Source organism: Myotis lucifugus, unplaced genomic scaffold (genome assembly GCF_000147115.1).
Source record: "Myotis lucifugus unplaced genomic scaffold, Myoluc2.0 scaffold_1366, whole genome shotgun sequence".
NCBI classification, from domain to species: Eukaryota; Metazoa; Chordata; class Mammalia; order Chiroptera; family Vespertilionidae; genus Myotis; species Myotis lucifugus.
Genome location: NW_005872414.1, coordinates 1 through 63498, shown reverse-complemented (window position 1 = coordinate 63498; position 63498 = coordinate 1). Strand labels below are relative to the sequence as shown.

At 50.9% G+C, this 63498-nt stretch overlaps 1 protein-coding gene across 1 annotated transcript; it reads right to left on the bottom strand.

Moving 5' to 3' along the window:
* Positions 1 to 10372: 10372 nt before the first annotated feature.
* LOC102429485 (protein Daple-like) lies at positions 10373 to 53650 on the bottom strand (the record flags this gene model as incomplete). Its single annotated transcript, XM_023748409.1, has 19 exons — positions 53567 to 53650; positions 52409 to 52549; positions 51856 to 51974; positions 51068 to 51149; positions 50606 to 50755; positions 46362 to 46469; positions 45422 to 45559; positions 44752 to 44878; positions 42318 to 42472; positions 37568 to 37705; positions 35842 to 36027; positions 35566 to 35790; positions 34835 to 35079; positions 31802 to 31945; positions 28636 to 29410; positions 26540 to 26685; positions 23838 to 23927; positions 21902 to 22140; positions 10373 to 10561 (listed from the first exon to the last, which is right to left on the bottom strand). Coding segments are annotated over exons 1-19 (3481 nt in total), but the record flags the coding sequence as incomplete, so codon positions are not given.
* Positions 53651 to 63498: the final 9848 nt, after the last annotated feature.

The window sequence follows — 63498 nt, the reverse complement described above, 5'->3', positions numbered from 1 at the left end:
ACTGGCCTAAGTCTTGTATTGCTTGTTGTAAAACACTCATTACTCACTGAGTGGCAGCGGGGCAGCTCTAGTGTCAGGTAAATGTCTGCTGTCCCCCGCTTTTCTCACTGCTGCTGCTTCTTCCAGGGCCACTGCAGACAGCTTGGGCATTCAACCCTCCCCCCCCCCTTTCTTTCACCTGGCTCTCCGGGGCTGAGTCTGCCTAGCAACCAGTTCTAAATCACCATGGCAGCTGTGGACTTCAGTTCCATTTCTCCTCCGCTTAGCTCCTGGGAGTTTAGTTTTTTTAATTTTTTTTAAAAATGTATTAGAATTCTTTATTCTTAGAAGCCTCAATCCTTTAATAATTACCAAAAGTGAACGGTTAGCATTTTTAGATTAATATTTATGAATTTCAAGTATATTGTATTGGTCTAATTTAGTACTGGAAGGGTTAAAAAGAATAAACCGGGGCAGAGAAAGATTAATTGTGCTTGCAGAAAACTTGCGACCTTGAATCTAGTGAAGTTCTGATAAGACACCTGGTAGGCTACGGAACAGACCCCTACGCCAGCAGAGCGGTCTACAGCCAGTAAAAATCAACAAAAATCTATCTCTCCCTGCTTCGTAACTAACTGCCGACACCCCCCTGTTCCCCAGCCCAGGGCCCATTGCTTGTCTCCCTTTCCTATTGTGAGTCAGAGGAAGATAATTCCTACAGAGGTGAGAAATAGAAACAGTGGGAGTTTTGGAGATAACCACAGACTACCACTGTAGTAGTCCTCCCTCCTGGAGGCTGGGGTCCGACCTGTGGAGAAAAATGACTGTTAGTTGGCCTGGAAAAATAGCGGATGAGGATAAGGGTGTGTAGGGAGATTTCTTGCAAACGGAAAGCCTGGAGGGCCTCCTGAAAGAAAAGATCTTTAATACAGTTACAGATGCTGTCAGAATCAGGATGAGGGAGGAAGGGAAAGACCATGTTATGTCCTCTATGAGGATCCTAAAAAATAACTGAAACAGCAAGTCAAACAAAACACACAACCACGAAGACTACAGACCACACAAGACACACAACCAGGACGGGAACCATAGACAGTTAATAATAACCTCAGCCTTAGTTCTGCCTCAGGTGGCTCACGTTGGACTATGATGTCACAGGCAGGGACAGGGCCCATAAATCTCTCCGCCTTGCAGAGCTGTAAGCCCTGCCCCTGGAAGTCTCTGTCCACCAAAAGAGGTAAGAAAAGCCATAAATAATAAGTACTTTGATTTTTGAAATTTCCTACTTTGTTGCAAATAGTTAACTTGAAAAGACTTCTCTCTTGCTTTTCTTACAAGCAATCTCAGAACCAAACAATCTTGGAACTAGCTGGCCTTTGTTTTAGCCTTTAAATCTACCCCAGAACTTCAAAATTTCAATTTAACCAGAAAATTCACAACTCAGGGAAGAGAAACCGATAGACAGAAATTTTTATTAGCTAAGTGGACTGATTCCCTCTGTGATAGAGAGCAAATGTCTCTGAGAAAAATAACTCAGCAGTGCTGCTTAAGACTTTTGTGGATTATCACAGGTTCAGCCTTTAATAAATCAAACGTTTAGCCAGGCGAATCAATAGAAATGCAGAATAAACCAAAGTACCTTTTGCTTTTACACAGGCTCTCACACTTATATTTATACACCAGACAATCTGAGTTTTTAACTTCTACCAGATATTTACTCAGAGTTTAAACAGTCCACCTGATTCCTGATTAATTGCCTAAGGAAGCTGTATGGCTTCTGAGGAGATGATCAAGCTCCCCCTTCCACTCACTTGGAGTGGGCCTGACTGATAGGGGCCCCTACCTTACTGATTCTGTCGACAGGTCCAGAGGTATCTGTCCACTAACTCCAGATGCTGGCCGGGTTCTGGGCTGAGGTCCGGGAGTGCCGAGAGTCCCCCGGTTTAATTCTGCTAAGATCAGCAGTGCATGCACCTCCTGGAGGCCTGTCTGGTGCCCACGGGCTCCAATCCTGGTCCAATCACAGAGGCCTAAAGGCCAAGCATGGGTTGGTTTTCTTGGTCAGGGAACCCATGGTACAAAAGACCATATAAGAACCAAGCAACGCTTAGAGAGATGGAGTTACATTTATTATTATGCGCGGGCCCATAATCTAGAGACATTTTTCTCTGGGTCCGTGTGTAATAATAAATGTAACTCCATCTCTCCAAGTGTTGCTTGGTTCTTCTCCGGTCTTCTGTAACACAGGCACCTCCTAGGTGGAGGCCACCAGGAGGAGAGGAGAGGGAAGGAGGGCATGTGGAAGGTGAGTCAGGGTTCAGACCCAGGCCACCAGACTGTGGCAGGCAGTGTCAGTCTATGGGATGGCCCAGCAGCCCAGGAGACGCCTCCACCTGCCAACTCCCTGGCCCATGAAGACATCTGGATGCTCAACTTGCCAGAGACACAGCCTGCTGTTTCACATGCCAGTCAGGAGTCATATATCCTGGGAGTTTGACCAGGAAGACCTGTGGTCACTAATACAACAGGCACCCTGCTTCCCATGTGCCAGGCACCATCCTAGAAACTGCAGGTGCAATTGCAAAAGAACAAAACAAAAACAACCCCCCACTCATTCAATTCTCAAAGCAATCTTGCAAGGTTGTATTCAAACAACCTTCAACAGGTAAGGCAAGTGAGGCCACAGTCCAGCAGGTCCCACATCTAGAGAGTGGCAGGTGGGGGTTGAACCCACAGCTGCCCGGCTCTGCAGCCGTCTTTCACATCACCCAGCCCCTCTCTGCACAGTTCTACATCTTTGATACCCATCTTCGTGAGTGCACCCTCCCTGGCCACCCAGAGGGCCCCTCTGTGACACCCTCTCCCAGCAACAACACACAGGGAGTGGAGGCATGGGCATGGTTGTGAATCCCACTTCTTCAGGCCTGCTTGGGGGTGTCAGGTTAGTGGGGTGAGCACGCTGGGAAGAGGGAGGGAGGTGGCTCTCAGGAGGGAGCCTCAGCATCCACAACCAGCTCCTACAGCGAGGCTGCTTTGGTCTCACTTAGGCTGAAACGGACCAGATGTCCTCTGGGCACTTGGTGGTGATGCAGATTCTCAGGGAGCCCCACCCCAGAGCCCCTCAGCCAGAAACCCAGGGTCCATCCTATGTCTAAGCAGCCCTGGTGAGCGTGAGAGAGGCCACAGTCTGAGAAGCATGCATCAGACCATGAACCTGAGGGCAGGACTTTGGTTTCTCTTCAGCCCCCAGCGCACAGTGCTCTGTAGACAGAAACAGAAATGATGGGAGGCAGAGACCATGTACATACTGCCTTCAGGACCACCCACCTGACTAGGCACCTAGCGAATATGTGAGAAAACTTGCTGATGAACTGGTTTACTTTGTTGTTGTTTTTTTTTGGGGGGAGGGGGCGAGCAGGCATCATGCGTGCTGCCTAACACAGAGGACACACTCAATACATATCTACTGAACAAATAGTCTGTATTCTGTGTCACCAGGCTCTACTAATGCAGGCCAGAGAATTCGCTATGTGGCCAGAGAAAGTTCCACTGTGTATGCTTAAGGGGAAGGAGACAATTACTAAGTCCTCCAAGGGTCTCAACTGTCAGGCGGTGACTTCAGCTGGTGCACGGAGGAAACAGATCAGTAACAGGTGCAGGTGCAGCTTCAGGAAAGCTACACGGAGACACGAGGGTTTCCTAATGCCGCTGAAGTCCAGCAGTCAGAGCTGCAGAGCAGCGCTCAGCAAACTGGTGCTGCAGGCCGACTCCAGCTCGCCACCCTTCTTTTGTTTTTGTTAATCCTGACCCAAGGATATTTTTTCATTGATTTTTATAGGAAGTGGAAGGGGTTAAGGCAAGGCATAGAGAGAGAAACATCAGTGTGAGAGAGACACAATGACTGGTTGCCTCCTGCACATGCCCTGACCAAGACTGGTGGATCGAGCTTGCAACTGAGGCACATGCCCTTGACTGGAATCGAACTTGCGACCCTACAGTCCATGGGCTGATGCTCTAACCACTGATCCAAACCGGCTAGGACTTGCCACTCATTTTTTTATGGCCTGTGAGCTAAGCAGTCTTTACATTTTTTAATGATTAAAACAAAATATTTTTAAAGAACAGACTTTTGTGAAAACTCTATAGAATTCAAAGGACAATGTCCACAAGTAAAATGTCATTGGAGCACAGCCCTGCCCGTTTATTGACAGATGGCCTAGGACCGCCTCCTGCCCAGTGGCTGCGTAGAGTAACTGCACAGAGACTGCATGGCTCAGGCCCTCCATGTTGGCCTTTCTGCCCGCTCCCTGCACAGATGGAGAGAACAGCCTCCCAGGTCTGGGCGGGCTGCCAGCAGTGTCACTTTCTGGCTAGTGGTTATGTCCCCCATCCAAGCCAGCTCTGCAGCCAGGTGGTGCCAGCCCCACCCCATCCCTCTCTGTGACTTTGCTGTTCAGGTCTCCCCTCTGGTCCAGGTCCATCTGAGGGGAGAGAGGAAAGAGCGCTCCCGGGCCTCACACAGCGTAGGGGGAGCCTGGTCAAGCTCCTCCAGGAACTCCTCCAGGGTGACCATCCTCTGCTCTGGGGACCCAGGACTGCCCCCAGGCCTGGGGCTGGGCCACACCCCTCTTCTGGATGCTTCCTGGTGGAGAGGCCCATTCTGGGTGGCGGGTACTCCTGGAGGCTGAGGGTAGTGTGTCCTGGGGTGCTGGCATCTCGAGGCGGGGCAGAGTGCTGTGTCCCTGCTGGGCATCAGGTCCTCACTGCTCTTGGGTTTGCGGTGGAGCCGGCCGGGTCGGAGGAACCTGGTGTCAGGGCGAGGGGATACAGAGGGACACACGTCAGCCTCTCACTCTCCCTCACCTGCCTCCAGTGGGCTCTGTGCTGCCTCAGCCTCAGGGAACACAGGGAGCCCTGCTGGGAACCCAGAGCACACTTCTCCCAGGCTGGCACTGGGGATGTCAAGGACATGCTGGGATTCTCTAGAAGTTCACAGTGGGGTTTAAAAACAAAATAACGGGGGAGGAAAGTGCAGAGCTTCGCTAAAGCTGAAATTAGCAACAGCTGTGAGGCACCACGCTCCTTAGCCCAGTGGTTCTCAACCTTCTGGCCCTTTAAATACAGTTCCTCATGTTGTGACCCAACCATAAAATTATTTTCGTTGCTACTTCATAATGTTGCTACTGATATGAATCGTAATGTAAATATCTGATATGCAGGATGGTCTTAGGCGACCCTGTGAAAGGGCCGTTCAACTGCCATAGGGGTTGCAACCCACAGGTTGAGAACTGCTGCCTTAGCCCTTAGGACACTGTAGACCAGTGGTTCTCAACCTTCCTAATGCCGCAACCCTTTAATACAGTTCCTCATGTTGTGGTGACCCCCAACCATAAAATTATTTTCATTGCTTCTTCATAACTGTAATTTTGCTACTGTTATGAATGGTAATGTAAATATCTGATATGCAGGATGTATTTTCATTGTTACAAATTGAACATAATTAAAGCATAGTGATTAATCACAAAAACAATATGTGATTATATATGTGTTATCCCATGGTCTTAGGCGACCCCTGTGAAAGGGTCTTTTGACCCCCTGTAGACAGACCATCTTCTACACCATTAACAAACTTAAACGCTGTCAAGGGATCACACTCACCCGTGTCCTCTGACCACGATGGACCAGAACTCCCGGCCCTGTGCCATGCGGAAGCTGCAGGAACTCAGACTCGTAGGATGGGTGGCTCGACCAGGTGCCCAGAGCCGGTCAGTGAGGAGAAGGGATCTGAACCCAAATCCGTGACAACTCCCAGGCCTCAGCCTGAAACTGCATGATGTGTCCTATGGAGGCAAACCCATCATGCTGCAATGAACTTGCTAATTGTCTTCTTTAAATCACACAAATAACACAAAGACCAGAGCCCAGATCCAAGGGCACTGGAAAGTGCCCAGAAGGAAAGCCGACTTACCCTTCAGGCCCCGAGGTGAGCCGTCACTGGACGCATGCCTATGGCTCTCCAAGCTGCCTGGCCCGGACCCTGAGAGGAAAGGACAACCCTTAACCCAAAGGGCCGATGACCCAGTCTAGCCCAAACTAAGCCCTCCAGTCTGACAATAAGGACATAACAGCGATTCTGCTACAGCTCAGGGGAGCGCCCCCAGGAGCACAGACCTGGATTCTGAGATGCCCCAGGAGGGTCCCGCCTCCCGAGTGCCAGGTCCCGTGCACAGTGGGCATGGGCTGTGCGGATGACAGCCTGTGCTTCTGTGTCTGTGAGGTCCGGGGCTGGGCTCAAACAATTTTGTTAACAAAGGAAATTTCACGCAGAACTCCGGTACAGACCCAACAGGGCGGCTCTGGGAAAGTGAAGCTGTGGAGGGGTGGGGAGCCCACCCTTACTACACATGGAGCTTTCTAGAACACGTGGAAACACCCTGCCTAGGCCAGGACAGGGGCACCTGGTGGGGGCGGGAGCCAGCACAGGGCAGAGTGTGCATGCCACAGGTGGACAATGAAGTCTGTTCCTGCTTCCCCTCGGTGGTCTGAGGGGTCGGGTGCTGGATTCTCAGGAGGAAAGAACGTGCTGGCTTTCCGTGGCTGTTTGCTGTCCTTCAGCTCCTTCTCTTTTTTGTTTCAAATTGACATCTGCCCCAAAGGGAAACGAAACGGACCTCCCCCGTGACAAGTGTGGGGCAGCCGCCCTCCTGGCTGCAGTGTGTCTAGGGCAGCCCTCCCTGCCTCCCTGGGATCAGAGAGGGAGCACCTGCTGCAGGGAGGACGGCCCCACCCGGCCAGGGCAGGGGGTCCCTTCCAGGCCTGCAGACCTCCCCTCCTGGTCCACGCCCCCAGCACACTCAGTCCCAAGGCGCCACGCCAGGTATCATCAGGGCTGGTCCCGCTGCACAGTCACAGCTGGGGACAGGGACTGTGTGCCCGTCGTCCCTGCACACAGCTGCTGTTGAGCTGAACTGCACTGAGAACCGGGGACACACTAGGGACGGCTCTGCTTCCGCCCCCCAAGCAGTCTGCTCTGGACTCACTGGGACACAGGGCACCCAGTTCCCCAGCCCTGGTGCACTACCCAAATATCAGGCATCGGAAAAAGCCTGTTAGCAGCGGGGTTTGGGGGTGAGCCAAGTACTTGGTTCCCATGAAGAGCACAGAAGGAAAACTTGAACAAAAAACCCACCTTCATCTTGGAAAAGGACGTGTCACTGAAAGGCAACTGTGATACAGCTCAGCGGCTCCCAAAGCCTCAGTCCATTCCAGCCCTGCACTGCCCACCCCTTCACTTCTGTCTCTTGATGAGAGAAGCACCAGGAATCAGAACAGTTAGGAAGACATTCCCTTTCCTCAGCAGATTCAGTGTAAATCTGGCCCCTAGGTGACACTTCCAAGAGCAGTGGCCGACTCCTCCTGTCGTGTTACCCTCCACCCAGTGCGAAGAGGGGAGGGCTCCTCGTTGTCACACTGCCCCCCACAGAGCCTGTCTCTGCCCATAAGTTGCAGGAGCCCATGCCAGCACCATAGAGCTTTCTAGGCAATGGGAGGGTGGGAGATAGTGCTCCTCCTGCACTTATTGTTGATACTTCAGAAGCCGAAGGCAATGTAAACGCTCTCAGCTTTTGTTTTAATTAAAAAGTTAGCTTCCTACCCTCCTAGGATTTTGTTCTTGGGAAATTATAAAGACCCAAAGTGACTGTTAATGGTCTAGAACAGCCGTGGGCAAACTACGGCCCGAGGGCCGGATCCGGCCTGGTTGAAATGAATAAAACTAAAAAAAAAAAAAAGACCATACCCTTTTATGTAATGATGTTTACTTTGAATTTATATTATTTCACACAAACACTCCATCCATGCTTTTGTTCCGGCCCTCAGGTCCAGTTTAAGAACCCATTGTGGCCCTCGAGCCAAAAAGTTTGCCCACCTCTGATCTAGAAGGCTAGTCTCATTCACTGATTCCCTTCTGCCTACATGAGAAGGCAAGTGTTTCCACCAATTTCTAAGATGAAATTTACCCCTGGGAGCTGCTCTGGGCAACTCCAATCCAGGTGAGGAAGGTGAGCCTTCCTGCAATCAGGGCTCTCTGCCTGGGCCACTAGGCCTTCCTTCAGGCAAGGGCAGCCAGAGCCTCCAGAATAGCGACTCCCCATCACGGGAGGGGTGCAAGCAGGAGCTGCATGCTTAGGCCCCTCGGGGAGGCAGGGAAGGGGTGTTGAGGAACTGCATGTCCCCATTCCCGCTTCAGCACAACACCTCCACTTTCACCGCCTTTGTGTGTGGGACTTGCACACAGGCCTTAGCTTGAAGGAAAAGCACTGTTGGTGGAAACAGGTCTGAGATCCAGGCTGAAGGGCACCACGCACCGCCCACTCCCCCTGCTGCCTGTGGTTGGAAACTGGAGCTCCAGGGACCGCTTACAGGAGCTGTCATCTGAATTCTAGCCCGCGGAGAACATAAGGCTGGTGAGTCAGCGGACCTGGAACATCCACGGAGATTCTGGGCCTTTTGCCAGACGGCCACCTCTGACTCTGGCCCAGCCCTGAGTCGTGGTCGAGTCCAGCTCCTGGAGGAGGGAGGGTAGGGTGGGCTATGCCCTTGGGGAGTATGTGCCCTGTATGTCCTATCTCTCCCCATTTCTCCTGCTGGGACAGCCTCACACTCGGGACTCTCTCTGACTTAACTTTAAGTCACACTTCTGCCTTTGCAATGACTGGGACTCCAAAGGACAGCAGTGTCCTGGCCTAAGGGCCATGCAGCAAAGGCAGCTGATACTTAGAATCCCGGGAGCCCCTCCCACCTCCAGGGCCAGCTGCACCATAAGCAGGGCCCTGAGAGCAATCCTCTCCCAGGGGCCTGGGGCCTCCAGGGCTTGGAGGAAGCAAAAGGAAAGAACCACCACCTGAGGGAGGAGGTGGGTTCCCTAGAGACTGAGCCTGCACCAGCAGCTCCTCACCAGCAGTGTCAGGAATCCATGGGCCACCAGTCACTGCTCTTCCCTGAGAAGGACTAAGATGCCCTATGCCTCAGGCCTGCCAGCTGCTCTCTGACAGCAGCCCTGGGTCCCCCCAAAATGGACACCAGGGTCTCCATTTTGCAGACAGTTCTAGGTTCCCCTAAGTGTGAGCACTGGGCTGCCAGGAATCGCCGTGGGCAATGCTGGGCGTGCAGTGTGAGGGGCCCTCGGGCAGGTTCCACAGGCATCTGAACAGGCCTGGGCTCTGGCTCAGGGGGGATCCAGGCTGAGGCAGCCCAACGGTTAGCCTGGAGGGCGGGGCCTGGAGCCACACAGGCCGCTGGCAGGCCCAGGGGAGGTGGTGCTCAGGCTCCTGCTGGAGCCCAGGCAGAGCTTCTGCTCTGCAGAGCCTGGGAGACCAGGCTGATTGCTGAGTGCCCACAAGGGACACGGAGCGAGCCCACCCCAGCCGCACAGGGCACAGCGCCCCTGACACCCACCAGTCAGTGGCTGCCATTTCAGTGTCTGGCCAGAGGGACTGCCTCCTGCCCTGTGCTCACTCACCTCACCTCCCAGGGGTCCTTCTGATTTGTAAACCAGAGGCCAGGTCCTGAGGTTGAGCCAGGCAGCCTAGAGGGCAGGGGCCCTGTCTGTCTTTGCTGGGCTTTTCAAACCACAGTTATGCTTGTCATAGCTTCCAGGGTCCAGTGGGAGGTAAGATGATGAAAAATCATAACTGCTTCTTCTCTCGTCAGTTTCTCACACCTCCGGGGCCTTCATTTCCAGCTCTTCTGCTGTCCTCAGATGCTGTCATCTCTAGGTCATAAGCAGAATGTCTTTTTAAGTTTTAAGATGTATTTCTCCCCTCTGTTGCATATTTTATATTTCCCAGTGCTCATCCCCAGATGCTTCTTTTCACAGCATCCTGTTCTGGTTGCACCGTGCAAAGTGGCTTACTTTGCACGAAGGGCTACTGGCATCTGGAGACATCCAACCTGTCAATCCTCCCCGAGTCCCCTTGTTTTTCAGTCTAGGACACCTGCCCTCCTCGCCATGGACCGGCCTCCAGTGCAGGGACCCTGTCAAGTCTCCTCCCTGGAGAAAAAACCTCCAATGTTGCCTGATTTTAACCCAAACTCTGGTTCACCTCCGTTCAGGAGCCGCTTGGTGCCACCAATTCCTGAGCAGTGGTGTGGGTCCCAGGGCTCAGGCCCAGCCGTCCAGATGGCAGAGTTACCCTCCCAAAGTTGCACAGCTGTAGGTGGAGGTGAGCTCTGGACCTGAGTGTGTGGGAAGCCATCCTGTCCCCAGCGTCACCCACCTACTGACCACCTCTCGGTCTGAGAGGCGCCTCCTGCTCCTGTGAGCTGGGTCTTTGGGAAGGACCTCGGGCCGAGATGCTCATCCCTCTTGGTTCTGGAGGGACCCGTGACTCACCGTGGGTGCGGCCTGGGTGCCGGGAGGTGGAGGTGGAGCTGGGAGGAGCTGTAGTGATGGCTGAGGATGAACAGGCCCTGGAGCCCAGCTCTGATGGCCTGGGCTTGGTGGCTGGGTCAGCGGAGGCATCAGTGCAGTCAAGACTGCCTCTGGGTGGGGCCACTCCCTTTGGTATTGGGTCCCCAGGGCTTGGGGCAGAGAAGAACAGTGAGAAATGGGGCTGCAAAATCCCATGCCAAGGTGGGGAGATCACACTGAGGCCTAGAAGCAGAGGCAGCAGGGCAGGGAGCCCAGGGACAAAAGCGGGGCTGTGTGCCTCATGGGCTGTGGTCTAAGTGGGGGCCCTGGTGGCAGCCTGAGCTGGAGGCCCCAGGACGCCGGCCCTGGCTCTAACCATGGCTCACAGTGCGAGCCCCCAGAAGCCAGGAGAAAATAAAGGTAAGCTCAGGAGGCTCAACAAAATGTTGGTAAAGTCCAACATGTTAAGTACTGGCCCCATGCCGTGTCCCTCAGTCCCTGATTCAATAGTAAGAAGACCTGGCCTGTGGCTGCTCAGGACCACTCCCGACCTGTGGGCCAGGCCCTCAAGGTCCAGGATGTGCACCCTGCCAATGGGCTTCCCTTATGATTTGAGAAAGAAGTTCATTGCCACCCTAACAGTCATCTGTTTAAGAAGTCTTCATCTCTCATGGTGACTTTGATTGCAAGAATAATTTTTACCATGTTTTGCAATTTCTGAATTTTCTTCTATGAACATATACCCTTGTCTAAGTTAAATAAAACCCCAATAAAAACAGCAACATTGGGAGGAAAAACACACCTGAAAAACCTTCCACTACCTCCTAGTAGGAAAGGGGATGGGCTCTCCAAATACAAGTGAAAAATGAAAGTGGCTGGAGTTCCTCAGAGCATCAGGACAAGGTTGTTTTGCACAGTGTCCTGCTCCAGGCAGCCTGAGAGCTATGGACCCAAATCCATGCCCACTGTGGGGATTCCAGTCCCTCCACACTCTCCCAGGACATGTCCCCCATGGCCCTCAGCCACCCAGTGTCTGGACTCATGGGGTATTTTTAAGCACCCAAGCCTTGCAATGTGAAATCAAGGGGAAATTTGGATTCTAAAAGATAACCTTGATGAGCAGCAAGATTCAAGTCTGGTGGGACGAATCTGACAGGCGTCCACTGCGTGAGGTCAGTGTGAGCAGCAGCGGGGAGGCAGAGGCGCCAGAGAGCAGCCAAGGCAGAGAGATGGTGTTTCCAACAGCATGCGGGGCAGGCAGGCGGGGGACCAGCATGCGGCAGCCCAGGAATCAGAGCGATGCTTTCGAAGAAGTGAGTGCCACATCAACTGACAGGAGCAGTGAGAGAGTTACCCGTTTACTTTTACGGTGACCTTGTATTTATATGATAGTGGTTTTCCACTCACAATATGGATAACAATCTTTCCTTTTAAATTAAAGTGGAAATGGCAAGTCGATTCAAGGGAAAGTATGTAAGTATCACTCAGGTGAAATAGACTTTGAAAAATCATGGAGATGGTATGAGGATGGCTGAAGACAGAAAACAATGCAGTAGCTAAAGGCCTCTGCGGACCAGCGCTCCCGGCTGACGGTGACAGTGAGCTGATGACCTGTCTGTCCACTGCTGCCCTCACAGCAGCATCCAAGACGTCAGAGGAGCTCAGCACGGTCCTAAAACATCACTCTGGGCTGAACCCTGGCTGGGCAACATCGATCCGATTATTTGAGATGCGGAGTGGAGCAGTCAGTTCTTCAAAAACACAGAACACATCTAAAAGGGACTACTCCGCAAAAGCCTAATTTCTGCGCTCTGACTCAGAAAGTGGAGACAAGGGCAGCAGATTTAAAGTTAGCTGCCCAAAAATGAGTCTTAAAAAATCTCACTTGACAGGGGAAGCACAGTTTCAGAAGCATAGCGACCACTGATGACTTCTGTGTTGCACAGGGGCAAGGTCTACAAGCTTGCAGGTGCCAGAGAGGGGGTGGCACTGGGCCCAGGACTCACTTAGCACAGACACCCTGGCCCAGGGACCTGGATGTGGATGCCCCGAGGCTCCCCTAACACTGCTCTATGCTGGAGTCAGGTCCAGAGGCTGGGACAACTGGTCCCTATGAAGTCAGAATTCAGGTTGGCTGCTTTAAGCTTGGCTTGGAATGTGGGTCAGGAGGAGGGGTCCACTATGGGACATCAGGCCTTTAGCTACTGTTTTTCTCTTTGTTTGTTTGAATTTCAGACATGAAGGCAGGTACATTGTGAAGACACTGATGGATTAGAAATCCCCAGTGTCTGAGAAAGGGAGGGGCTAGTGAGAAGCAGGTTTGATGTCAGAGCAGGTCCAGAACCTCAGGCGTTTATAGAAAGCCAGGCGGGATGATGGAGACTTGGCCTTGTCCTCGCTTCCACTTCTGCAGAAGTGACTCTTTTTGCACCGAGTTGCTAAATTGTGATCCGCAGGATAACCCAAGAGAGGAAGGAAAAACAAAACAAAACAGCAAATAAATGAAATGAATAACAAATGACTGCCTTAGCTAAATGGTCTTGGGAAATCAGAGTCCTGTCCTGCCCAGGAGAGTTGGAAACAATACCCACAGCACAACCAGGATCAGGACTCAGTGAGCCATTATGCTCTGACCCCACTTAATTAATTTAGTGGCGTCCTGTGCCAGGCTTTACTTAGCACGTGAGGAGCATTCTATATTGCTCTAGGAGCCGCTGCCTTAGACTATTTTTCAATGTCAATGTGTTAACTATTAAATAAGAATGTTTACTAGTTTAGGGCCCGGTTTTTCTTACTCCTCCGCCCTAATGACAAGCTCCCTGACAACTTGGCTCACACACAACTAACTCCTGCTCCTGTTCAAACACTTTGGGACACTTCCTGGTATGCTTCTGGCTGCTGCAACGGGACAGTCCACCTAAACTGCTCACTAATAGTCCTTGTGCATCTCCAACAGCCTCTTATGGAAGGATGAGTTTGAAATTCCTCTTTTTCAGACCAAAACACTGTCACCATCAAGAATTATTCCCATTTAGATCCCTACACATCCTCTACTGCAAGCCTACACTTCATGACCTTTAAATTATGGAATCTTATCAGAGCAGACAATTGGCCTAACTTCCTGAACATGTCATGTACATGAGCATAACTGATTTATCTGATTTCTGACTTAGGATTTAAGTGCATAGCAGCACCACTGTTATTTCTCTCTCCACAGCACCACCTGGTGGCCACAGCTCACACCACAGGCGAAGGGACCCACTATCCAGTGGTGGACAAACTGTGGCTTGTGAGCCACATGGGGCTCTTTGAGTGTGGCTCTTCCTAAGCCTTAGGAGTACCCTATCTATATAGTTTAAGTTTAAAATACTTGGCTCTCAAAAGAATTTTCAATCGTTGTACTGTTGAATTTTCAATCGTTGTACTGTTGATATTTGGCTCTGTTGCCAACCACTGCTATGCATGGTCAGCACCTTCAGGGACCAAAGCAGCTTCAACTGCAGGCAGTGCTCACAGTGGTTAAGAGTTCACAGTGGTTAAGAGTTCAGGCTCCGTAATCTGTCAAACTCCACCCCTTATTCTCTGAGCAAGTGCTTAACCTTTTCAAGCCTCACTTTCCCAGCCCTGAAAAGGGGATAGGAATTGTACCTGCTTCACATGGCAGGTGGAACTAAAGGAGAGACGTAAGGTTGAAACTAGCTAAAGGGTGCTGAGCCTAGAAAGAGCCTACATTACATGGATGCCATTACCAATATCTACCACTGACCTGCTCATTCATGGATCCAAACAGTTGTTTATCTTTTTTAAGTTTTAGTGTTTTTAATATATTTTATTGATTTTTTACAGAGAGGAAGGGAGAGGGATAGAGAGTTGGAAACATCGATGAGAGAGAAACATCAATCAGCTGCCTCTTGCACACTCCCTACTGGGGATGTGCCTGCAACCAAGGTACATGCCCTTCACCGGAATCAAACTTGGGACCCTTGAGACCGCAGGCTGATGCTCTATCCACCAAGCCAAACCGGTTAGGGCTATCTTTTTAAAATATAATTTTGTTTTATTGCTTAAAGTATTACAAAGAGTAGTACATTTGTTTCCCTTTTTCCCCATTGACCTTCCCCCAGCCTCCCCTACCCCCCAGTATCTTGAGTCCATTGGTTATGCTTATATGCATGCATACAAGTCCTTCAGTTTATCCCTTACCTCCCCCACCAACCCTCCCCAGCCTTCCCGCTGTAGTTTGACAGTCTGTTCCATGCTGCTCTGCCTCTGTATCTATTTTTGTTCATCAGTTTATACTGTTCTTTATTATCCATAAATGAGTGAGATCATGTGGTACTTTTCTTTCATTGACTGGCTTATTTTACTTAGCATAATGCTCTCTAGTTCCATCCATGCTGTTGCAAATGGTAAGAATTTCTTTTTTACTGCAGTGTAGTATTCCATTGTGTAGATGTACCACAGGTTTCTAATCCATTCATCTGCTGATGGGCATTTAGGCTATTTCTAAATCTTAGCTATGGTAAATTGTGCTGCTATGAACATAGGGGTACATATATCCTTTCTGATTGGTGTTTCTGGTTTCTTGGGATATATTCCTAGAAGTGGGATCACTGGGTCAAATGGGAGTTCTATTTTTAACATGTTGAGGAAACTCCATACTGTTCTCCACATTGGCTGCACCAATCTGCATTCCCACCAACAGTGCACGAGTGTTCCTTTTTCTCCACATCCTCTCCAGCACTTGTCCTTTGTTGATTTGTTTATGATAGCCATTCTGACAGGTATGAGATGGTACCTCATGGTCGTTTCGATTTGCATCTCTCCGATGTTGTGATTTTGAGCACGTTTTCCTATGTCTCTTGTCTTTCTGAATGTCCTCTTTCATAAAGTGTCTATTTAGGTCCCTTGCCCACTTTTTATTGGATTGTATATCTTCCTTTTGTGAAGTTGTATGAGTTCACTGTAGATATTGGAGAGTAAACCTTTATCGGTGATAACATTGGCAAATACGTTCTCCCATGCAGTGGGCTTTCTTGCTGTTCTGTTGATAGTTTCTTTTGCTGTGCAGAAGCTTTTTATTTTGATGTAGTCCCATTTTTTTATTTTCTCTTTAGTTTCCATTGCCCGAGAGCTGTATCAGTACAGATATTGCTACCACAAATGTCTGCTATTTTGCTGCCTATTGCTTCTTCTATGATTTTTATGGTTTCCCATCTTAAATTTAAGTCCTTTATCCATTTTGAGTTTATTTTTGTGTATGGAGTAAGTTGGTGGTCTAGTTTCATTTTTTTTGCAAGTATCTGTCCAGTTTTCCCAACACCATTTATTGAAGAGACTCTCTTCTCTTGTCTCCATAGTATGCTCTTGCCTCCTTTGTCAAATATTAATTGAGCATACTGGCTTGTGTTGATTTCTGGGTTCTCTGTTCTGTTCCACTGGTCTATGTTTGTTCTGATGCCAGTACCAGGCTGTTTTAAGAACAATGGCTTTGTAGTATAGCTTGATATCTGGTATTGTGATCCCTCCTACATTGTTCTTCTTTCTCAATTTTGCTGCAGCTATTCGGGGTCTTTTTTTATTCCAGATGAATTTTTGGAGAGCTTGTTCTAGATCTTTGAAGTATGCCATTGGTATTTTAATGGGGATTGCATTGAATTTATAGATTGCTTTGGGTAGTATGGACATTTTAATGATGTTGATTCTACCAATCCATGAACATGGTATATTCTTCCATTTGTTCATGTCTTCCTCTATCTCTTTTTTCAATGTTGTGTAGTTTTCTGAGTACAGGTCTTTTATGTCCTCAGTTAAGTTTATTCTTATGTATCTTAATGTTTTTGGTGCAATGGTAAATGGGATTGTTGTGGGGTTTTTTTTCGCTTCTCTTTCTGTGAGTTCATTATTAGTGTATAAAAAGGCCATAGATTTCTGAGTGTTACTTTTGTATCCTGCTACTTTGCCAAATTCACTTATTAGGTCCAGTAGTTTTTTAATGGAGTCATTGGGGTTTTTTATGTACAGTAGCATGTCATCTGCTAATAAGGACAGTTTTACTTCTTCTTTTCCAATTCTATGCCTTATATTTCCTCTTCTTGTCTGATCACTATGGCTAGCACTTCCAGTACTATATCAAACAGGAGTGGTGAAAGTGGGCATCCCTGTCTTTGTCCCGTTCTTAGGGGAAATGAGTTTAGTTTTTGCCCATTGAGTATGATGTTGGCTGTAGGTTTGTCATATAAGGCTTTTATTATATTGAGGTATTGTCCCTCTATTCCCACTTTGCTGAGAGTTTTTATCAAGAAAGAGTGTTGGATTTTGTCAAATGCTTTTTCTGCATCAATTGATATGATTATGTGATTTTTGTCATTTCAGTTTGTTTATGTGATGTATCACATTTCTTGATTTGCGGATATTGTACCATCCTTGAATATCCCCGAAATAAATCCTACTTGGTCATGGTATATGATCTTTCTAATGTAATGCTGAATTCAATTTGCTAGAATTTTGTTGAAGATTTTAGCATCTATGTTCATCAAGGATATTGGCCTGTTATTCTCTTTTTTCATAGTGTCTTTATCTGGTTTTGGAATTAGGGTAATGCTGGCTTCATAGAAAGAGCTTGGAAGTGTGCCTTCCTATTGAATTTTTTGAAATAGTCTGTGGAGGATAGGTTTAAGTTCTTCTTTTAATGCTTGGTAGAACTCCCCTATAAAGCCATCTGGACCAGGGCTTTTGTTTGCTGGAAGATTTTTGATCACTGCTTCAATTTCTTTGGTAGTCATAGGCCTATTCAGGTTTTTTAAATTCTTTTTTATTGAGTTTTGGAATCTTGTATTTTTCTAAGAATATGTCCATTTCATCTAGGTAGTCCACTTTGTTGGAATAGAGTTGTTCATGGTATTTTTTCATAATCATTTGTATTTCTGTGGGATCGGTTGTTACTTTGCCTCTTTCATTTCTAATTTTGTCTATTTGGGTCCTCTCTCTTTGTTTCTTGGTGAGCCTGGCTAGAGGTTCATCAATCTTGTTTATCCTTTCAAAGAACCAGCTTTTGGTTTTGTTGACCTTTATTATTGTTTTTTTGGTCTCTATGTCATTATCTCCACTCTGATCTTTATTTTTTCCTTCCTTCTGCTTACACTGGGATTTTCTTATTGCTCTCTTTCTAATTCTTAAGTTGTAGGGTTAGATAATTTATTACCATCTTTTCTTGTTTTTTGAGATAGGCCTGCAAAGCTTTGAACTTCCCTCTCAAGATTGCTTTTGCTGTGTCCTATAGAGTTTGGATGTTGTGTTTTCATTGTCATTTGTTGTCATGATACTTATTTCTTCCTCGATCTCTTTGGTAACCCAATCATTTTTTAAAAGCATGCTATTTAGCCTCCAGGTGTTTGATTTTTAAATTGTTTTTATTGTAGTTGATTTCTAGTTCTATGCCATTGTGATCTGAGAAGATGCTTGATATGATTTCTATCTTCTTGAATTGGAAGAGACATTGCCTGTGCCCCAATATCTTTGAAAATGACCCATGTGCACTTGAGAAGAATGTATATTCTGTGGCTTTAGGTTGAATGTTACGAAGATGTAAATTCCATCTGATCTAGTGAGTCATTTAGGATTGCTGTTTCTTTGCTGATTTTTTGTTTAGGGGATTTTTCCAGTGGTGTTAGTGGGGTACTAAAGTCCCCTACTATGACAGTATTGCTGTCAATCTCTCCCTTGATATTCTCCAGAAGTTTTTTATGTATTTGAGTGCTCCTATATTGGGAGCCTATTTGTTTACCAGAGTTATATCTTCTTGCTGAATTGCTCCCTTTAGTATTATGAAGTGGCCTTTCTTATCTCTTGTTATGGCCTTCACTTTGAGGACTAATTTGTCAGATATAAATATTGCTACCCCAGCTTTTTTTTTTCACTTCCATTCGCCTGAAAAACCTTTTTCCAACCCTTCACCATCAGTCTGTGTGAGTTCTTTGTTCTAAGGTGGGTTTCCTGTAGATAGCAGATATATGGTCATGTTTTCTTATCCACTCAGCTACCCTATGTCTTTTGATTGGGGCATTTGATCCATTTACATTTAAAGTGATTATTGATAGGTACTTGTTTGTCGCCATTTTTAGTCTTTATGCCTGTGTTCCTTCTTCTCTTCCTATTTCTTCTTTTTATAGCAGACCCTTTAGCATTTCTTGCATTGTTGGTTTGGTGGTAATTAACTCCCTTAGTCCTTTTTTGTCTGTGAAGCTCCTGATTTCACCCTCAATTTTAATTGATAGCCTTTCTGGATACAGTATTCTTGGATTTAGACCCTTGCTTTGCATGACTTTATATATTTCATTCCATTCCCTTCTGGCCTGATATGTTTCTGTTGAGAAATCAGTCAATAGTCTGATGGGAGATCCTTTGCAGGTAACTTTCTGTCTCTCTCTGACAGCCTTTAAGATTCTTATTTTGTAGTTGGTGTTTGCCAGTTTAATTATAATGAGTCTTGTTATCGATCTTTTGGGGTTCATCTTGTTTGTGACTCTGTGAGCTTTATAGATTTGTGTGAGCTTTTTCTTGCCGATATCAGGGAAGTTTTCTGTCATTATTTCTTCAAACATTATTTCTTCAAACAGGTTTTCTACTCGTTGTTCAGTTTCCTCTTCTTCTGGCACCACTATTATGCGGATGTTGCTTCATTTCATGTTGTCCCAAAGTTCCCTTTGGTTCTCGTCCTGTTTTTTAAGTTTCTTTTCTAGATGCTGCTCTGCTTGGGTATTTTTTCCTACCTTGTCTTCTAGCTCACTGATGTGGTCCTCTGCTTCTTCTAGTCTACAGTTGATGCTTTCTATTGAGTTCTTTATTGCAGCAATGTTATTTTTTCATTTCTTCTTGGTTCTTATAGTGATGGCGAACCTTTTGAGATCGGCATGTCAGCATTTTGAAAAACCCTAACTTAACTCTGGTGCTGTGTCACATATAGAAATTTTTTGATATTTTGTAACCAAAGTAAAACAAAGACATATTTTTGATATTTCTTTTATATAGTTAAAAGCCATTTAACAAAGAAAAATCAACCAAAAAAATGAGTTCGCATGTCACCTCTGAAAGGCGTGATATAGGTTCGCCATCACTGTTCTTACACATAGTGTTGAATTTGTCTTCTATCCTTTTCAGTGACCTTATGACCACTTCTCTGAATTCTTTCTCTGTCATATTGTTTGCCTCCATTTCATTTACTTCTTCTGGTAATTCCTCCTTTCTTTTGTATGAGGGCTGTTTCTTTGTCTCCCCATGATTTCTCCTCTCAGGGTTTCTGGTTATGTAGCTCTCTCTCTCCTGCACTGACTTTTAGGCAATGCCAGCTGTGTTTACTTTGCCAGCTCCGGCTGGGTGCTCTTTGATTCAGCTGTTCCTTCTGCTCTGTGAGAAGGCACAGGGCCTGTCCGTCAGTTCGCGCATTTGTCTCCCCCTGAGAAGACCTGCCAGGTGCCCGTGGTCAGGGAGGTTGGAGTTCTTCCATTCCTAGATTTGCAGCTGAGATAACTGGTCCCTGGACGTCTTGGTTTTAAGGTCCTGGGAGGCATCCGAGATCTCCCCATTTGAAGGTAAGGCTGGGGTTCTGATCACAGTCAATCTCCAATCACAGCCATCTCCTCTTAAAGATGGCACAGCCTCTGCGGGACCGCCGGCCACTCCAGAAGAGATTTCAGCCACAGTAGAGGCTGCCCAATCATGGGAGGCCGGTCCGCCAGTCCCCAAGAATCCCCTGGAGTATAACTGAACCTTGCTCACAAATATTGACACTCCCTACACATCCACGCACCCTCCTTTCGTTCTCTCACTCTCACACTATCTAGCAGCCTGCAGTCTCGTAGGCAGTCATCTTACTTCTCCTATTTGTTTGTTTTGTTAATCCTCACCTGAGGATATTTTTTTCAGAGAGAGTGGAAGAGAGGGGCAGAGTCAGAGAGAGAAACATCTATGTGAGAGAGACACATCAATTGGGTGCCACCCACACACCTCGACCAGGCCAGGCATTGAGCCTGCAACCCAGGTACTTTCCCTTGACCAGAATTGAAACCTGGACTCTCTAATATGAGAGATGATGCTCTAACCACTGAGATAAACCAGTCAGGGCAGTCAAGCATCTTTTATCTGAAAGTTTTGCTAGCTCACTTAGGCTGATTATCGTTAATTAAGTCAACTTAGACAATAACACAAGGGGAGGTGTGAGTGTGAAAAAAATAATGCATCCTATATGAAAACAAGAGGCAACAGACGCCTCTAGATAAATGTTAATAACTTCATTATCATTTCTCTGCATGTGAGCATTTGACCTAATTCACCTCCTGTAAAGACTGGGAATGCGAGCATTAGTCCCCAAACACTAGTATGGCTGCATGTGCACATTTTGTTTTTTTGCGTTTCAAGGGACACACCAGGTCCTGAAATGGTGAATGTCACTCATAAAGGTGTGTGCACAGGTCACAATCAGGAGGCAGCTTGTCACGGGCCCTGGTGCTGTCAGGGGCGCCCCTGAGAGGGCATGAGTGTCAGGCCTGGGCTGGACTTCAGGAAGTCCTGGTGTCCTTCATAAAATTTAAATTCTCAGGGTGCACCTTTGGCAGGTTTATAGGTGTCATGTAAAACATGATATTTAAAAGTAAATTAAAAACTAAGCCAAGTTTAAGGCAAGTAAGATGCACTTCCCCCCTCTCCCAAACCTTAACATCTCTGAAATCAAGATGCAGCTTTGAGCCTGCCTCACAGTCACTGTCGGCCAGGTGGCAACTGTGACAAAATAGTCACTGCCACAACCCGTTTATCTTCTTCTTATGTGAGCACCTTTGTCCTGACAGCCTCTGAGATTCCATGAAATACATACAGCACATGCAACTAGGAATCCACTTCAGAACCTCTGGCAATTCCACGTGACAACCCTGAATGATGAGGTGCAGTGCACCCCGTGGTGGCAGGACTCAAGGCCAGATCAGGTCGGAGAAAAATACTGGACCCGCTTTTCAAAGTGACAGGAAGATCAGAGCCACAGGAGGCCTTGCTGAAGACCTTGCAGCTGTCCTCACGTGTTAAATGCACTGCGGATCTCCCTAAAGAAGTGGCCTATTGTAGGCCTGGAGGAAACAGGGAACCCCAAAAACCTCTGCTGTGGAGTTTGTCTCTATGGTAACTCTGTGGACATCAGCTCTGGATATTCGAGTCCCTACCACAGTGTCCATGATTTGTGAGGCTCCTCATGCTAAAGGACCTGAATTGTTCTGGGATGAAGTGCAGCAACACTGATGGGGTTTATGTTTCCTACTTGGGTGTTCACATACCAAAGGGGGCAGATGTGGTGTGTGGAGCACACCCCCTTCAGGCTCCTACACACACACACACACACACACACACACACACGCACAGGTGTGCACATCCAGCATGCAGTCTCCTTGGTTCTCCAGTGTCCCTGAGGGAGACCTGAGATCCTCCCATTCACTTCCCGCCTACAGACAGGTCAGCCCCTCCTACCTTTATCCTTGGGCCCTCTGCGGGTGTCTTGCTCTTCTGACCCCTTTGAGCAGCATGGGGTGGCCTGGAGGGGCTCCAGCTGAGATTGAAGAGGCTGAGAAGTACTGGGCGAGGCCTGGTCTGAGGAGCCCAGCGGCCAGGAAGGCCTCTCTGAGGTTGACTTTCGTCGTTCTCTGGAACCCCCTTTCTTTAGTTTGATGAGTTTGACTAAGGCTTTGGCTCCAATCCAGTGCTTTTTCCTGTAAGAAGTAGGTTTTTAGGACACAGCCAACCCTCACTGCCCCTCCAGCAGGTGTCTGGGTGCCCTACTCGAGCTGGGATTTCCATCACCAGCCTGTAAAGGTGGTGGTTAATCTGGTTCAGAAAGCGGGTGCTCTTCGCCACCACCACGCTCAACCCACCTGGGCTCAGGAGTTGGCACACATTGTGCAGTTAATTCACACAGACCCAGGGGTGGTAGGAGCCTTCATCGTGCAGGAACCCACACTGGCCCTGGGGAAAACAGAACTTCAAACCCAGCTCTCAGCTCTTGATTACTGTGCCAAGTGCAGGAAGTGGTGCTGTGCTGACCTAATCATGCTGGTTGGCAAAATTCCACTAAAATGCCATTTTCAGAAAGACACTGGGACCTCCTCATTTTCAGCTAGAGTTAATAATACGTGAAATAGGCTGGCATACTCTGCCAATTTCTGGCATTGAGGAATCTGGGTGAGGGGAACAGGGCAGGAGAGTGGGCCGTTTGAATTAAAAACAGTGAGCCCTGGCTGGTGTTGCCTGGTGGTTGAAGCGTTGGCCTGAGCACTGACGGTGGTGGGTTTGATCCCCCAAAAAGGGCACATACCTGGGTTGCAGGTTTGATCCCTGGCCCCTGTCTCTCTCTCCTTTGTTCTCTCTCTCTCTCTCTCTCTCTCTCTATGTCTCTCTCTCCTTTGTTCTCTCTCTCTCTCTCTCTCTCTCTCTCTCTCTCTCTCCCTCTCTCCCTCTCCCATTCCCGTTCTCTTCCTTCCTCCCTACCACTCTCTCTAACTGTCAATGGAAAAAATATCCTCAGGTGAGGATTAGAAAAATAAGTAAATTAATGAAAATAGTGAATGTAAAAGGTAATTCATTGCAGCTAACAGGAAATGAAGCATTCTAATGTAACAAGGACCACAGTTGGGTTCTGGTCCTGGCTCTGCCACGAAACAGCACTGTGCTTACACAAGCCACTCAATTTCCTCATCGGTACCTAAATTTCCCTGTCAACAGAAGGGTCAGGCAGAGGTTCTGATATTATGTGGTTCTGTGATTTCTACAGATAGGCCCTGCCGGATTCATGGTGATTTGACCTCAAGGCTGGGCTGGGACAGGACAATGGGAAGGCCCAGCTCCTGGGCTCAGGCCTGGGCCCAGGGGAGCCCTGCTGGATGGAGGCCGGCAGTCTCAGGGACCGAGCCGACCCACCACCGGGGCTGCTGCTCTCTGGGGAAGGGAATGTGTTTCTGAACCTGTCCTGGGGGTCCAGTGAACCCAGAGGAATGGAGGGCAGAACAAAAGTTTCCTGTGCTTGAAGACGGGGGTGCTGGTCCAGGTGTTTGAGCCAAGCTTCCATCCCAAAACAGAAACATGATTTTCTAGGTCCCGAAATCTTGAGACAATAGCTGATATGCCTGATTTAGTGGCTTTAAAAGCACAGACTCTCTGCCCCTTAAACAGGCTCCTGACCAGCTGGCATTCACCATCCCTCATAGGATAACCCTGAGTACAGAGGGTGGGACTGAAAGAAACTCTAAATTCTTTCTATGCTGAGAGGGACCTGCACACAGGGACCTGCCATACAGCAGAAGGTTCGGGCCCAACAAACTGGCCACTGCTCTAGATGCTACAGCTTCCCCTGCTCGTGAAAAAGCAAGCTTTCTGTCCTGTGTGTAAGCTACTGAAGCTTAAGTCAACTCACTTCTTTGGCGCTGGATCATGGAACTTGCGCTGAGCCATGCTTTTTTCTTCCAGTGTTTCATTTTGTCTCTGTAAGGCATTTAATTTGTCTCTAACAGAGGAGAGAGAAAAACAGTCTGTTTTTTTTAAAATAAAACACATAAATTGACTCATAACCCCCTCCTGGGACCTGGCCCAGAAGGAGCCTGTGTGTTCCTGGGACTCAGACATCAAGGTGCTCATGACCACCATGACCCCTGAGTTGGGAATATGGGATGGAAGCATGTGACATGGGTCCAGGAGCCAAACACATCGAAGAGATGACTGAACACCTAGGGTCAGGCTGTGCGTCACCTCAGGAGAGAGACCCCGAACCATCTGAAACTCAAGCTGGGAAACCCCGAGGGTTCTGGCCAGGTCAGCTCAGGACGCTGGGCACTCCGGTCAGACTCAGGGCTAGGCTAGCTCCTGCAGGTGCAGACCAACGATAGCTTTAGTGGTGGGAGGGGTCTGCCCTTGCTGAGTTAGACAGGCATCAGGTTAAAAAGGTCAGTTTAGCAAAGTCATCCCTCCAACCTGGACCCACTTCAATGTTGGGCTTCTGCTAACACTTCTAGTGAAGCAAACTCAAAGCCTTTTGGGAGCCAGACAGAGAAGATAAGGAGCAAAGCAGCCTGGAAGGACCTGAGGGAGGAGTGGGGGCTGCGGCGAGGCTGAGAGCTCGGTGCCACCTGGGACCTAACACAGGGCCTGCAAAGGAGCGCTGCTCTCCATGTGGCGGAGCTTCTGACTGCTTTTCCCAAAGGATCCAGAAGCCCCGGCTCTGAAGCAAAATCTTTTAATTTCTAAATGTGGGAAGTCAGTTCACATTTTTAAAAACACACAAAGGATCCTCTTAAACCTTGGGCTGCCAGAGGGCACCCCCGCTCCTGGGAGAGGGAGCCTGGCTTTCCTGAAGCAGAAGACATGGCATGCTTTCCTGTTGTCTGTCTATGAGCTTTGCAGACAGTGCTCGCTATACAGCTCCCCCCACTGGGCCGCTGGCTCCTGTCATGTTCCTGCGTCTCCTCACCCATGTGACCTTGACAGCTCAGACCCCGGCTTTCCCTGCTTAAAAATGAGTCCTCGGCATCCAGAGAGCTGCTCAGGCTCCTTCAGTCAAGAAGGTGCCCAGGCCCCTCCTAATATGAGGGCTTTTCCGTGAGTTCGCCGCATAGTGAGCACCCGTGAGAAGTGATTGCTTGCAAACTACTGGGTCCCTGGCCACAGACCTGCTCTGCTCCCAGCACCCTCGGCTCGGCCTCTGTTCTTCTAGTCTGTGTTATTCTGTTCCCATAGCTGTCCCCCAGCCCTGCAAACTCATGGCCCAGCTATCCCAGGGCTGGGGATGACTCTGCTTGGAGCAGGCCCAGGAAGCCTGCAACTCCCTGGCCTCCTGCAGACACTCTCTAATGCAAAACCGTCATCAGATCATCCCCAGGGTACCAGGTCCCGACTCTTCTAGTTTGCACCTGTCCAACCTCTGCTGGTAATTTTTAGCAGCTGCGTTATAGAGAGCCCACTTCAGGCTACAAACTCTCACTTCTACCCTAAAAGTACAGTGCAGTTTCCCATGTCAGTCATCCTTAGTTTCCCATGTCAACCATCCTTGGTAGATGTTGAGCCCCCTGTAGATGAGCAGACGAATCCAGGAGAACAGTGAACAGCAGCATCACCCCGGGGAGCTGGGACAGTACCCAGTGGTCACTGTGGCCATGTCCCTCTGTCCCACACTGGCCAGCCATTCCCAATCACAAGGAAGGACAGTCCCAGCAGCACAGCACCGAGGGGTGAAGACCACCGTGGACCCACAAGATGTGTCTCAGATGACGTGACTTCCAAACCACAAGGATTCCAGCACCAAGGTTCTTCCTCCTGCCCTCATTTCTGGCAGCTTCCTAGGCCCTGTACACCAGCATCCCTTAATCACCCAATTCCCAGTGAATCCAAGTCATCAGAAGGGCATGGAAGCCTTCCATGGCTGAGCGCTGCCTCCTCCAGCTCCCCTCCTGCCACTCCCTGCAACTTCCCTGCACCCACAATATGCCAAGCCCCACCTTCACGTTCAGCCCCTATTCCCCCCCCTCCCGCACAGACTGGCTAGCCTTCTCCCCATCCGTGTCAGCAGCAGAACTCCAATTCCTACCAACATGCTTCCTTCTACATCCATGGAGCTCCTCAACATCTGTGTGCACACAGCTCTGCTCACATCCCATCCCCCCTACTGGTTCCTGGAGACCAGGTAACTGGTTCTGTGCACTTTGCAGAGCCAGGCCTGTTGGCCAAGGCAATAACCACAGAAGGAGGACAGCCACTGTGCACCAACAACCCACTCTGCAACCCATTCAGGGAAAAACCGACACAGAAAGGGCTCAGCCTGTGATCTGAAGTCCTTCCCTAGGAACCTCTCTTTATCTCTGTTGTATTTTTCAAAGTGAACCTGATCCCAAAAGCAGATTAAGAAGCGCCTGGCAGGGGGCTGTGTCTCTGAAAAGCCAACAAAGCCAACCACCCCTATTTGCAGAAATCTGGAACCATTCCAGAGAAAACGAGAAGGATGTGCTGGTAAGATGGTCTGTCCCCTTGCCTGGGACACCAATGCGCCCAGGGGGTTCTCTGCTGCCCAGAATGGCGCAGTCTAGTCACGGAGCTGTTGACAGGCGCCCGTCAGCCCACACCCCTCACACGTACTGCCGCTGCTCTTCCTGGTGCTGGTCCTTGTTCTCCACGTCCTCCTGGAGAAGCCTCTGGTTCTGCTCTTCCAAACTTTGGTTTTGGCTCTGCAGGTGATGGTTTTCTCCCTCCAAGTTGCCCTTGAGGCGGGAGAGCAGCTAAAACACAGATGGACAATGTCTCAAACACCACACGCTCCCGTGATTCCACTGCTGGGAATCTACTTCCAAAAGGAGAAAAAGGTCACATGCACAAAGATGGTCATTTTGGTATTATCTACGTCAGCTGGCATGACCAATACGGCCAGTGCTATGGGGATGGCCAAGCCTTCTGCCACTGCACCATTCAATCAGGCAGCCACTGGCCATGTGTGGCAGCTGAGCACTGAAAATACAGCCATCTGAGCTGAGGTATAAGTGCAAAATATATAATAGGTTCTGAGGACTTAATAACAAAATTAATGTAAAGTATCTCATTAATAAGCTGCTTGGTGTGTGTGGCTCAGTAGGTTGAGTGTCCCATTCACCAAGAAATCACCGGTGTAATTCCTGATCTGTGGCAAGAAGGCATACTCAGCCCCAGGGTGCCTTATGTGCCATACCAGCTCAGCCTGGTTCAGTGACCCTGAGAGGGGGTGGTGAAGGATTAAGAAAAGACAGCAAGATAATGAAAGCTGGGTCTCAGTGGGACGCTGCTCCTTTGACGTAGAGACAGTGCCAGCGCCCACAATCCATATCATTTTATAGCAGATGCCACGAGGCAAAGTAAGGGTGTGATCAAGATGTTTACAACATTCTCGTGGGTTTCAGTCCTACTCAACTACATGCACCTGAACTCTATCACTCAGGCATGTGGGGCCACGTGTTCAGACCATAGGTTAAAGCTTACCACTCTAGCTGTTGGCTATAATGTGCTGGGAAGGCTCTGCCCTCCAAGCTGGGACTTGCACATGGCAATGAGAGGTCCGTGCCCTCTCATCAATCCAAGGCTTGAACCCATCCAAACACTGTAGCCACACCCCACACTGATCAAGGCACATGCCTGGGTTGCTGGCTCCATTCCCCAGTTGAGGGCATGCAGGAGGCAAATGACGGATGTTTCTCTCAAAAAATCAATTAAAAAACATATTATTTTGAAAAATCTCATTAATAAGCTTTTGGGGTTACATGTGATATTTTAGATATAAGGTTCAATAAAATAGACCCCTACATTAATCCCACCTGATTCCTTTTACTTTTTGAATGTGGCTACTAGAAAGCTGAGTGTTACATGTGGTGGCCTGCATTACATTCCTACTGGACATCTCTGCTCTAGGTAGGGTTGGCACGCTTTTCCGGTAAAGAGCGAGGTACTAAATACGTTAGGCTTTCCAGGCCGACAGTGGTCTCTGTTGCAACTGTTCAACCCTGTTATTACAGCAGGAAAGGAGCCAGAGAAACAATGCACACACATGGGTGTGTCTGTGTTTAAAAAACAAACCAAAAATCTTAACTCATGGACACCAACATTTAAATTTCATGTCACTTTCACTTGCCCCCAAATATTATCCTGCTTTTGATTTTCCCCAGCCATTAAAAACTGTGAAAGCTACTCTTGGTTCTCAGCCATACACAAACAGGCGTGAAGCTGGACCTGAATTTTGGGCTGAGGCTGGCCAGCTCCTGCTCTAGAATATCATCGCGTTTGGTGTAGCAGGAAGTCCCAAGCTTTGGCTTCAGACAAACAGGGTTCCAACCCGCTACTTCAGAGGGACAAGGATGGGAACCCCAGCTCACAAGATCATTGTGAGAATTAAATGAGATGACACAGAGAGCAGAGTGCTCAGCCGAGAGGACAGAGATACAATGGTACTTGGCTGTTTCCATGCACCGCCCCGACCCTGCAAAAAGCAAAGATCAGGTGAAAGGTGTTCTGTAGCACACCCCTGCCAGTCCTGGTGTTCATCCCAGTCAACTGCCTCTGGCTTCCTCTCTGCCTCTGTGTGACATTCACACACACCTTTTGAGCAGAGATGCCAATGAGGACCCATTCCCACCTGGTGGAGCCCAAGGCATCAGCCCAGGGAACAGGCCCACCCAGGGTCCTGGGGCCTCCAGCTCTGGCCTCACCTGGCAGTGGTTGCCCAGCTCGGTCAGCGAGATGTCCCTGCTCTGGAGCTCCTCCCTCAGCCAGTTGCACTGGTCCTGCCAGCAGTTCACCTCCAGCTGGGTGTCATTCAGGGAGGTCTGCAGCTTCTTGCTGTGCACCTGCAGCTCCTCCTGCTGCCCCTTCAGCCCCTTATACCGGGCCTGCCAGCGGTTCTTCTCCAGCTGCATTTCATTAAGGGAGGTCTGCAGCTCGTTGTTGTAGCTCTGCAGCTCTTCCTGCTCCTCCCTCAGCCAGTTGCACTGGGCCTGCCAGCAGTTCAACTCCAGCTGTCTGTCCTTCAGGGTCGTTTGCAGCTGCTTGTTGTGTGTGAGCAGCTCCTTGACGTGGGTCTTCAGCTGCTTGGCGTCGGTCTGCATGTCCATGGTGAGTGTGTACATCTCCTCTTGCTCCTGCTTCAGCCCCTCGTACCGGGCCTGCCAGTAGTGCACATCCAGCTGGGTGTCGTTCAGAGATGTCTGAAGCTTCTTGCTGTGCATCTGCAGCTCTTCCTGCTGCCCCTTCAGCCCCTTATACCGGGCCTGCCAGCGGTTCTTCTCCAGCTGCATTTCATTAAGGGAGGTCTGCAGCTCGTTGTTGTAGCTCTGCAGCTCTTCCTGCTCCTTCCTCAGCCAATCGCACTGGGCCTGCCAGCAGTTCACCTGCAGCTGGGTGTCACTCAGGGAGGTCTGCAGCTTCTTGCTGTGCATCTGCAGGTCCTCCTGCTCCCTCTTCAGCTGCTGGTGCAGGGAATTGGCCCTGGGGGTGGAGAGACACAGAGCCAAGGGCTGAGGCGCACTCCCAGGCTCTGTCCCAGTTGTAAAACCTTAATCAAAACAGCAACCTCTCTGGCCCTCAGTTTTTTCATGTGTTAATGAAGGATTGAACAAAATCAGCGATTTTCAAACTGTGTTCATTGGGGTTCTAGGAGGCTACGCTGGGAGAGACAGGACAGGCAGGCTTGGACACCACTGCAACAGAGCATCCCTGCAAAAGTCCTTTCTATGTGAGGCTTTGGCACATCTGCCTACTTAGAAAAAGAGTTCTTTGATTGAGACACTTAAACACTGAATCAGAACATTTCTGCTCTAAGACTCTATGTCTATATCCAGCTCTTCTCCCCAATTCCAAGCCCCTTTCTAATTTCAACTACTGAGATAAATAAAATAGGAGATTCTGGAGTGTTACCTAAATTCACTGAAATTATCATCATCATCATCATTACTCGACTGGGATTCCTGGGGAAGATTTATACCAAAAAGCTCATATGACCAGAGGCTCATGGACTCAATTTGAACACAGGTGTGTGAAATTTGGCCCACACAGCTTTTTAAAAATTTTTAACATTTACTTATTTTATTCTATTTTATTTCATTTTAAAGTGTGTATGGTTTTATTAATTGAAGACTCTCCAATAAAGTCAACTAAAAAAATAAAATAACATAAAGAAAGGAAACAGAACAAGAAAAAAAGATTCTCTGTTGTAGTGCTGTAAGTACTTGCGGTTTAGGTTTAAGGGTCAACTGGCCTCAGACATGTTTCCAGGTCCTCCCAGTCAGCAGTTCTAAACCTGTGGGTCACGACCCTTTCACAGGGGTTGCATAAGACCATCGGAAACATACATATAGAATGTCCCAAAATTCACGCAAGATCCGCAATTGAATTGAGTTGCAAACCTTGCGTGAATTTTGGGACACCCTATATAATTACATATGTTTTTGTGATTAATTACTAAGCTTTAATTATGTCCAATTTGTAACAATTAAATTGTGGTCACCACAATATGAGGAACTGTATTAAAGGATCACGGCATTAAGAAGGTTGAGAACCACTGCTCCTGGTCCTCTGTCCTTCCCAAACAAAGCAGATTTTTTTGAAAAACAAACAAAACAAAAAAATAATTATTATATCAGCATTCCAAAATTTTAAGTTTCCCATCAACATTCAGATATCTTCTTTTCAGAAAAAAAAAAAAAGCATAAAGAAGGATGACCTGGCAGTCCAACCTGCCTCCCAACTGACAGCCTCTAGCTGGGTGTATTCTCCACCAGGGCCTGGTCTATCGCTGACTCTCCTTCCCCACCTGCTGGACCTGCCCGGCCACTGCAGGCAGCTGAGTTACAGCCCCACAGCACATGTTAAATCAGGGCTGTGGGAAGGAAGGCTTCATGTGGTCACGCTCTGGGTTGAGGCAAGACCTGGATTCAAATCCTGCCTGTGACTAGGAACATTGACCTTGAACAAGTTGTTTAATCTCCCTGAGCCTGTTTTCTCCTCTGTTGCTGTGGTTTTTTTAAAGGATAACAATAGCTCAGTCAATTCTAATGATTCGCAGTATAATGTTCTACCCAAACACGCGAACCCTGAATTAGTGAGTACTGAAACTGTTCCCACCGGTGCCTGGGAGTCTCTGGTAACATTCTGTCAGCTGATCAAGACATAAAGACGCTCCGTGTAATACACTCAGAGCCAACAGCACCATACCTGGGCCCGAATGACCCTTGTGTGCCACTCGTATATTCCCCATGAGGCCCAGAGCAGCCTTGCACTTGGGAACACTAGACAGCACTTCATCACTCCATTTGGGGGCCATTTCAAACAGCGAAATCACCCTCAAAGCCCACAAAATAGAACACCATGGCACTCAATGGCCCACAAAGAGGACGCTGGTAGGTGACAGCTGAAACAAGGCCGGGGTCAAGAATGTGCACATCCGGCGACTCTAGTATCTCCCACTCTGGGCACGTCCATGACAGGCCACGGGCACTGATTTGGGGGTCACCAATACATTTCAGCCAGGAGGTGAATTCACAAATGGGAATGCGTGAATGCTGAGGACCGAGCCTCCCTCCCTCACGGGATCGCTGGTGTTAGAGCATGCAGGTGCCCCTGCCCAACAGTCATCAGCATCATAACTGTGGGAGGGAACGTTGTCCAAACCTAGACAATGCCCCATCCCAGCTGCCGAGTCCTTCCTTCCAGCCACCAGCTGGAGTCCCCTTAACCTTGTTACCACCAGCTGCTTCCAGGGCAGGGTTGGTAAAAATGCACCATCACCAGGGGTCTCACTTGAGCTCAGCTCAGCGGGTGCTGAGTGAGTGGGTCTGACTGAGATCCCAGCAGAGGCGCTGCAGGGGGCCTGGCGGTTACCTGTCCAGCTCTCCCTGCAGCCTCTGGTTCTCTTCGGCGGCCATGGCACTCGTCCTCTGCTCCTGCTGCAGAGCCTCCTGCTCTGTGGTCAAGAGCGTCCCCAGCTGCTCCAGCGCCGCCTTATGTTGGAGCTGGTCCTTGTATCTGTTGATGGGAAACACACCCGCTAGGAAAGGACACCCCAGACCTCAAAGCCTGGGTGAGCAGCTTCTCTCTGCAGAGCTGAGGGAGAGGGGGATGGACAGGGGACAGGGTTGCACAAGGAGAGGAACAGACACTGAGCCAGCTCTGGGGGTCTCCTCCAGCTGGGAGCCAAGTCCCCCTCCTCCCACCTGACATGTCTCCATGGCCCCTTCCAGACCCTGTCAAAGCAGCCTCCCTCGTTCATCCCACTGGGAACAAAACCACTGTTTTCTGAACTCCACGACTTTGTCAAAGAAACCACTGCACATACAGCGAATTCCACCGCCCATAACAGCTGATCCCCCTCACCAGGCCCTGGGTGAGCCCTCCGCCCCAGCTCAGGAACACAACTCTTCCTGCTCTGAGCCAGGCAGGATGGGGGGCAGAGGCTTGCCTGATGGGTCCCAAGCAGCCACCAGGGGCAGCTGCACACCCTGCTCCTCAAGGCACCCCCAGTCCAGCCTTTGCCCTCGCCCTCCCGAAGCCTCCCCTCAGCTCGGGCTTTTATTTCTTTCCTGTCTCAGTCTGCAGAGGGTCCCGCACAGCCTCTCTGGAGGGCAGCAGAGCACAAGAGGGAGCCCCTGACCAGCCCCAGGCTGTTCCTCCTCCTGCAGGAACCTTCCCTGTTCAGGGTGACTCGGGGGGCCCCCCAGGTCCAAGGTGGAGACTGAGTCATCACCTTTCAATCTTCCCCAGGCAGGCAAATGCCTTTCCAGACCCCCTTCCTGAGGTGTCCACACCCAGAGACAGGCTGACAGAGACCACCCAGGTTCCATGGTTTCAGCCCCTGCCCTCAGCCCTCCATCCCCGCCCCTCCTCCTCCGACCCCATATCAGCTGTACTTGTACCCTCTGTCTGGAGTCAAGACCTGTGGGGACTCAAACTCAGACAACTGCTCGGGTGGCTGTTAGAAGACAAACGTTCCTTCCTGTGGCCTTTAGCCATGGGTGGAGACTGCCAGGACAGGACGGGGGATGTGGAAGGTGGGGATGAAGGCTCTGCCGGGTTTTCAGGGCGGCGATCTTTCTCATCCAGGTTTGAGAAACAGGGCCACGGACCATTAGGGTCCCCACCTCCTGCTTCCCTGTTGTGTCTTGGCAAAGCACAGGATCAAGCATATCACAACCATTAGTAACGACCCTCCGGCAGGGCAGAAACTGGGAGTCCTACTCCCCACTGAATCCCAGGTACGAGGCTGGACACCCAGTACATGTGCGCCAGGGGAAGGAAGGAGCGAGTGTCCCAGTCAAGTGTCAGGTGAAATGAATACAGAGCCCCCGGCCTGTGTTCCAGGCACCTCCACCTCCAACCTGCATCCTTGCTGCAGACACACCAAGGGCCTCCAGCTATCTGTCCAACCAACAAAAACCACTGAATCACACAGGCGGTCCACCAAGCAAGGAGTCACAGGCCGAACAATGAACTCCTCCCTCAGAGCAGTCAAATGCCACCTGCACAAACCTTCCCATGTGAACAGACAAAAGAATATATCCACACGGTTATCATAGGGCATTGAGGGTAAGGCCCGCAGCGCCTGGTGCGGGGTGGGCACCACAGGAGGCTCCCATCAGTAGTCAGCTGGGTGCATTCCCACCATGTTAGACAGCACCAGGCGCCCAGTGGGTGCTCACTAAGCGTCTCGTGAACACAGGACGGGTGCGGAGGAGGCAGTGAGGGAGATGCCAAGAGGCAGAAGATACTCATTCTGGCGGGAAGAAATGAGAGTCTGATAGGAGCAGACGTCCCGGCACCCCCAAAGGAAGGGAATCTGGGTGGAGAAAGGGGTGGAAGGCTCTGCAGAGAGTCCACAGGCAGCACTGGGTGAGTGCATAAATGAACGTCATTGCCCCCAAGTTCATGCAGCAGCAGGAGCCCTCCACAGGCTCTGCAGGCTCAGCGCCCTCCCTGGTCCCTGTGATGCCAAATCCCTGCACCTCAGCTGCTCCCAGGGAAGCCCCAGCCTTTGCCTAGCATCTGCTGAGACAGAGGCAAGGGAAGACCTCAGCAGGGATAACTCACAAGCACAGAAGGTGGACAGCTCCCTCCTGTGCTGCTCCCTCCTGTGCTGCTCCAAGTGTGGGAGAGCCTCTCTTTAGTGTATCTCTCCCCCCGACCCCCCACCTTGGAGTTCTTTGTACATCTCACTTCCCCCAGGCTCTGGGTCCCGCTGCACCTGCCAGGGCCACTGAAATCAGGGATCTGTTGGCCAGGAGCTCAGCCGAAGTTGGCTGACTATATGCACACAAAGCCCTGATTTTGCAAAAGCACAAAGTTAAGATTTATGCATTTAAGGTACATCAATTTTACCTTTAAAAAGGTATATGGAGAGTCATAGGTAAAGGTGACAGGAGAATGGCCGAGTATTGGTAATGCTGCTGCAGGTGAGGGGAACACAGGATTTTCACTATACTATTGTGTACACGTCCATATATTCAAAAGTTTCCAAAATTAAAAGTAAAAAAAGAAAATCAGAAGCCCAGACTTTGAGACTTGGACAGGGAAAAGGCCTGGGGAGCTCGGTAAGGCACGCCCCTGAACATCGGCAGCTGTGGTGACTTCCCCTCCTAGTCCTTGGTTTGGAGAGAAAAGGAAAAGGGGGTAGGAATGCCCAGGGGAGCTGGGACGCCAATGCTGACACCTGGTTTCCCTGAGCCTGGATTAGTGGGCACACCCTTCTCCCCTGGGGGACCCTCCTGCCCCTCAGTCTCCAGCCACACCAACTCCACATCGTTGAGGGTGATGGTGGATTTCCATCTCTTCACTGTGGACAGAGGAAACATGAGGGACCAGAGTGAAGGGGGGACAGGAGCCCGGGGAGCCCGTCAGTCACCCCCAGCCGCAGGCACCCACCTGTCACTGAGAGCCTTGCTCTCCAGTTCCAGGTTCCGACACAGCAGTGTCTTATGGCGGCGGTACTTGTCGAGAAGGGCCGTGTGCTCCTTAGTAGGGTGTTCGTGGAGTGCGCCTAGGCTCGCATGTTCCTGCTGCAGGGCCTGGTGGGCTGCCACCAGCTGCTGGTGCTGGAGCTGAGTGTCCTGCTCTGTGAGCGCAGTGTGCGAGGCGCTCTGGGAGCTCAGAGTGGAATTTTCCACCTGCTGGAGGGAGAAGGAAATGACGCCTCATCAGGTGCAGGCCCAGGGGGACCACAGACTCCGGATCCCCAGGTCCCCACACGCAGTGAGGGACCAACAGCGGGTCAAGTGCAGACACCAAAATAGCAGGACCCTCAGGAGAGGCAACACCCAGCCGAGCTGAGGACAGTTCTACCTGCACTCAAGGAACTGCTCTGGGAAGGCCCACGGCAGAAACGGACTACCCCATGGGCCTAAGCTTAGTCCTGGGCCCCTCCCTGCACATGTGACCTTTCTTGGCAATTTTTGCCCTTTCTCTGGATAACCTCCTTGGGTACCCTCTCTGAATACTTTGAAAAGTGCATGGAAATTCAGTAAGGACACAGAGAACCTGAACAGCACTACCAACCCATTTCACCGATATTTACACACCACAATCCAACCGCATTCAAAGCACCAGAGAGTTGACCGGGGAGGAACCGTCCTGACTCATTCTGAGGCCAGAATTACCCTGGTGTCCAGCTGCTTGTCCCGCTCCAGACCCTCAGGCTGCAGGGTGTCCAGAGACGTCTGCAGCCTCTGGTTCTCCAGCAACAGGTCCTGGCTTTCCCACTCGAGGGCGTGGACCCTCTCAGGGGCCGTCGTCAGGGTGCTGACCTCCATGGCCAGCTTCTCGATCTCCTCCTGCAGCCGATGCAGCTCCTGCTCAATCTCCTGTGCCCGCACCACGTGCTCCTTCACCCGCACCTTCATGTGCTCCAGCTCCTGTGCCTGCGCCGCCTGCGCCTTCACCTGCTCCAGGTCCCGGCACAGCTGCGGCCGCTCCCACTCCATCATAGTCACTTTCCTTTTGGTGTCCGTCACCGTCTGGAGGAGGACTTTTTGCTCAGTCTTCCTGCCCTTCATGCGGGCCTTGCTGCTGGTCTGTGAACTATCCCGCAGTGAATGCACCAGTTTTTTCAGATCCTTGAACTGCAGGAAAACACAAGGAAACGACACAGGCATGATTTCGGTCCAAACTGGAGGCCCAAAGTGTAGGCCTGGAATGTCCATCTCATCATGGACCCAAAGGACGTCCTAACGTTTCCCAAAGGCCTGATATGGACACAAGGTGAAGGGCATGGAGATCCCCACCCAGACAGTTCAAGTCTAAACACTTTCACAGAAGCCAGATGACATAGAAACAGAAACCGCATCTTCTCTTAAAACAATGAAAGTGATTTTTTTGGTGCTTTTTACCCTGGTCCACAGTGGTTCAAGAGCTGACCGCCCACCCCTGTGGCCACTCCTCACACCACTCTCCCCTGCAGGCACTGCACATGATCTTCCCTCTGCTGTGAATGCTCACCTGCCTCCACCCCCAGCCTCCAGCTTCTCTGGCTCCTTCTCATCATCCAGGACTCAGTGTGATTGACAGCTCCTCAGGGAAGCCCTGCACCAGGATTCTAAATGTCCTGCACCAATAAGACTGTCCCTGGACCCACGTATATTCCCTCAATAGCACACATCTCAAGTCACCTGGCTTGTCACCTGTCATTCCACCTCCTAGACTGGAAGCCATATTGGGGGAGGGTGGATGCATGCCTCCTAAGTCTACACAGCACCACCCCAAGCCCCTTTTCTGCAATACTAGAGAGGCTAAAGAACTCAAGTACCTGATACCCAGCCTCCCTTGCAGCTAGGGTTAGTCATGTGTCAGGTGTGGCCAATGAGATGTACACAGAGGATCCCAGGAGGCCTTCCCTCTGTCTCTTCACCCTCCACATTCTTCCTGCCCACTTCTTGGCGAGGTACAACAGCCACGGCCAAGACTGGCAGAGCAGGAAGGGAGAAGCCTGGTTTCTGGGTGGTGTCCCTGAGCCGCTGCCCCAGCACTGGGCTGCCTACCCTAGGACTTCTGTGGGGGTGGATTAATCCTGGAGGTTCTCCAGAGCTCTGAGCGTGAAGCTGGACATTTGAAGGGGGATCTTTGTCCTGTGGGCTGTCCCATGTGCTGCAGGACATTTAGCAGCATCCTGGCCTCTCCCACCACAGCCAGGAGCACCTCCACTCTCCTCCCCCAAGTCATGACAATCATAAACAAGATGACTGCTGCCCAGCCAGTATGGGTCAATGGTTGAGCATCATCAACCTATGAACCAGGAGGTCACGGTTCGATTACTGGTAAGGGCACATGTTTACTTTGCTGGTTGGATCCCAGTAGGTGGCATGCAGGAGGCAGCTGATCAATGATTCTCTCACATCATTGATGTTTTTATCCCTCTCTCCTTCTCCCTTTCCCTCTGAAATAAATAAAAAATAGACTGAACAAACAAAAAGATTGCTAGTGTCCCTGGGAAGCAATATCTGTCCCTGTGCCCCTGCTGTGGCTGGAATTGCTGGTCTGACTGCAGCTGTGGGCAGAAACTGGTAACCCAGGAATCACTGCTGGATTCCCAGGACATCCTATGATCCTGGACTCACACTCTTGCAGGCCGGGGAGCCAGGGGAGGCATGGTGCTGGAGGGCCTACCTCCTGGGCTTTCTCAGCCTTCAGGGTCTTATTGTCACGGAGCAGCTGTTCTCTCTCCTCCACCAGCTCCTCACAGAGAGTCTCCAGATCCTGGCTGGTCTGCTTTTCTCTTTCCATTTGGACTCGCAAGTCTTCAATCTGTGGAACCAAAGACCGACCCCATGCAAATGTCCGTTTCAGGGAGTGAACTGTGTTTTAAAGCAAACACAAAACCTGTCATCTCCACGGAACACTTTATCAGGCCTTTTCTCAAGGGGAAACCTTCCGTCCCACTTCTTGGGGTAGTACTTCAGCCAATGCCAAGACTGCAGAGCAGGAAGGGAGAAGCCAGGCACCTGGGTGGCATCCCTGAGCCACTGCCCAGGTCAGGCCTAGTTGTGCAGTGAGCTCCCCACACCCTGACCATCACCTCTCAGCCATGGTGTGCACGTCCAGCTCATGGTAGAGAAAAAGGCCATGGACACCAATAGGTCAGCTTTCCTCCCAGCTTTCCACTGCTCACTCTCAATGCTTACATCTTAGGTCGTGTCCACTACTGTCCTGAGGGTCAGGCCACATTCCTGGGGCCATCAGCCACCACTGGATGTCCTACCGGGACTTCACCCAGTTGGTGACATTCCTATTCATCCAGCTGCTCTGAGGGGTCCTCTGCCATCTCTCTCCCTCCTCTCCCCTCCAAGTAAATGGACCACCAAGGCCTGTGCTCGTTCCCCATGCGGCTCCCCCTCCACACCCGACTGCTGCCCAGGCCAGACCCCCTCTGTCCTTCCTGGACGATGCCAATCAGCGGCCCGTCACGGAGGACCCACCGGTGCCCACTCCCTGAACATGAACTGCCTGGACCCACACATCTCGCAGGTCTCACACTCTGTGCCTGAACACCGTGATGGATGCAGATTCAGACTCAGGGTGGGCCCTGAGGTGCGACTCCCAGGCGAGGCTCGTGCTGCTGTCCCTTCCCACTGACAGCAAACTCATGACCACCTGTGAGGGGAAGAGTGTGGCTCCCTGCTAACAATGTGACCACGAGTGCATTTCCGTAACTGACAGGGCCAGCAAGCAGCAGGCATGGGCGCCAGCTTCTGTCAGGGTGACGTGCTCATCTCACACCTGGGAGGTGGCAAGTGCAACAAGAGCTGACCCCTCCTGAGAGTGCCAGGCCCCTCCCATCCTCAGAGCTTCTGACATGGTCAGTCTGGGCAGGGGCCCAAGAGCCTGCATTTGGACTTGTGACCCTGATGCTGGTTTGGGTTGACGGCTCTAAAACTAAAACAGAGGAGCCCCACAATCCAGATCAGGTGGCTCTCAGAGCATTAAACACCCCAGACCTCAGGCCACCAACTAGAACCTCTGGGGGCAGGACCTTCAGACACCCAGTGACCCAGTGAGCAGCAGGTCCAAGAGCCGGCTCCATTCACCTGCTGGGAGCGGCCTGGCACAGGCAGGTTTACAAACTCCCAGAAGGATCGCTGCTCTAATGCCAGCTCTGCCTACTTCTCGTGGGAGAGGCCGCCCTGCCTTTATCTCACAGGTCTTGGCACAGTCTTCAGACAACTCAGAAGCAGCAGGCAGGCAGCTTCTTCCCCATGACGGGGAGGGTTAGGCACAGTGGGGCTCATATCTGTGCCCTCACAGACCCCTGTCCGCACACCCAGCCCCCTGCCCCAACATGGGGACAGGGCAGCCCCACCAGCCAGGGCCAACAGCAAAAGGCGCTGCAAGGTGCCACCTGTCTGAGTCTTTCTCACAAGTGAGAACATCTTTCTTCTCCTTCCTTATCGCTGCTCCACTTCCTAGCAACAGGTCTGGGCTCAGAGAGAAGCAGGCATCTGCCCTGATGGCCGTGCCTGCTCTGGGGCCGGCCCTGAGGAGGAAGGCCCTGCACAGCTGTCACTCACCCTCATTCAGAGAAGGGCACCGGCCCAGGGAGTCCAGTGATCTGCCCAGAGTCCCAGTGAGGATGCGGCAAAGCCGAACGCATGGCAGTGGGCCGACCCCAGGCCTGCTCTCTCAGACAAGGTCTGGGGTGTGTCCCCCCGCCAACCTCCTGCCTTGTTCACCCCTCCCCGTCTTACTGTTAATCCTTCTCCCCTGCTGCCCCGTCTATCCCAGTGAAAGGAATGTTATGTCCAACCTTTGCATATCTGGCATGGCTGCTTCTGGTCTGAAGATGTGACTGCCTCATGTCCCCCCAACCCCCGGCTGGACACCCCCATCTGTCTCTGTTTCTTTTTGCTGTGGAACTGGAACCCTCACTCCTGTCTGTCCCTGAAGGCCATCCCTTCCCCTAGGGCAACGGTTCTCAACCTGTGGGTCTCAAACAATGAAAATACATCCTGCATATCAGATATTTACATTACGATTCATAACAGTAGCAAAATTACAGTTATGAAGTAGCAACGAAAATAATTTTATGATCGGGGGTCACCACAACACGAGGTACTGTATTAAAGGGTCGCGGCATTAGGAAGGTTGAGAACCACTCTGAGAGATTGCTGGGCTGAGATGGGTTTCCTGTCTTCCTCAAAGCACCAGCCTTGGGCCGCGGACTCCTGTGGGGAGGCTCCAGGTCCCCAGAGCACACGGGTGCCAGGGGCCTGCCCATCAGCCCCTGTGCTGCGCTTTAGTGCCCACAATAGGCCCCAAAGGGCTGCCCCTCTTCCTAAGAGGAATGAACTCTGAGGATGTCAGTGCAAAGTGAGGGTGGGGGGCGCACCCTCTCTAAGGTCCACAGAAGGGTCGTGAGTTACAGGGAAGGACGTGAACTTCGGGAACTAAGGTTTACACAGACCGAAGGGAGCCTACAGCCTGGGAGACACTGGGTGGTGGGAGAGCCGAGCTGGCACCGGGGGGCCTGGGACTCTGGGCCACCTGTCCTGGCTGACCCTTGTCTCTCCTTCTCAGACACCTCCCAGAGGGCCATGTTGTCTGGACGTGTCCAAGGCTGGGCCTGTCCTGGCTCCAGGGAGGTCAATGTCAGGCCATGTCCCTGTGGCTTTTAGCTGATGGCCTAGATGCACCATCAATCAAACATGAGGGAGGACCCATGATGCAGCCAGGCCTCAAGCTGGCAGAGCACGACACGGAGGAGAGCAGAAGGGCCGCCTTCGCAGGGCTCCTGGCAGCAGACAAGGGAGAGTGCTGGACTTCAAACTGCAGCCCCTTCCTCTCACTAGGGGCTCAGAGCCAAGACAGGTCTCTGAGGGCTGTGGCAGGACTGCCTGGGAGTCCTACAGGGAACTGATCAGGAGAGGAAGCAGGGGATGGGACCGGAGAGACAGGGCTAAGGAGTCATGTGGGGAGGCTGCAGCCACCACCTGTCTTGTGTGTGTGGAGGAGGGACCGGAGTGGACCCCGAGGGCAGGAGAAGTGTCAGGGGTCATCTCTCATCCTTGCCGGGAGCTGAGCCAGAGGCTACAGCGCAGGCCTCTGCAGCTCCCCCCTGGGGACCCGCCCCATTGGAGGTTCTCATCTTTCTAAAGGTCAAGCCTTTCTATCTCAGCTGAGGTCGGGCTGCCATTTACAGAGACATTCACTGTGCCCAGACCATGTGAATCTAAAACCCAGACTGTCTGGTGGCTTTCCCTGAGCTGCGCTGCACAGAGAGACGTGGCATGAGGAGGGGCTTCCTCCCGGCCCCCAGGGAGAGGACACACTGCTTGGCAGCTGCTCTGCTGTGAGGCGCATGGATCCTCAAAGGACAAGAAGCGTGAGTCACTGAACCTTGGACGTCCCATGAGAGGCCTGGAGAAACCACTTCACAGGAGGAGGGGCGGTCCCAAGCCTCACCCAGAGATGAAGTTCCAGCAGAGCCATGACCAGCGGGAGCCAGGTCGCTGGTCTGCAGCCCACGTACCTGCCATTGCCGGGGCAGCCTCAGCAAATGACCCTGGCAGGACCCCTGGGCTGGTCGGGACAGACACCCAGATACCTGTAAGCACCAGTCCTGCCAGGGGGTCAGCAAGCAGGAGTGCCCTTGCGCGTCCCTCATCTGGAATCCGGGCACCCGTCACGGTGTGCTCAGAGCCCACGACGCAGCTGTGTCACCCGCGGTGGCTACATGGACTGAGGCCCTCTGACCCAGAATGACCTGCTCAGGGAGGCCGTCGCTAGTCTCTCAGGGCCCTTCTTGCCATGTGAATGGGGTCCTGGTAACTGTAGGATGAACCTGGCTGGTGAGCCTGTCTGTCCTCCCAGATCTCTGTTCTACTGAGCTACTGGGAAGACCTGGTTTGTCCAGAAAGGCAATGCCGTCCAGCCACCTCTTCTTCCTCATGCCCTCGACCGAAAGGAGAGAGTGAGCACTGCCTCCTGTCACCAGCAGCCATGCCCTGAAATGGCCCAGCCACGGTCTCCACACGGGCCGAGTCTTCCATCGCTGCTTCTCTCCCGGGCCCGCCCGGTGGTTTCTAAGAGGGCGCTGCTCTCCTTCCATGAGGCACTTACAGTCTGGACCCTTTGCCTGCACTAACTCACACCATCCTCACCACACCTACTGGTGGGTGCATCATTAACCCCATTTCACAGATGAAGGCAGCGAGGCCCACAGAGGTCCATCGTGTGTGGTCTCACTGCTGCAGGGACTCCTCCTGCTGCTCCTGACGCCTCTCCAGGAGGCCTCCTGTCCCCCTACCAAAACGGTGGCTGCACGGGACTCTGCCTGTCCCCCAGCTGCGCATGCTCACGGACACCTGGGTGCTCCCCCTGGCCACATACATGCCCGTATGTTCCGGACACCACCCACAGGTACCTGCTTTCTGAGCTGCTGGTTCTCCTCCTCCAGCTCCCGGCGCTGGAGGCTGCTCTCCTGCAGGGCCAGGGAGGCGTCCGGCAGCCCCTGGATGGTGCCCTGGAGGCTCTGCTTCTCCTGGTCCAGCTTCAGGAAGCAGCTGGAGGCTGAAGAGGCTGAAGAGCAAAGTGGAGTCAGAGCCCATATTCCAGGGGTCTCTGCCACCGGCCCTGAGATGGCCATCACCCTGAGCCCTAGGCTTGAGGGTCTGGGATGGTCAGCTGGGTGCCCTCCCTTTTTCCCAGGGTGCTGTTGCTGACTGCACCTGAGGGTTCCTCGGGCGGTTATGGCCCCTCTGCTGTCTCAGCTGGGTTTGTCAGGGGAGCAAGCAGAGCTTAAGAGTAAAGCAGGTGATGGTAGAGAGAAGGCAATGCAAACGTTCAAGATGATGGAACTGCTGGCACCACTTTCTGCCAAGTTTTAACCTGACCGTCAAGCCAAGGATTTCAGAGACTAACGGAGATGGCAGAGTGCGCTCTCTGTGCCAGCCTCAGAGTGGTGTGAATGCAGGTGGCTCAGCCGAGGGTGTAGGGGAACACGATCACTGACCGCATGTCTGTGGGTGGAAGAGGCTATGGGGCACATATGCCCAGTACTCGCCATCTCTGGGTAAGTTCCTTCAGTCAGAGATTTCATTTTATACTTTCACAAGTGCATTGAAAGAGAATGAGACAGTATATCCAAACTGCTTTAAAAATTCTAAGCGAGATGAAAACATAAGGTAAAGCCAGAAAAAGGCAATGTCCTTTGCTTTTAAACAGCTTCAATGCGGAACAGAAAGGGAGCACAGACCTGAGAAGAATGGGAGTTAGAGGCCCCTCCCTGCCGCCAGCAGGTGCGTGACTTTGGGAAAGTCCCGGGGCTTGTTCAGGAGGAAAACATGACTGTCTGAGGGGTTAGGGTTGTTCCCTCACCTGTCCCTCCAGGCCACACACTCAGCTCTGGGAGCCCTATCGCACTGTACTGCTAGTAGGGCTGCTCATGAGCACCCCAAGAAGCAGAGCAGTGGGTGTCTTTGGATAAGACAAGGGCGATAAGAACAGCCATCCTTTGTTGCCGCCCCGTGGGCCAGGCACAGCCTAACGCTTCACTGTCTCCTCTCACAAGATACCCATAGCAATCCTGTGAGGCAGCTTCATCACCCCTATTTTTCAGATAAGTAAACTGGGTGCAGAAGAGGTCACTTGGCTAACAAGTAGAGGAGCCAGGACTTTAAACCAGGCCTTTCTGACTCAAGAAGCCACCACCCCAACCACAAAAACTACGTTCACGCTTTGTTCGTAGCTGCCAGCTGAGCAGTAGGAGTTGGGAACATGAAGAAGTCAGTCACCGACCTGGAAGGGCTCACAAGCTACACTGAGCATCTGAATCAGGGAGGCTTTCCAACCCCATCAGCCACCCTGGTTGCTAACAGAAGCACATTTGGTCTGAGCCAGTCCCTGCCAGCGCCACCACTTCTGTGTCCCACCAGGGGGCAGTGTGCTCCCCAGGAACCTCAACTCCCAGAGCCTGGGTTCCCAGGAGTGGGGAGACACCAAACCACAGCAAGAACTAACTTCTCACACAGACTCCTAGTTCAATGAACTGATTTTAGGTTTGGAGCGGATGGGACGCCTTGAAGAGGGGAATACCCAGCTGCTTTCAACAGCCTTTCCATGACGCTGAGGAATGTTGCTCAGAATTTAAAAAGCAGCCCCTCCCCAAACCAGCCTAAGGCCCTCCTGGCTCAGCAGAGCTCTAAGCAAACCCTAACCTGCACTCTCAGGTGCACGTGTGCTATTATTGGACACAGGAACTGGCTTGTTGTTTGCTGGGTGCTGAGGCTCCTACTGTACGACCGGCCACCACACCCACCTTCCCTGGCCAACCCCTCATCTCCTCTGGGGGCTGGGAGGGGGCAACACCAGAGGGAGAGGAAGAGGCCTGGGTCCCCTGAACAGCAGCCACTGAGCAGCCCCTGCCCAGGAAGACGGAGAGCAGACTATACCCATCTGTCCCATTATGAAATCAACGGAGGAATCCATGCCCCGGGTACAGCTATAATGGAGGTGAGTGACCACTGGGGACATCTCCTGCATCCAGAGCTTCCAATCCTCCACCAACAGATCTAAGACACCCTCTGGGCATCAGCGTGCTGTCATCTGGAAGCTCCTGGCACTGGCTGATGGAAGAAATCTGGCAACACTTCCTTCGCATTTGGCTTCCTGACTCAAGGTGGCCAGGCCCTTCATGTTCTTGGTGAGAATTGCAATGAAACAGTTCCAAATGGCCCTTGAATAAAATCCTATTTACTGGGGTAGAGGAAGGGCTGACACTTGAGTTTCAGAGCCAAGGGCTCAGCTCCCCGGGTAAGAGAGAATCCACAGCCAGGCTGGCCCCCAGGCACCTGCTTTACCCTCTGACAGCTGCTCCAGCTCCCAGCGCAGGTGGGCGGACTCCTCCACACTCTGCCCCTGTGCAGTCTTGAGGGCCATGTTCTCTTCCCACAGCTCCTCAAGGCACTTCTGGTATGTGTCCTGGACCTAGTGCAGGAAGTGGGGGGGCAGTGAGGATGTGGACTGGGGCACACTCTGGACAAGCCCCGGCCCCGTGCATCTGTCCTCATTCCCCCAGGATGAAGGGCCTCCATGCCCCTAGGGGTGAAGACACCCGAGGTCTCTGAGCGGTGTCTGAACAAAGTGACCTACAGCTCAGGGCTTTAGAGCAAGTGCTATGGTGACTGCAGCTCTGTGGCCCCTTAGAAGGCCTAATACCGTGGAAAGGCCATAGGGACTCACAAATCACAGCTCAACCCACATCATAAATACCCGAGGAGACCCTTTTTGCAACAGAGGCCCAATCCCTCCATCCTCACAGGAAAGCAACACAGCATCAGGCCCTCTCTGTGTTGGAGGCTTCAGTGGTGCCCACTCAAGCCACTGGGCTTAGAAAGTGACTCTCTGCCCTCAGAGGGTCACTGTGGTGGCAGCAGCACCGATCCAGTAGCTGAACATCAGAGAAGGGCACAACATGAACCTAAAACTGCCCCCATCTGTGTTACACGTGGTGACCACAGCTTGTCCTACCAATTGTAGGTGGTGCAGCTTCGATTTCAGCTGCACATTCTCCTCCTCCCGCTCGAATAGCTTATCAATCCAATACCAAATCCAATGCTCCTGGAGGTGGCCCTTTGTGTCCACTGAATAATCGTCTCCAGTCCGCACCTGGTCAGCAAGAACACACATGAGAGCCATCAGGTTAAGGCCCCTGGTCATGACGACAGCTCTTCCAGTCACTGGACCCAAACCAACAACCTAGGGGTGACTCTGCTGCCACGGGAAGTTCTGTCTCCGCTTTTGAGCCCCTGCCCTTCTCCATTAGGCCAGGCAGATGGAAAAATCCCCGAAGCAAGACACTATTTAAATTCGGAAGGGAACACTGTGAGAGTGTCTGACACGTACAGCCTCGGTGGTTGGACGAGTGCACCTGCTGACAGGTGTGGGACTTGGCTGAGCCACTTTCTTAAACAAGGAAGGGGTGAGGCTGAGAGTCTGTCCTGGCTTTGAGGGCCGAGTCTAGGCCTCTCACAGTCACTCCACTGATCTGGGTCCAGGAACAAAATTCAGAGGAGCTTTTGTTCAATACGCAGTTCCTATGTGAACATGTCACACACCTACTCTTAGAAAAACAACAGCTCTGGGCAGTTTCCGGGAAATGAGGGGTCTGTAAGACACAACAAGCAAAACAAGTCCTATGGCCTCTGTGTGCCAGGCACATGCTGGGGGTGGACACAGTTGGGCCCTCACAGGCCCCCACGGGAGGCGTCCACTGCACTTACTCCTGTCCCAGCGCCCAGCACACAGCTCATTCCCCTCATCCCTGCTCCCACCCCCCGGAGAACTCCCAGCGCCACTCAGTCTCAGGAGGACTGAGTCTCCCCTGAATGCCCTCAGTCTGCCAGCACGCATACACGGGGACATGCCCATTTCTCCTGGCGGGCTGTTTTCCAAGGCTTGCCCCACTCACGGGTTCTAACACCTGGGAGCGGGCCGGTAGCTCCTGCTTATCCATCACGTGTTCATTTCCCCGCACGGGCCAGAACCCTGGATTCTCCGTAGAGGGGAAACCGTGCACCTACCGGCAGTGGACACGGTTCTGGTCAACGCTTGGCATCTGGAAGGGTTTGGTCACTGACTCTGGCTTCACCTGACGGCCCCCTCCCTGCCAGTCCCTGGCCCTGCACTAGGTGCTCTCTGACTCTGCCACATTCACTTTCACAACAGCGCCCAGAGGGAGGCAGGGACAGTCCCTTCCTACACACGAAGAGGCTGACTTGGGTCAATTAAGGAATGAGCCCCAAGTCACAAAGCCAGCCAGGGGTGAAGCTGGGCTTGAACTCAGGCTGCAGAACTCCAGACCTGTCTCTTCACTGCCCTCAGCAGCCTGCACCTTATCCTTAAGGAGCCCGCCTCAGTAAGAAGCCCTGACTACTATCAGCTATGTGAGCTGGAGCACATGGAGGGGCTTCAAAAGGCAGGAGGCCCTGCTCTCCCCCCTTGGTCACTGCCCCCAGAATTCTCATCTTGTGTCTACCCACCAGTACTCACCAGTATCACCATAATCCCAGGCCCTGAGATCCCATAGCAAAGCCTGCCTGGTCATTGTTACAACCAACTCCTACTCAGCCTTCAAAACCCAGCCCGAATTGCCTGCTCTGAAAAGGACTTCAACTCCACTCTATCCCACCCACTGAGTCAGATGCTGGGGCACCAGAGTGCCCACTATGAGGCAACACTGAACTGGCCTGTCCGCAGCCCCCCCCTCGCCCCAAGGCTAGGACTATGCCACTCCTCTTCTCGTGGGGCCCCTAGAAATGTTCAAAGGCACTTGTTAGCTGAATCACACCATGAGGGGGAGTCAGAGGCGCCATGTGAGTTGGGCCCTGAAGGACCTGGGGAAAGGCAGGGGTGGACAAGTGTCCAGAAGCAGAGTATAGTGTGGAACTAAATGATTTATAGCTACTCTTCCAATGGGCCTCAGTTTTCTGGGGTTGTCAACCTTCCCATGGATCAGGCTGCAGAAACATCTAAACCTGCTTTGCACACCCACCACCGCAGAAGTGAGAGACAAGACCCCGAGAAGCTGTGCCTGAGTCCTAAAGTGGCAAAGGCTGGGGCTGGAGGAGGCAGAGAGTGTGAGACCACCTGACCCACGGTCCGATCTTAAACCCAGCTCCTACCTGACTTGCCACCACCTGCCCTGCCCCTCCCTGCACGATCCCAACCAGGGGCCCCATCTGTGGACAGAACTTCACGTATTAAGCTCACTAGAAACGTGTTCCTATCAACGCCACCCGGTGCCAGGGCACGAGGGGATGAGAGGCACCTGGACCGCCTCTCCTGTGATGGACGGGACAAGGCTTGCTTCACACCCAGCAAGTGGAGTGAGAGCTGGCACTCGCCTGCGGAGCCTCCGCCGCCTCTGGGAGCAAGCCCTGCCCAGGAAGCTAAGTGCCCATCCCTCTCTGAGGGGCAGAGACAGGCCCCGCTGGCCCTCAGCTGCTCAGGACCCTCAAGGCACCCCCATGTCTGCCCCTGGTGGCAGGAATTTCAGCCAAGGACAAAGCATGGGACCAGAGGGACCTCCCAGGCACTCTCTCTCTGCCTCTGTCCTCCACCCCGGGCCCTGGCAGCAGAGGTGGGATGAGTGTTTGCAGACAGAGTCAAGGATCACTGGGTGCACCCCCACTTCCCAGGTGTGCCTAGGGGCGCCCAGGCCTGTCTCCTCGGGTTGTGGCACTACCACCCTCCCCTTTTATGTGTTTCTCAGTGGCGACACTGGACGGGCTATTGGGGAGGGCACCCAGGCCATCTGTGGCTCCCCATGTACCCATAGGAGGGCCCCACATGGTGGGTGTCCACGTGACAGTCGTGCTCGGCTCTCTGCTCCGCTGCCCATCACACCTGACACTGTCACCGTCCGAAGGAGACAACACCTCTGATTCCCCCGTCCTTCTCCCCAGGTTGCAAGTCTTTTCATGCTGAGATGGGATTTACTTGACGTGTGTGGTCACTACCAAGTGCCTTGTGTGTGCCAGCCCCAGGCATGCAGTCAGACAGGCCCCTGCCCCTGCCCTCAGGGGATCGAGCTGCACACAGTAAACCTGGCCCAGCAGGGCTGACGGGAGGCTGCGCACAGCCTGCAGGGCTGTTGGCACCACTGTGATGTAAGCGTGCGGGTGCAAGCTCTGTCCTCGCGGTTCCCAGGGCCCCGGCACACGGGCCTTAGAGAACAGTGTGACTCATCCTCTATGTGGCCTGGCCTCCATGGACCACTCTGTTTCTCTTGTAATTCATTTAATAATGCAAAGTGTAAAGCATTACTAATTTCACAGCAAAATTATTAATCGACTAGAGGCCCGGTGCATGAAATTCCTGCTGGGTGCGGTCCCTAGGCCTGGCCGGAGATCCAAGTGCGAGCATCTGGCGTGGAAGGGCAGGTCACAGCTGAACTCTGGACTCAGGGCAGCATCTGGGCCGCTGGCCCCCGCACACCCCCCTCACCCCCACACCTGAGTCATGGTGCCCAAGTCTCCACACAGAGATGAGGTGAGCATGGCCAGACACTGCGGCCGGAGAGCAGTGTAGGCCTCTGGTCGGCCCAGTGGTGTCCCCCAGAAGCAGGGAGAGCAGCATGCTCTCTCCTGGCTGGCCTTGCAGACCAGCTCCTGCTCAAACCCACCAGGAGCCCAACAGGCCCCTGTGGTCCTGGCTGCTGTGGCCTGGCTCACCTTAACAAGTTTGTGCGGGTGCAGGGTGGGCTCCTCCTGGGCACCCAGCACCTGAGCTCAGGGGCTTCCCTGGTGGGCGAGCCCTGGTGTCCCAGGGAGGGATGCAGGGGAGTGAGAATGAGCTTGCATTCTTACAGCACCTCCATCCCTGTCACCCCCGCTCCAGGTTAGCCAGCGAGAGGTCACAGTGCATTGCCAATGCCAGCAATGTTCCGCGCTGCCCCCTGGTGGCCAGCACATGTAATAGCAAGCAGTCGAACTCCTGGCCTCCCTGTGGAACTTCCATCCAAGGGGACAATTTGCATATTAAAAATGTTGCTATTAAATATGTTGCTGCTGCTATCCAGAGGCACACACCTTGAGAACACGGAACAGGGTTCCGACGGGAAACCCTGCAAAAGCCCAGAAGGAGTCTTGCTTTGTGTTAGATCCCCTGCTCCTGTTGCAGGGCTTGGTGCCACACAGGCCTTCAGTCACTGCGTCTGCATGACTGAGCGAAGCTGCTTGGACAGGCCCGGAAAAGACACGGAGACAGGGGCTGAGCCCTGAAACCCACACCATCCACGGGGCAGAGTGTCGGCTGAGATGTGGGGCCTGCCTTAGGTCAACAGGTTGCAGGAGACTGTGGAGGCCGCAGCCTGAGGAAGCTTGCACATGACCTTCCGCAACCCTCCTACCTGTGAGGGAGGGTGCCCTTGCCGCACACCTGTCTGTGCTGCAGATTGATGCCCTTCATCACCAGCAGGGCCAGGGGGCCATTTCCAGGACAAAGCCGAGAGCTGGCCCCCACCCCCACCCCTCCAGGGCCGGGCTGCTAGGGCACAGCACCCAGGGTGCCTTCTCCCCAGGGGACAGAGCAGTGAGCCACCAACATTCCTGCGGGAACAGCCACTCCCTGAGTAGGTGGGAGGAGCAAACACGACTGGAAGAGAGGGTCCTGAACTCACTGCTCATGTGAGGCAGTTGGGTGCATGGTCAGAGCGTCAGTAACCATGTTTGGGTCTTGGTCTCCATCCCCCCTCAGCCCTGACACCCTGCTCTGAAAAGACCCATAACCTTGGAATCCAAGTAGGCTACACCACAGAGAACTTAATATGGAACTTGCCCAAATACCAGGTGTTTTACCTCTTTCATTGTATAAACCTCACGGACTAGTACAGTTATCTCTGTTTTATAGATGAGGAAACAGTCCTGGTAAGATTTAGTCATAGAAATTACAAGGAGTCTTAAAGAAAAAGATTAGTGAATAGAGGTCATCATTGTGGCATGAAGGAGGAGGAGGAAAAGTCCTAGAAGAATCAGGGCCCTTCAACCACATTCCCAACCCTATTCCTTCCACTACCAGAGGGAGCCCAGGGGTCGCGTGGACAGGCTGTAGTGCAAGGAGAGGGCCAACTGGGTAGGCATTGCCGCCCCTCTCCCCGCTTCCAGGACACAAGTGCCCGCGGGCTGCCTGCCCCTGCTGGGCTCACTTCCATGCGGCTGCATAGAAGTCTATGTCTTTCTCCTTCTGCCTGAGGCCCATCGCCTCCATCTCCAGCCTCTCCATGAGGTTAACCTTCTTCCTCAGGGAGTCCAGCTCAGGGAGGGGGGCACGAGCAGCCTGGGCAGTGGCCGCCAGCTCCATGTTCTGGGAGGTGGGCAAAGGCAGGGGACCTGGCTCAGGGCACTCTCGGGGCTGGGGAAGGCCCAAGTCCCTGCAGCCCCAGGAGAAGCCAGGGGCGGCCAAGCTGGTCCATGTGCAGGCCCATGTGTGGGGGTCCCACATGCTGTCACTGCAGCATCTCACCCCACAGCAGCTCCCAGGACAGCTGGCTCTCAGGCAGCGCTGCTTTGAGCAGGAAGGAGAGGTGTCCCAGGTCACATTCCTGGACCTGGGGCCACAGTGACTGGGGCATCCTAGCCCCCCACCCCAGGCCCACACAATAGGCCTCCTGCTCACATTGTGCCGGGCCTCCTGCAGCTCCAGCACCAGCTGGTACAACTGATGCCTGGTGTCCGCCAGCTGTTTCATCTTCTCCTCCCTGGGGGCGATGAGAACACGTGGTGAGGGCTCCTCAGAAGCACCCGGAAAGCCCACCACCTGGGAGACCACAGCGGGGAAAGAGGGGGTCCTGGCTTCTAGGCGTGAGGAGGGCGTCTACACGTGGGGCTACAAAAATGCTCTGGAGTCCAAGGTGAGCTTTAAGTTGTCACTGCTGCTCTCAGACTTCACCACAGACCTGAGCTTTCCTCTGAGGGTGCAGACAGGGAAGGAGTCCCCAGAGCCACTGCTCCCTCCACAGGCAGGCAGGCAGGGAGGGCCCCTGGCAGGGAGGTGAAGGCAGGCAGCTTCCAAGATACCGGGCATGGTGCCATCACCAGCTGCAGGAAACGGGGAGCAGGCCCACAGGACGGGACCAGAGAGTCACATCCTCCCTCCAGCCAAGAGCACCCACACTGGGCCCGAGGCTGAGCGGCAGGCTGCTGCTCTGAGTCTGCCATGTCTGGACTGGCAGGAGCCCTAAAGGCCCAGCAGAACCCTGCTGTGCAGGCCCGGGGAGGGGAGGGGAGGGACCGGGCTAGCCCAGGGCCCAACAGGGACCCAGCTCAAAGCAGAGCCCGGTCACTCCAGGGCACTGTGAGAGCTGCCCCGTTTGCTGCACCGCATGGCAGTGAACCACATGTGCGAGCAATGGGTGGTGACACACGGCACAAGAGCAGAAAGACCAGGGTCACTGGGGAACTCACAGCTCCTGCCTGACGCCTCTCAGCGTGGCCTTGATGTCCGCCAGCTCCACGGCCAGGTGCTGCGTGTCCTCGCTGGGGCGGCTGCTGGTGTTCCACTCCTGGGTCATGGTCACGACCAGCTACAGCAGGGCAGACAGGGGGTCTCACTGGCGTGCTCCTGTGCCCGGCACAGTGCCCACACTAGAATGTGGTGAAGAATGACCAAAAGACGGAAGAAAGTAAAAGAGAAGATGGCAGCCGAGACTGCAAAGCCAGGAAGGAGGCAGGAGAATGTGAGGGAGTTTTTAAGAAGCGGAGATATATTTAGTGAGACAGAAGGGCCCAGTGAATAGAGCAGGCTCCCCAAGCTCAACCTCTGTCCTCTCACAGGTGTATCAGGGGACTGTGCCCTGCAGGGAAAGTGCCCACATCCTGCCACCATGAAAATGGGCCAGGAGGACAGACAGTGTGCAGCTTGAGAGGAAGTCAGGATGAAGAGTTCGACCATAACTAGGCCCCAGACCCAGGCCCCTCCCCACCGTCCCCCAGACTGTTGGGCCACCCACAAACACACCTTCCTGCAATGGTCTTGCTCAATGAAGACCCTCCTGAGGCGACAGATCATGCTGCTGGAGAGGTACTCCACCTCCTCCAGGGCCATGTCTGGGACCTCCAACCACTGCAGGTCCAACACACTCTCCTGGTGGCGCGTCACCTGAGGGCACACAAGGGTAAGGTGCTGCGGAGGCCGAGCAGGGAGCAGCAGAGGGTCCCTGAGAGCACCCGCCTCCCAAGGCCACGCCCCCTGGGACCTAGGCCCACTCTCCCACAGCTGACCCACCTCACTGACATTATTAACCCTCAGCCACCAAGTTCCTGTGGGGGGCGGGCAGGCTCCTCAGCAAGTGCAGCCACACTCTGCAGTGGAGCCCTTTCCTCACACACCACTGCTGCTGTCACACTAGCTCAAGGAGGACACTGACTTCCCACCAGACAGCACTCCTCCCAGTGTGGGAGCTCCCTCAACTGTCCCAGGGATTTCAGTTGCACCATCCATGTGTCACACAAAGAGGGTAAGCCTTGGGAGGGGAGGGTCAGGAGGGATAGCATCTTATTCTTCAAATAAAATCTAACGCGAAGATGGCAAAATATTAGAGCGCTTATGTCAGAAGGTTGGGTCCATGACAATCTTATTTTTTGAGGAAACCTTTCATAACCTGAAATACTTCTCAGGTGAGCCTGGATCTCATCCCCACAGGCCACACAGGACCACCTGGTTCCCCCTTTCTGCCTGGTGCGAGCACAGGCCCACGGCCTCATCCTCACTGGGCAGCCTCTCCTCCAACTGCCGACATTACCTTCTTCAAACCAGGGACATGCCCTTGACGGGGAATCAAACCTGCGACCCTTTGGTGGGCAGTCCAACACTCTAACCACTGAGTCAAACCAGCTAGAGCCTGGACCCGCAGCCTAGCCCCCTGGCAGGAGCAGGTGAACTCATCTCAGTCCAGGGCTAGAAGCACCAGGGGGTCCTGCACCTGGTGCATGGGCTCCAGAGTAGGAAACCCCTCAGGGCCCCAGGCCAGGACACCCGCCCCCAGTTTGGAAACCTGTGAAGACCCCTGAGTCCCAGGACTGCCAGGGCCCAGGTGGGTGGGGTCTGTGGAGACCTTAGGGGGGCGGGAGAGGAGCCAGGGCACCCGCAATGGGACAGGGAGTCAGGTGTACTCACCCCTGCCACCAGCGGACTCTGTAGAAAGAGCTCCATGAGCTCGCGGACAGTAACGTCCATCCTGAGGCTGTGTCCACCGTCCATCGCTATGCACACAGGCTCTGGGCCCACCGTCTCTGTGCCCACCAGCTCTGTGCCAAGCACTGCCAACGGCTACTCGTCCCACATTCCAATTGGCTCCTCACCCCACATTCTAAACTGCTATTTGCACCACATTCTAAACTGCTATTTGCTCCACATTCGAAAAAGGCTCTTTGCCCCAAATTCTAAACGGCTCTTGAGCCTGTATTCCTAACTGCTCTGGGCCCCGTATTCCAAAGGGCTCTAGCAGGGAATACAGCTGGGTCAGGGGCTGTGGCAGCTCCCTGTCAATGCTAGTGCGTTGGAATACACAAAAATGATGACACACTCCCTATGAAATTTAAAATCTTTCTGGGCACATGAAATATGAGGAAATATGTCTACATCCTATGTACTTATAAATGTAAATTAACCACTTCAACATAATCTTGCTAATCTCCATTTTTAATTATTTTTTCCATCAGCCAAATTGCAGAAATTTGATCAGTTCCTTTGAAGTAACCATTCATTTTATTTTGTTAAGTCTGACCTAGTAGCTCAGCTTGGGAGTTCTCTTTCCCATCACATGAACGGAGACCCTCCAGGTGGTAGTTCATACATTACAACACCTAAACCCACCAGTCAGCTGCCTACAAAATGTATTGATAGAATATTAACTAGTAAGTCATTTAGAGGAAATAAAAATGAACAAAATAAAGCTGCATATTTGGGAAATATTTGAACAAAAAGAGCCTGTGCATAGCTTTCTGGGCAAGGAGCATTAAACCAGCACATGCAAGAAAGACATTTAGAGAACAGATATGCAGGTATGTCAGAACAAATGTAAACATCTAGGCTGTCAATCAATGAACTAAAAGTGTTTAATTATTTTCTAAACTAGTAATGGTTTTATTTTGGTTAACTAAAAATTTATTTTGATTTAAAATAAATTTAATTTTTTTAAGTAAATGAAATCTTTGGACTTATGATAGAGGGGGGACAAAGTACCAATTAGCATTTTTAGTGACTATCCAGCTTCAATAAATACTACAAATTCCTTAAAGTCAAAGAAAAAAATGAAAAAAAAGCCCACCTACAGGTGTTATTTTTTCATAATCACCTAAATCAATTCCTCTTATAGAACCTACCAGAAATCTAATAGCCTTCATTTGTGGGAAGCATGGTGAGATTTAAAATAATGGGAAAGAATATGTGATCAAAATGGGAAACAAATTTATAAATGTAGTTACCTGAACTGAGAACACAGCAAATTACATATAACTTAGAGATTCTTGATATATTGAAAATTACTTCTTTTATGATTATGCAAATCAGGATTTGAGTAATGGTTGACTACATGAGCTTATGTCAATGAGATATTAACTGGATGCTAAAATTTTAAACTCTCTGCTTCCAAATTTCAGGGCCAATATTTCAGAGAAATGTAGCCAAATGTATGAGACTAGAACTGTTTTAAAGAAAACACATAACAGTGACATAGAAAACAGGGTCAGGCAGACTGAAACCACAAGAGTGCGTGCAAGCCAGGCACAGTGATGAGCACGTTGCACACATTATCGCTCATTCAATCAACTCAAAGGCCTCAAGGTGTTCCATCGACTCCCACTGACCTAGCTGAACTTTGGACCTCAGGTATGCAGAAATTCTAGGAGGAATATAAGGTTTTCTTTCCTGAAAACCCGTTCCATGCCCAGGTGGCTGGAGCATCATTCCATACACTGAAAGGTTGTGGGTTTGATTCTGGGTTTGATTCCCGATCAGGCCATATACCTAGGTTGTGGGTTCAGTCCCCAGTCAGGGTGCATATGGGAGGCAACCAATCAATGTTTCTCTCTTACCTAAATGATATTCTCTCTCTCTCTCTCTCTCTCTCTCTCTCTTTCTACCCTCCCCCCTCTCTAAAATCAATAAGCATATCATCGGGTTATGATGAAAAGAAAATTGGTTCTATTAGATCTTAGAAAACTTAGAAAGTAATTTTCAAATTTTAATAGTTACAAATTCCTACCAAAATTCCCAATAGTTTCAGAGAATACCTTGACTTGAACTAAACCAACAATTCAATTATTTTATTTATACAAGCAGTTTCACTGCCATCTGAGTCAGACCCTCAGAATGTTCTGCTGTTGGATTGGAAATCAATAGATATAGCTCTACAATCAGATTCCTAGTTGTGAAAAGTTGAACAATAGTGTTTAAACATATGATGAGTCATTAGCAAACATCTCTACACTTAAGATATGTGGACTGTACATGTGGGATTCTGCAAGGGGATGAGGAAGAGGGGAAGGTGAGAAACAAAAAATAGTCAGAATCCCTTACTTGGAGAAAGTTATTAATAAAGCAAAAGTGTTAAGAAAGAACTGGGCAGCCCTAACCGGTTTGGCTCAGTGGATAAAGAGTCGGCCTTTGGTCTGAAGGATCCTGGGTTTGATTCATGTCAAGGGCATGTACCTTGGTTGCAGGCTCAATCTCCAGTAGGGGAAGTGCAGGAGGCAGCTGGTCAATGTGTCTCTCTCATTGATGTTTCTAACTCTCTGTCCCTTTCCCTTCCTCTTTGTAAAATCCACAAAGTATTTTTTAAAAGAGAAAGAACTGGACATGTCTGTATCCTTTCATACATGAAATAAAAATATGTGACATAATTACTTAGACAGGCTCTTTCCAGCCTTCATTTTGCAAATACAAAGAAAGTGGGGAGGAAAAAATTGAGCTCTTTAGAGCAGCGGTCGCCAACCTTTCAGACCCTCATGGACCACCAGTTGGCGACCGCTGCCTCAAAGGTTTCCTTAAACCAGAAGTCGCCAAACTTTCGGACCTCACGGACCACCAGTGGTCTGCAGGCCACCGGTTGACAACTGCTGCTTTAGAGGGCTTAGGGAAACAGAGACTATCTTGGATTATTTTCTTTCTCCAAGGAGTGTTACAATGATTATTTCTGTGGGAGAGATAATCAACAAAGTCTCCAGTATGTCTACAAAGTTAAAAGCACAATTGGAATAAAAATAGGAAAGATTCCCTTTTCAATGCCCTCTTAGAAAGCAAATATCAACCTAAGGTGACACAGCCAACTATATGTCCCATGTATTTTTCTAACAAAAATAAAAAATGCCAATAAGCGCTGTCCAAAATCATCAAGCGAGACTCACAAGGGAGCAGTGGACAGTCTGCGCATTCAGTGACACCTCTGCACTGTGCTGTGGCTCAGCTGAGTCCTAAAAGAGCAGGTCCCATGGAACAGAAAATGAATGAGTTTGGTTTTATATAGAGTGACCACTGGTGCTTTGTTCAAGATACAGATTCTTTTCATGGAAATAACGTAAAAATTATTGTATGAAGAATCAGTTGCTTTTGAAGTTTCCTTTAACAAAGTGTTACTCTATAAAACAAAAGATGATCCTCAGCAGTAAACCTTGAAAAAAGGGAAATCCAGAATGTCCTAACCTTTCTATTATCTTTTCCCTCCACAACCCTAGATACCATAATGTGTTCATGTAGACAAAGCAAAGGAGAGAAAAAGTAAAGATAAGGTAACACCAGAAAGAGGACTCTGTTAGAGACTCTACCTAAGTTATTAGCTAGGATTCTTATTATACAGTTTATAGAGATATAAAAAGATGTGTCAAAAATAGAACATACCTTGTCATGTCCTGAATCTGCTCCTCTGACCATATCTGGTGCCACGTGTTCAATAGTGCCACAGAACAAACACAACAAATCGAGGAGGTATGACAGGCGACAGTTTCTGGTGGGAGGCAGGAAATTTTGTAGGTCATATTTTATGAACTATGATATAAAAAGGCTAGGATAACATAGCTAAATTCTATTGTGATTACTGTTTATTGTAGCACCTAAAAAGAAATAAATGAAATACCGACCATATTTTATTTTTATTTATATATGTATATATCATAATTAAGTAGTTTTAATATATTTATTAGCATCGACCTATGACACCAGGAGGTCACAGTTTGATTAGTCAGGGCACATCTAAATATCCTCTCTTTTTTTTGGCCTTCCTTCCTTTTTTTTTTTTCTTCGCAAAATCTTTATTGCTGAGAGCATTACAGATGCCCCTCTTTGCCTTCCAGAGCCCCCATCCACCCAGATCCCACCCCATTCCAGGCCTTCACAACCCCATTGTCTGTGTCCTTAGGTAATGCATACTTGCATAGAAGATTTTTCCTTAATATCTTCCCAAACCCCTCAATCCTTTCCTCTGAGATTTGTCAGTCTGTTCTGTTTCCATGACTCTGATTCTATTTTATTCATCAGTTTATTTTGTTCATTAGATTTCTTGTTCATTTATTTTGATTTTTAAATTCAGTTGCTGATACAGATGTATTTATTGCCATTTTGTTGTTTTTCTTCGTCTTCTTTCTTCTCCCTCTTCCTCTTCCTCTTCCTCTTCCTCTTCCTCTTCTTCTTCTTCTTCTTCTTCTTCAAGAATACTCTTCAACATTTCATATAATAGTGGCTTGGTAGGGATGAACTCCTTTAGTTTTTTCGTGTCTGTGAAGCTCTTTATCTGACGTGATAGCTTTGCTGGGTAATGTTGGTTATAGGTTCTTGTTATTCATCACTTTCATTATTTTTTGCCAATCCCCTCTGCCCTGCAAAGTTTCTGTTGAGAAATCAGCTGACAGTCATATGAGTGCTCCTTTGTAGATAACTATTTGCTTTTCGCTTGCTGCTTTTAAAATCCTCTGTTTTTCTTTAACCCTTCGCATTTTAATTATGATGTGGACCTCTTTGGATTCATCTTGTTTGGGACTTACTGTGCTTCCTGAACTTGTAAGACTATTTCTTTCACCCTATGGGGAAGTTTTCTATCATTATTTATTCAAATAGGTTTTCAAGATCTTGCTGTCTCTCTTCTCCTTCTAGTACCCTCATAATGGGAATGTTGGTACACTGGAAGTTGTCCCAGAGGCTCCTTACATTATCTTCATGCCTTTTTATTCTTTTCTCTTTTGTTCTCCTTAGTAGGTGTCTTTTGCTTCCTCATATTCCAAATCATTTATTTCTCAGAATCCTCTACTCTACCATTGAATTCCTGTGAATTATTCTTTATTTCAGTTAGTATAGGCTTAATTCTGATTGGTCCTATTTTTATGTCTTTGGCATTCTCACCAAGATCCTTGAAAGTCTTACTAAGTCCCTTGCATCTCTCATTAATTCCCTTGAAGCTTTCATTAAGTCCCTTGAAACTCTCATTAAGATCCTTGAGTAACCACTATTTTGAACACTGTCTCCAGTAGTTTGCTTACTTCCATTTATTTCATTTGTGACATGTTTCATTGTCTCTGCATTTTGGCAGCTTCCCTGTATTTGTTTCTATGTATTAGGTAGAACTACTATGTCTTCTGGAATTGGTAGAGAGAACTTGCGTATTAGGTTTCCTGTAGGGCCTAGTGGCTCAGACTCCCCAGTCACCTGAGCAGGGCACTCTAGGTATGTTCCTGTGTGTGCTGTGTGCACAGTCTTATTGTAGTTGAGACTTGATTGTTGTTGGCATCACTGGGAGGAATTGACTTCCAGGCTGATGGGCTGTGAGGACCAGCTGCATCCCAAATGGAAGAGCTTCTGTGCAGGAGACACCCCTATGGAACAGGACTTGTTTCAGTGGGGCTTTGGTGCTGAGTCAGCTCCTTGAGTGTGTTGCTTTTGGATGTGCAGAGCTGTATCTGTTATGATATGAAGCTGTCCAACAGATTCATTAGCTCTGGGGCCTCCAGGAGGTGCAAAGTCAGCCGCTGCCTGGGGCCACCTGGCAGGAGCTACAGAGAGATCTGCAGATGGCTGCTACTTGTTTTGGGCTAGGAAGTGCCCAGGCAAGACCCAGCTGTGAAGCAAAACAGGCTGGTGCTAGTGCAGTCTTGGGTCTTTTATTGATAGGTTTGATGCAAACTGCTGCTTGTTTGAGATTCCAGCAAAGTCTGAAGCCTGAGCCAGGATAGGCCACTCATATGGAAAATTGGCTACAAACAGCTTGGGTAGGGCTGCAAATTGGATAGAGTGGGGTCTGAGGGAATAACCAGGGTGGAGAAAACAGTGACAGCCACGCTGACGGAAACTCAGATATGGCTGCCAGTCAGCTTTGTGACTGGGGAGGTCCCAGCACAGGAACAATAAATCTTGTGAAAAACACTTGACAATCATGCCGGCAAGTTACTCTCAGGGATCCTTCTTTTCAACAAAATTACATGTTTATGTTGAAAGAATCAGTACTGTAAAAATTAATGCATAATTAAAGCCCGTGTTGCTCAGTGGTTGAACATTGAACTATGAACCAGGAGGTGACAGTTCAATTCCAGTCAGGGCACATGCCCAGGGTTTCTGGCTCAATTCCCAATAGGAGGCATGCAGGAGGCAACCCATCAGTTATTCTTCTCATCATTGATGTTTCTATCTCGTTCTCTCCCTCTCCCTTTCTCTCTGAAGTCAACAAAAATATATTAAAATTAACACATAGATATACATATGATAGTGTGTACACTACCACAGGGCATAATCTTTGCAAACCTGTCTGAGTGTACAGTATTGATGCACAACAGCACGGACTGGTGTATGAAGCACAGAGCAATCTGCCACAGCACTCAAACCTCCCCTGTAAGTACACCCCCTCATCTCCTACAAGGTGGTGTGCGTTGGCCAGCAGCCATTTGGTTCCCTGGAAAAACAGCACTGTTAGAAGTGTTCAAACGCATCTCTGTCTGTAACGCTGTACAACGATGCATATCTAACAGCACTCATTCTGAACTGCAGGCTGAGACTGGAGGAGGAGGAGGTAGAAGTAGGACGGCTTGGATGGATGTCAACGGTCCAGTCAGGAAGTGAGACCTAGGCCTGGAGGAACACAGCTGTGCCAGACAACTAGCAGGTGTGACCAGCCACTCAGACACTGGATGGGAAAGATTTAAACATTGGGGAACAAAAGCCAGAAAAAGAAACTGGGGGGAGAGCAGGTTAGTGGGGGCTAGTTAAACTGTGGGTGCAGGTAAGCTCAACAGGTTAGACTGTAATATACACGTGTCACTGCCAAAGTGCAAAAACTAAATGCTAGAAGACCCCAGAGAAAGGCACCAATGGGTAGGACGGGACGACGACTTCACAGAGGCCAGCTCCTATAGACTTGGAATATTCTTTAGGTAATAAGTAAATGTAACCTGTAAACTCCCCATTCGAGCCCCTTCACTAAAGATAAACCTGAAGAGGCACTATTTTATGTTCAAATATAACTTGAAAAAGAGAAATTAGAATTCTTTAGATATCAAGAATAACTCATGCATAAAAGCCACTCAGATTGGGTGTTTTGAACACACGAATGGGCTTATTTAATTATATCAAATTTTAAATTTATTTGATGTCTTCAAAATAAAATGTAACTTAATATAGCTTTTAAAAATAGCAATACCGCCGAAACCGGTTTGGCTCAGTGAATAGAGGGTCGGGCCTGCGGACTGAAAGGTCTCAGGTTCGATTCCGGTCAAGGGCATGTACCTTCGTTGCAGGCACATCCCCAGTAGAGGGTGTGCAGGAGGCAGCTGAACGATGTTTCTCTCTCATCGATGTTTCTAACTCTCTATCTCTCTCCCTTCCTCTCTGTAAAAAATCAATAAAATATATTTAAAAAAATAAAATAAAAAATAAAAATAGCAATACCGTTCATGTTTCTGAAGTTATTTAAGTACATTCATTCATTTGATGGAATTTTACCATAAATCAGCAGAGACCTGGTTGTATTTTTAAGGGACTCAAGCGCAATTCAGTGACTGACGCCAAGGGCTTCCTGCCCCTCTCATCCCGGGAGGACCTTCCTGGCCCCACAGAACTGGGGTTCCCTGGGCTCAGCGTTGGGAGAGCTCCTTGCTGGGCACAGGCTTCAGGGGCTGCCATGGGCTGAGGCCCCGCAATGGCTTCCCTGGAACCGTCATTGCTGGTGCCCTTCACGCCATGAGTGAAGGTGAAGTGAGAAGTGGCCATAACCTCAGGCCCACGGCTGTCCCCGCATCTCCCTGCAATCCTGTCCCGGCCAGAACCACGTGGCTGTGGGGGGTCCCAGTCTGACACAGGAGGTGGGGGGGGTCGCTGGGAAACTCTGGATCCACACGGGCACGAGGAAGGCCCGGGCTCCGTCACACTCTGCAGGGAGCAGCGGGCCTGGCGAGGTGAGGATGGAGGGAACCCCGACTTCAGAAGGCGGCTCCCTACGCAGCTGGTGCCCGCAGAGCGGGGGGGGCCGCCTGGAGGACCTCTCCGGGCCTGCCCTGCCCTGCCTTGCCCTGGCCTGGCCACCTTCTGGGGGAGGGAATGGACCACCTGCAATGGGCGCTGCTCCGCTGCGGGGCTGGCCTAGGAGGCCCCAACACGGACTCCTCACCGCGGGCTTAGCTGCTCCAGGGCCCCGCCTGCCGCCCTCTTCGCTGGGCCCATGCCTGCCTCGCGCTTCCTGAGGCCATGAGCACCCAAAAGCCACCATCTTCAGAGGCAGGGACTCCAACTTCCGGCAGGGGCAGAGCTTCCTGGGGAAAGCAGGGACTCCCGCAGGGGCGGGACTTCCTGGTGGAGGGCAGGGAGCAGGGCTAGCGGGGTGGCGCCCCCTGCTGGCCGGAGGGCGGCAGCCCCAGAAACGCATGGCCACAGTGTGTCCACTCTCAGAAGTCTGGTCCCCTGATGGCGGGGAGAGCAGAGCTAGGCTCTCACTTCAAGTCAGGCGGGTCTGGCTTCTCCTATGGTAACTGTCACTTAGGGAATGTCTACTTCACATCTTAATGATAAGGTATAACTTTCTCAATACTGTCTTGTTAATTCTGTGTTAGTAGTCAAAAGCTGAATTCCAAATGTGTTTTCTTCTTTTCTGCTCTCAGAGTCCTAACCACACACATTCCTCTTGCCCAGGTAAGAAAACCACCCCCCTCCTTGCCATGAGATGGGTGCCTATGGATAGTGAGGGTGGGTCACATACACAGCAATGAAAAGATAAAGGCACCTGAGCATCAAAAATACCACTGCCATTCTGGTAATGTCTCCAGGAAAAGGGTTATATGTCACTTTCTCTCTGTACTTTCTCATGGTGCGTAGCACATAGTAGGTGCACATGTGGGGTGACCAACTTGTCCCACCTTCAGACTCTTTGGTCTTGGGCCAGAACAACTACTGGATTTCAGAAGGGTAGAGAAATGGTTGGCTGTGGTACAAAGGTGAAAGAAAGATCTGCTCTTTAATGAAATCTTGTATTCATAGTTTTAAACTGTAAGTCATTGCTCCGTGTGAGAAACGCCAGGACAGAGGACTGAGGGAGGGTTTATCTTCTAATAATTTTCAATGAAGGACATCTTTGCCATGGTGCTGGGCTCAAAGTGGTGGCGGGCACGCAATGGAGATGTCCCTCAGGAGACAAGGGGTTGTGCCCTAGACCTCTGTCAGCACCACACCACAGTGACTTGCTCAGATGTCCCCACCACTTGACTGGGGCCCTCAGAGTTGGGGGCTGTGTCACTGGCACCTGCCTCATAACATAACTTCCGTCCTGGCAGTCCTCTGCGAGTGACACCCTTTTCTGTGTCCTTCACAACCAGAGCCAAACTCCTCCCTTCCACACATAGCTCTGCAGGATCTTGTCCTCTCTCTGACCTCATCTCACGCCACCTTCCCTTGCTCAGGGGGCTCCAGACATACTGACCTTCTTCTGATCCCTTGTGCACTTCAAACAGATGCTCCTTACAGCCAGCCTCCCCCTGAGGAGTGGGTCATGCTCCTCTCAGCTCTTGGCCAGCTCTTGGTTACATCTCAACCTTTGGGTCCCAGTTTATGCCTGTTCTTCTCAGAGTGACTTTCCTGGTCACACG